Genomic DNA, 72,089 nt, shown 5'->3' with positions numbered 1-72,089 from the left:
TATCAATGTGTAATTGATAGACTCTAAATCATATGTAAGTTGAATGGGTTTTGAAGTATTTGAAAATTCAATGGAAAAGGCTTTTAGGACTTAGCCTTCTATCCTTGAATTTTCATTTGAAATTCTAGATTTGAACAGGGTTTTAGGTTTCAAAGTTTAAGTTTGAATTATCTTAATTATTTATAATTAATTGAATGATTACTAATGATTGGATAGATCCTAAATTAGGTTTGATACTGATTTGAAGGCTGGATCAAGGCTTAAACTGGAGCCTGGGTTTTAAGCTGGATTGGGTTAAAGTTTGACTGGGTTTGAAACTTGAATTGATTTGAATTGATATGATCTAGGAGGAACTTAGGGTCTAAGAAATCTTTGGGTCTAGAGTCCATAAAGGGGTTAAAGTGACCTTGAACAAAAATGAGGTCAACATGAGCATCTATTGATTGTGGATATCAGTGTATTTTATATATTAGATTTTGAACTACCTAAGTATATGTTTTCCTTAGTTGCTACAGGTATATGTTGACATATATTTGGATAGAGGGGTGCTCTCAAATTTTTTTCAAATGTTATAGGTTTATGGCAGCTAACAAGCGGTTTAGTCGCCAAAAACTTTGATATTGGACTTGTTAAAAAACCATTTATTATTTTATTCATCGCTGGTAATAACTGGCGGTTATCTGGTAGTTTGACCACCGAAAACACCGACAGTTAACCTACGATATTTGCATCGAAATATTCCAGTAGTTTACCTACGGTTTTGACAATAGTAATTTCTAGCTGTTATAGTCACCAAAAAAATTTATCGCTAAAAATATAACGTTGGTTTTGATTTCCTACACAGTTTATTCTAGCATTCTTCAAATTATTGGAAATTTGCTGGGAGTTTTTATAACCGCTAGAAAATTAATGGATTCCGTCGAAAATTGTCGCCTGTAATGGACGATTTTCATGTAGTTCCTCTCTATGGGTATTTTGATATGGCCTACCTTGTCATGGATTATACTTATCCTCTAAGTTTTTAATACCATTTAAATATTAGTGTAAGAAAATATAATTCATTATTTAACCATTTATTCACTAAAGAGTTAAATTAAAATTATTATTGGTAAAAATTTTAATAATTTTATTTAAAACTTAATTGAAATATTAAAAATATTTTAGACGATTAACTAATATCTTATCAAAGATTAAATGATATGACAGAAATTGTTTTTGGCATCCTAAGGTTTGGATAATTAAGATTGTACTTTTTAGTTCATGATTATGAGATGTAATGATGCATTATAATACTAATTGAATATGCAAAATGATAAATAATTTTTTATATATGCTAAATGTTATGTTCAATAACACAATTAAATGCATAAAATGTTGCATAACACCAATCATGCTAAACAAAAAATTATTTATGTATTATTTATTGATGTTCCTATGTACTTTTATTTTATTTATGTAGCTTTTAAATAGCAAAAACATGTTTTCTTGTGAGATAAAATCTTGGAGATCAAGATATCTTCGTGTGCATAAGTGAGCCTAACCGGAGTTCCCCAAACAACTTTATTTGTATATAAATTAAAGATTTGAGTTGTATTAAGTAGAGTGTAGTTATATGCCTTGGTGTGTATCAACTTTTAGAGGTGTATTACAAAAACCTAATATAGCTAACTTTTTTTTATATACTTATAGTTCATTGATATTTATTTCATTTTAATCAATTTTATTTACACTTGATACATCACTAGAAAATCCATCAAAATCAAACACATCAAAATATAGTTAAAATTTTCATGACAGTATTTAAGAGTCCAAATATTACTACCCGACTCAACACCACCTGTATATTTTGATGGGTTATATTAGGTCAAATGTGTGAAAGAGGAGTCGCTTAGGATCTAATTGGAAATAATTTCTTTTCATATTCAATTTTAACGATAAAGCCACTAAATCATCAACATATAGAAATAAAATAGAAACATCATTCAATACATAAACATATTCACATCTCATATCTATTCATATCAAAATGTTTTATACAATAACCATGATTTTCATCTCATCCAATGCACATATCCCATAATTATAAAATAGTGTAACTATAACATCATGAACAAAATATCTCTAACTCACTATATTTGTGTCTTCTCTTTTCTTAAAACATGTAAACACATAGAATGAGCGGACATCTTAATAGGTTACATAGAACCTATAATTGTATTCAATATAAGGAAGTAGAATAATATGCATGCCATCATTAATTGAATCATGAAAGTCAATCATGTGCTGAATCAATGTTTCTCTATGCTACCCTTATACATGTATCATATGTTGTGCAGTCACAATGAAGATCATTACATTAGGATTATATGTACATATGTCATATATAATGTTATAATGATTAAGACTATCATATTAAAGTAATACTTTGTTTAGGGCATGATATTATATCTATATTATTTTATTGGATCTTAGCATGTATAATAATTTGTATCAAATAGTAACATATCCTCACATTCTTGTATTACATCAATATATTATTGATAATAGTGCATGATCTCATGTGTCATATTAAGAAATCATGCATATATAATATGAGGTCAGATCATGCACTATGAATGATCATCATGAATGTCAATATAATTACATCATATGTCATAACATTCAACCAATGTTATCATGAATACTAATATGTTAGCACATATATCAAATGTATTCATCATGCATGTTAATATATCATCACATATATCATATGTGCATAAATATCATACATCATAAGTGAGATGTTGTGAAGCATCATCATATTCATATGCATCAATACTATGCATCATATCATATCAAGAGTATCATCATATATGCAGATATTATGTATTATATAAAATTATAATGTGTAGAATAATAATATACATGCTAGAGCTATTAAAATGATAATATATCATCATATGGTATATTCTTATTTATCATCATTGTAATGCCCAAGAATCTAATTTAGAATAATTCTATTTTTTTAAAACTATATAACAACTACAGCTATCTAATTTCTTTTATAAATCTAAATATCAACGAAAGCAACTACTGGTCAAAACACCAATATTCACAGCTATATTCATTTCTCAAAAATTATATACACTACTCAGGATCTACACAATTATATCATAACTAATTTGTCCTTAGTACAAAAGAATAACTAAAATAGAAAAAAAAAAAAGAACATAACATAAGAATCTTAACCAGCTTCAAACTATTGATCCTCTACCCTAATCTGAAATTATTTAACAACATATATGAGTTTAAAAGACAAGCATAAAATAAAATTCTATAACTTAACTCAAAGCATAAGGAGCAATATGTATGTCAGTAATCAAATCATAGCAGTTGTATTATATAATCATTGAATCAATATAAATATAGTAAAATTATGCTATATGGAAGACAATAAATCAGTATAAGTGTCAAATCACTAAAGCAATCATAATATCAATACTATAATTAGTAGATAAATGATATAAAACGATAAAATTAAATCATGTATAAAGACAATCAAAATTAAATAAATGTAATAAAATTATATAAGAGTGTACACATGCTATCTAGTTATTCTATATTAGTATTAAATCAATATATTAATCATATGCTACTCATCGGCTCAACATCTTGTATATGTCAATCAACCTCCAACCAACAAGTCAATTAGTTTTTACTTATCTTTTACATATATATTAGTATCGTAGTAGTATAACAATAATCCCAATCATATATCTGCATTCTTTTTCAATGCATTACAACAAATACATTATAATTGAGCTTAATTCAGAAAATATGAAAGTGTCATGCGATAGGTAACAAAAAATCCTACTGAGTAAAAATTCATATTTTTTTAGAATTTAACCAAATTAGAAGCTTCTGGATGCGAAGATGAGGGCCTCCATCGACCAACCGCTATTGCACAATTATCATCATTCGATCATCATATAAGTATTGTCATCATTCCTCTACTGCATCTCCAACATTCTCCACTGCATCTACATCCACATCCACATCCATAGAAAGTCAAACTTGCATTATATGTGTCACGACCCAACCCGATCGGAACTAATTCCATTGTGTTGAGTCCCGACGGATGAATCCAGGATCTAGCTTTGAAATTTATTTTCAGAGTTTTCTTCCAATACACAGACATACAGAAAATACAGAGCTACTATAAACATCCAAATATACAGAAAAACTGATCCATGATTTTCTTTCTTCTCATTCTTCAAAATAATCAAACATTATAGTACATGACTTCAGACAAAAAGATACATAACATAAAGTAAACCAGCCATGAATGTACAAAAATCAAAAGTATAAAAATACCTATGACTTTATATCAGATCCTGAACGTTTAATCCAAATTTTCTTCTCTTTTCCAGAACCTAAAAACCATGAAGATAACTACAGTGAGCTAACAGCTCAGCAAGACTATACTAGCCGATCTAAATTCCCAAATACTCTCACATCAAAATACTCACAAAAAGCTTTAAAAATAGTTTATTCAAATAGCCGTACAGAATTCAGCACTCGTACAAAAATTAGAATATCAAACAGAGTTCAGAGATTCATACATAATAGAAATTAAACAAAATATAGATATTCGTACATAATAGATAAGATAATAGAGACAGAAGAGCTGAATCAAATTCATGTCACGGAATTATTCAAATCAAAGTTTAGAATAGATTTCAGAAAATATTCAAATCACATTTCAAAACAGATTTCCCTGACCCAAATAGAATCTCAAAGGATTCTGGCCCCTTTTGCCTTCCTTCCCTATCACAGACAGAATCTCAAAGGATTCTGGCCCCTTATGCCTCCCTTTGTGCTTACAACCCCAGAACATATCAGATATATAGAATTATCAGATCATAATTTATTTTCATATTCCCATACACAGATAAAATCTCAAAGGATTTTGTTCCCTTATGCCTCTCTTCCTTGACACAGACAGACTCTCAAAGGATTTCGGCCCCTTATAACTCTCTTCTGAGATCATTCAAATCACATCAAACATCAAATCATATCAAATTCAAAGAAATCAGATTCGTATCAGAATATCGTCAAAGAGTATAATGGCAGACAACAGAAATTCAACGGATAAAAAATTCACAGTTTCAGAAATTTACCAAATTACCAGAGATCGTGTAAAACATCATTTCAAAACTTTAATTGTACTGAAGGAATATTTTTCAACATCCCGATAATTTTCTATTCAATAAAAACCCATAGATTTTAAAATATCTGATGAAAATTTTCCATAAAATACTCAAAACGTGCAAAATCAAAATTTCTACAACATACCAAAAGTTACGCTGTAAAAGTTTTATCGTTGCAAAGTTATACTCATTTTTCACTAACGGAAACAATATTTTAATAAGAAAATTTGTCAAAAATCACATTTCTGAAAATTGAGAAAGGCATAATGTGCCTTACCTCGAGTCGATCAACTTTCCCAACTATGGCGACGGACGAAAACAAACCGAAGATGCCCAAAATGCGAATTTCTTCCTCTTTTCTTCATTTTCTCTCTCCTCTTTCTTTCTCTTCAAAATGAAATAAATCGTGCTTAAAAAGATATTTACAATCGTCCAGACGAACTTACGGTTCGTACATATGAACCTACACTTTACTCAGTTCGTACATACTAACCATACAAATTTTCAAAACTTTCTTCAGCTCGTACAAACGATTCGTACATACTAACTGCACACAATTTTTTTTTCTTTTTCTTTCAAAAATAATTTGAAAGTTTAAGGGTTTCACAATCTAATCACCTTAAGAAAAATTTCGTCCTCGACATTCCCAAAGCAAAACTGAGTCAGAAAAGACTTGGATATAACTGTCTCATGTCAGATTCTTTCACCCAAGTATCCTCTCTGGTTGTTCTGAACTTCCACTGAACCTTAACCATAGGAATCTGTTTACTTCTTAGCTTTCTTACATCAAATGCCAAAATCTTTTCAGGCTCTTTTCTGTATAGTAGTTTCGCCTGAACCTCCACATCTTCAGCAGAAAGTTTCTTTCCAGAATCGGATATCCATTTTCTTAAAGATGACACGTGAAACACGTTGTGTATATCAGACATCTGATCAAGCAATAACAATCTGTAAGCAGAATTACCAACCCTTTCAATGATCTCAAAAGGTCTGACATATCTCGGACTGAGCTTGCTTACTCTTCCAAATCTGCTAACACCTTTCATAGGACTAACTTTGACATACATAAAGTCACCAACCTAAAATTCAACCAATATATGCTTCTGATTGTAATACTTCTGTTGTCTATCTTGTGCAGATTTTAACCTTTCTTTAATCAAATTAATCTTCATCATAGTAACATCCACAAAAGTTGAACCCATCACTTGTCTATCTCCCACTTCAGTCAAAGTCAAAGGAGTTCTACACTTTCTGTCATACAGAGTTTCGTAAGGTGCCATGCCAATACTTGACTGATAATTATTATTTTAAGTAAATTCTATCAATGGGATATGATCTTCCCAACTGCCTCCAAAATCCATAATACATAATCTTAGAAGATCTTATAGTACCTGAATAGTATAGCCTGAATAATGAGCTTCATGTAGAATCACTTTTCTCATATCTCTAGACATAGAAACCCACAGCCTATTCCTACATAAAATAATATCGAAATCAGAAATTCGTAGTTTAGATTTCTTACCAGACTTGATCTGATCAATCAACTTCAAATATCCTGCATCTAACTTTTGAGCCTCATGAATCTTTTCCTCCAAAGAGTGCTGAATACTCATCTAAGTCACTATACCGAAGCTCCAATCAGAAAAAGAAATAACCTCTAGTCGTAATCTTTCCATATCTCGTATCAAATACTCATTAGAAGTGAGTTATATACATGACAATCTAGAAGACTTCCTACTCAGAGCATCTGCTACCATATTAGCCTTACCAGGCTGATACTGAATAATCAAATCATAGTCCTTGATCAACTCAAGCCATCTTCTTTGTCTCAAATTCAGATCCTTCTGAGTGAATATATATTTCAAATGTTGAGGATCTGTAAAAATCTCACACCTGACGCTTTACATGTAATGACGCCAAATCTTCAAGGCAAATACAACAACGGTTAATTCCAAATCATGAGTCGGATAATTCTTTTCATATGATTTCAACTATCTTGAAGTATAGGCTATTACCCGACCATGCTGCATCAAAACACATCCCAAACCTTTCAGTGAAGCATCACTGAATACTTGAAATCCTTTCATACCAGATGGAAGTGCTAAAATTGGAGCATAAGTCAAATAATCTTTCAATCTCTAAAAACTAACTTCACACTCCGGTGTCCAAACAAAAGCTACTAACTTCTGGGTCCGTCTCATCAAAGGTGCAGAAATCTAAGAAAATTCCTTCACAAATTTTCTATAATATACAGCCATGCTCAAGAAACTACGTATTTCAAACACCGTAGTAGACCTTAGCCAATTAGCAACTGCTTGAATTTTCTGGGGATCAACGGAAATACCTTCACCGCTCACTACGTGTCCTAGAAAAGAAATGCTCTTCAGCCAAAATTCACACTTGGAGAATTTTGCATACAACTGATGCTGCCTCAAGGTCTCCAATACACTTCTCAAATGTCTGGCATGATCTTCCTCAGAAGTAGAATATACTAAAATATCATATATATAAATAACCATAAACTGATCCAGATAATCTTTTAATACTCTGTTCATCAGGTCCATAAAAATAGCTGGTGCATTGGTCACCCCAAATGACATAACCAAAAACTTGTAGTGTCTGTACTGAGTACTGAAAGCTATTTTTATCACATCAGTCTCTCTCACCTTCACCTGATAGTAGCCAGATCTCAAGTCAATCTTTGAGAATATAGAAGTTCCAGCCAGCTGATCAAACAGGTCATCAATCCACGGTAATGGATATTTATTCTTGATTGTAACTTTATTCAAATATCTGTAGTCCACCAATTCCTGGAGCTGAACTTTCAACTCCGCAAGTTCCTTGGGTGCCATTCTATATGGAGCCTTAGATATCGGGGTCGTACCCAAAAATATATCAATATAAAACTCAACATCTTTGTCCGAAGGTAAACCAACCAACTCCTCGGGAAATACATCTAAAAAATCTCGTACTACCGGGATATCAAAAATATAATCCATATCTATATTCATATCCCGTACTGAAGTCAAAAATACAATACAACCCTTCTTCCACAATCTTCTCACTTCCAACACAAAAATTAGGTTGGATAAAACACCTCTTAATTCTTGAAATACACAACTTTCACTGTCCATAAATAAAGTAACTTGCTTCTTCAAATAGTCAATTTGAGCCACATATAAACTCAGCCAATTTATATCCAAAATAACATCATACGAAAACATTGGCAACAAAATCAAATAAGACTTCCACTTCTTTTTAGAAATTTTAATCTCACATAAACAAAACTTTCTAGCTATCAAATTATCTCCTACCGGTAAAATAACATAAAGTGAAACATGTAACGTAACTAAAGCCAATTGCAACACATCAAAATAATGCTAAAAAATAAACGAATGACTAGCTCCATAATCAAACAAAATATAACAGGGATGCTCAGAAATATAAACTGTACCTGTCACCACATCCGGAGCATCTCGAGCATCTTGTTGATTCAAATTGTACACACGTGGCTGAACTGGAGCTGGAGCTACAGAACTTTTAAGCTCCCTTTGATTACCACCAGGTGGTCTCCTTGCCATTGAACCCGAACCACCAGTTCTACCAAAGGATCCTTCAAAAACAGTACGGGGAGGAACTGTCATCGGCCTTCATGTTGGCCTGATAATGCTCTCTGATCTAAACTCAAATCGTCAGTCAAATATGACTTGCCGACATTCTACTATCTGATGTCTTGGCTGACCACATCTGAAACACTGACCAGTCATCCTGTAACACTGGCCAAAATATCGTCGTCCACAATTATGTCACACATGTGCCCCACTAACTGAACCAGACCTGGCTACACTGCCACTACCAGAGACTGTAGTAGTTATTTACTTTCCACTTCGCTTGGAATCTCCAGATAAAAATCTATTCTTCTTTTCAGAAAAACCACTACCAGAAGTATCACCACTGAACCTTTTTCTACTAGCAGTCCACATCTACTGAGTAGCCATCAGATCATTCGCTATCAGCCGAGCTCTTTCCATAAGCTCAGAGAAATCAGAAATATGAAATAGTATCAGGGGTTGCCTTAAACTATCTTGAAGTCCCCTCAGAAATCTACAACACTTCTCCGCAAGTGTACTAATCAACTGAGGAGCATATCTTGCTAAAGCAGTAAACTCTGCCTCGTACTGCATAACTATTTTACTCCCCTGAACCAACCTCAGAAAAGTCTCCCGCATTTGTTGCCTTACAGAAGGGGGTACAAACCATACTCTAAAGATTTCAGAAAACTCTTCCCAAGAAATCAAAGAGTTTAACTTACCCTGAAATTTCTCCTCCTATTAGCCCATCCACTAACGCTCTGCTTCCCCATCCAATAGAAAGATTGCTATTGGTACCTTTCTATTATAAGGATATTGCATATTTTTTCCAATCTTCTCAATCAATCCTCAGCTGCTCAGGGCTCAATAGTGCCCTCAAATCTCGGAGGCTTCAATCTCAAAAACATTTATAGATGTCTATCTACCTCTTCAGATCTAACAGTAGAAACTCTATTCTGCGTCTCGCTCATCATATGAGCTATCAATGTAGCGAACTAAGAAACTGTATCTGAGCCAACTACCAGAGCAGAACTATTCACAAGAAGCTGCCTGACTAGCACTCTGCCCATCAATCATATCCGGATCTGGCGGATCTATAATCACACATAAAGCAACTATGCACATAAAACAAAAATAATAAAAACCCAGACAGATTGTAACTACCCACCATACTTACAGATTAATTCATATAGCTCTGTCTTACGATCCAAATTCCAAAACTATTACTCTGATACCACTCGAATTATCACAACCCAACCTAATCGAAACGAATCCCATCGCGTTGAGTCGCAACGGATGAATTTAGGATCTAGCTTTAGAATTTATTTTTGGAGTTTTCTTCAAATACACAGACATACAAAAAACACAGATCTACTATAAACATTCAAATATACAAAAAAACTCATCCATGAATTTCTTTCTTCTCATTCTTCAAAATAAGCATATACATTATAGTACATTACTTCAGACAAAAGATACAGAACATAAAGTAAACCAACCATGAGTGTACAAAAATAAAAAGTATAAAAATACCTATGACTTCAGATTAGATCCTGAACGGTTAATCCAAAACTTCCTTCTCTTTCTCAGAACCTGAAAACCATGAAGATAACCACAGTGAGCTAACAGCTCAGCAAAACTACACTAGCCGATCTAAATTTCCAAATACTCTCATATCAAAATACTCACAAAAAGCTTTAAAAATAGTTTATTCAAGTAGCCGTACAAAAAAAAAAGTAGCCGTACAAAACTCAAATACTTGACAGAAATCAGAATATCAGACAAAGATCAAAGATTCATACAGAACAGAAATAAAATAAAATACAAATATTCGTACAGAACAGATAAGATAATATAGACAGAAGAGCTGAATCAAATTCATGTCACAAAATTATTCAAATCAAAATTCAAATCAAAGTTTAGAATAGATTTTAGAAAATATTCAAATTACATTTCAAAATAGATTTTCCTGACCCAGATAGATTCTCAAAGGATTCTGGCCCCTTATGCCCACCTTCCCTGACATAGACAGAATCTCAAAGGATTCTTGCCCCTTATGCCTCCCTTTGTGCTTACAGCACCATAACATATCAAATATACATAATTATCAAATCAAAATTTATTTTCATATTCCCAGACACAGATAGAATCTCAAAGGATTCTGACCCCTTAAGTCTCCCTTCTCTGATATAGACAGAATCTCAAACAATTCCGACCTCTTATAACTCCCTTCTAAGATTATTCAAATCACATCAAACATCAAATCATATCATATTCAGAGAAATCAGATTCGTATCAAAATATCGTTAGAGAGTATAACGACAGACAACAGAAATTCAACGGATCAAAAATTCATAATTTCAGAAATTTACCAAATTACTAGAGATCGTGTTAAACATCATTTCAAAACTTTAATTGTACTGAAGCAATATTTTTCAACATCCTGATAATTTTTTATTCAATAAAAACCCTGCATATTTCAAAATATTAGGTGAAACTTTTCTAGAAAATACTCAAAACGTGCAAAATCATAATTTCTACGCCATACCAAAAGTTACGTTATAAAAGTTTTATCGGTGCAAAGTTATACCCATTTTATGCTAACCGAAATAATATTTTAATCAGAAAATTCGTCAAAAATCATATTTCTGAAAATTGAGAAAGGCATAATGTGCCTTACCTCGAGTCGATCAACTTTCCCAACTATGGCGACGGACGAAAACGGACCAAAGATGCCCAAAATGCGAATTTCTTCCTCTCTCCTCTTTCTCTCTCTTCAAAACAAAATAAATCATGCTTAAAAAGATATTTACGATCGTCCAGACGATGCTTCTCGTTCTTCCCGGGACGTCTCCTCTGTATAATAATCGTACGAACGAAAATGGATTTTCGTCCCTAGACGTTGGGCTCTGTCAAAAAAATTTTGTTCTGTTCGTCCAGACGTACTTACGGTTCATACAGACGAATATGCACTTTACTCCGTTCGTACAGACAGTTTGTACGTACTAACCAAACAGATTTTCAAAACTTTATTCAGTTCCTACAGACGGCTCGTACATACTAATTGCACAAAAAAAAAATTTCTTTTTCTTTCAAAAATAATTTGAAAGTTTAAGGGTTTCACAATATGTACCTTATAATTCTGTCTTCACCAGTAGAGGAGAAAGTGAACTGCAACCTAGTTGGCATGGTGGAACATTACAATTATGCAGTTGAGCCATACCTTGTAATATTTGTTTCTTTTACAAAAATTTCACATAAAATTTAGTATCTCGTGCGTTCTTATTATGCAAGATCTTTCTGCAAAGCTAAAATAAAAAACTCTCACTTATAACCATAATTTTTTCAACATGTAATAATACTAATGATGAAGATAATGATAAGTAATCATTAAAAATCCAATCAAATTCCAACAATGCTATTATTACTTTAAGTAAAACATTTAATAAAAATGATTTCAAAACCCATACTATGAAATCACTTTCAACTTTAAGGAGATAAGTTTCATAAATATGAACTCATATTAATTTAATTTTAATATATGACTATTATCATATTTAATCTAATATATTAATTTCATAAGCTTCGAAAAATTCTCATAAATATTAAAATTAATTTTTCAATAAATTTTAAATATTAATTTCAAAAAAAGAAAATCATATTGGGGCCCACACATGTGCTTGTGGAATGCCAACACCTGTCAGAAGCTCTTCAACGTAAAGCCATGACCGTGCTACCCGCTCGCTTCACCAATCCTCTGCATTAGGAACCTATGCACCCACTTCCGCACCCGTCACATTTTCCCTACTCTGTGGTCCAAAAGGCACGGTGCAAATTTTAAGTGCTTAATCTGCGTCATTAATTTTCTTTACTGGACTTTGTGGTTACGATTATTGAACAGTGAGTGGCACACATGTGAACCGGCCTGGCAAAAAAAGTTAAGGGTTATATCTATAATTAAAATATTGTACTGGGCTGAAGCGCAAATATGAGTGCTTTTGTTCGGTAGTTGATGGAACTGTTCTATCTTCCAGCATTTTTTATGACTCCAAATAAATACTTAAATAAAACTATTAATTATTTTAATTTAAATTTAATTTATGATTTTATATTTTATTATTATTTAAATATCCAATTTATGGTTCTTAAATAATAAAGCCAAAGTGTGGGATGAACAAAAATAACAATTTATGTTTTTTTTTTTTAAATTGCATTTATAACATTTATATCTAATTTTCTTATATTTTAACAAATATATGCAATCACATTCTTTCAAATGGCTTGTTGTGTTCTAAGAATATAGAATAATTTAGTTAAAAATTTTAGCTCATTTAAAAAATAAAAGATGTTGACTTTTTTAGACATTTGATTTTATTAGCTTTTTATTTGAAACCATTTTCTTACTATTTTTAAAAATAATTTTTTAACACAATTTTTTTGAACTAAAAATTTTATACAAGAAAACTATTTTAAAACAATAAAAAAATTATCGCAAATAAAAATTAAATCAAATTCAACTAATAAATGTTTATCACACCTACCCTTTAAGGATGATTGATCCAATTTGATTTAAGAATGCATAAAAATTTTGTAATCTCATACTTGCTTCACATTTAATTTCCTTATAAATATATTAGAACCATATTTCCTTCATATTTACTAATGATGGTATGCATTTTGTCAAAATAATATTTGTAGTATGTGCTCTTATTTTAATTAACATTTAATTGAATTATATGTATATATAAACATATCTAAGAAATTACAAGATAATGAAGAAAATCATTCAATTGAGACGAGTATAGATTAGCACATAATTAAGTAGAAATCAAAACTATTCAATTGCTATTTTATAAACTAAAAAAAGATGAAAACATATTCCTGAAAAAAAAAAATCTAAAATAAAGGAAAAAGATGAACCTAATATTACATCACTGATATATGTATACATATAAACAATAATCCTACAGGAAAACAAAATATGTACAAAGCCACATACTTTCCAACGCTAGAACTAAAACAGGGCTGCACTTTTAAGCTAAACAAATCAACCTAATCAAATTTAAGGAACCAAAAACCCTATAAGGATTTCAGTTCAGGAACAAACTAGTTTAATGAACAGAATCATATTATTTAAACAGCTAAAAACCAATAGGATTTACCTTATTGCGTTCTGATAATCAGTTGCTTTTCTTGCGTTTTACTCTGTTATTCTTAGGCAGGGTCTTCTCTCTGCAGCTGGAACAGAACCAGTCATCCTCTGGAACTTTCACAAGAGGAGGATCACAGCAGTCTATGTGAGTTCCAACCCCACAGCCGCGGCCGCCGGCCTCGTCGCCGCAGATTAGCATCACTTCTCCCCTATCTGGAGACCCACAAACCACACATTTAGTATCACCCAAGCCTTCATCACTGGACATTTCATCAGAAACAATCTCTTCTGAGCGGCTTAGCAAATTTGCAAAAGATTTCTCTGCCCATTTATGGGTTTTGTAAAGAACGTGCTTCTCAAGAGAATAACCGGGCTTGCATACATATTCTACCAGGTAATCGGATAAGATACAAGGGATCTCATGGCTCAAGAACTCCTGAACCCATTTGTCAGCTATTGGCATACTTGCATTCACAATGGCAAAATCAACGCTGGATTTGAGGAATTTGGTGTAAGGAGGGGAGGTGGCTAGGATGGTTCCGTCTCCAGCTTTCACCGCTCGTTTCAGGGTGTCCTGAAATTTAACGTAGGGGCATTTCCAGCTGAAAATCTCATTTTTCATTCCAAAATGAAGTGTAACAAAAAAATGACGTGATTCTTCTCCAATCGAACTCCATTTTGCGCCCAGATAACCGTCTTTCTCCTTCGCGTGTTTCTTCGGCAAAATCCGATAGAGACAAAAATAACGAAGGTGAACAGTGAAACGTCAATATTGATGTCCCACTGTTCACCGGCAACCAAATACCGGAAGTTTTGCCGTTTGGCTGGATCTCGCGAGCGATGCCATTCATGCGTTTGGAGTTCGGTTGGAGAAGTTCTAACTAAACATTAGGAAACGGGCCATTGAAGAATGAAGAGAATCAAAAGAATGATAATATTAATACCAGCGGGGGAGCAATGCATTCTCCGTATATGATAATGCGCATGCCATGGAAAGCACCATGGCCAGTCCTTTCTCTCAACGTGCGCCACTTTCGTGGAGCTTCTAAGCTGATTGCGCCATCTTCAGTAAGGCCTTTTTTGTGCCATTCAAAAGGTTCTTCGTTTAGAAATGCGCCAGCTTCGCCACAAGCAGTCAAGTAATCCGACTTGAGAATCCATCTGTAAAGAGCTCAAAATATTAGAATTTTAAATTGAATGGCAAGCATATGACAGCATTTTTTATGTCGTAGCAAATAAATAAGTGGTAGGACAAAATTACAAAAAAAAAAAAACAATCTATATACATTACAGGTGTGAAATTACCTGCCCAAAAAACAATCTATTTCAATGAATGAATACCAATCAATAAATGAAAGATTTGATTCGCATCTCCTGGTTATCATCCGAGAAGCCTAAAGGAAATAGGGAGTGAATTCATGCAGCGACTAGTAATCACCTGTTACCTAGTAAAAATTTCGATGATTTGCATGTCAGGTATAATAGATATTCTCAAGCGAGAATCAATGATCTTTTTCTTCTCAAGCCTCACGCTGTGCGCACAACTATTGTGACAGAGCCGCAACTAGGGGACACAACAGCCAAATTGCAAGCACAAGAAATGTGCCACGGGCATACAAATAAAAATTCAGATTTAAGTTTAACCTACAAATAAAATATTAAACTTTGTATGTAGATGAAAATTTTAACAAAAAAATTAGAGAAAAAAATATAGGATCATGAGAATGAGAAAAGAATTTTATTTATTTTTTGAAAATACAATTTTAATAATCAATTTATCTACTTAAACAAATATTTCTTAATGATATCACTTGATAACTATTTCGTATAATTATTTATAAATATAGTTAAAATTAATTTTTGACACTTTATTTAAGCTTTGTTTATTTATTTTATTCAATCTATGAATTATTTCCAGTGCAATTAGTGAATGTTGAAATCATCTATTTTGGGTATGGCCAAATGTTGTGCTGATGAAGAAAGCAGGTTGTATGCGGATACTCACAATCCAAAGAAGCTTAATTGCTTTGCTTCCTAATCTAATTCCTTTTCAAGATGAATTCAAATCGAATAAGTTTAAGGTTTCAATGGATCTTTTTCAAAGTGAATGGAGCTAAAAATGCATGATGGTATAACTAAGATATTGACTGGAGTTAACTTTGGTTTCAGGAAAATATGAAGTCAAACTAGCATTAATTGGCATTAGTGATCTTCCTTCCCATGTTGTCTTCTTTTCTTTGACTACACTCAACTTGACCAACTTGACTCAACGGTTAGAGTTGGAAATGCGGATAGATCTTGTTCACTCATGAGTTGACAAGCTTTTCGGAAAGCCCCAATTTAATATAATTTTGGAATAATTTTGTATAATCGAGCGACTAAATTGGAACAACATTATATTATGAGACTAAAATGATTATATATAAATAATTGGGACACTATTTTGAAATTTAACCGAATAGAAAAATAAAGGATCTGTTTGTGCGCTTTATGATGCTCCACAGCATGCACAATGATCTTATATGGAAATTTAAGAACTATATACCACCACACATAAAATGTAAAACTGATTGAGAAGTAGTTTCAAGAACACCTCAAGTAATAGTTTGCTAACACTAACACTAAAATTTGAGAAATAAAATACTTTCAATGCACTGGATAGTAAAACGTTTTAAGATGATGGCAGCCATAATTAATGATCTAAGAGCTGCAGTAATTTCTCTTTACAGACGAGCAGCAGGTACTTGTAGTTATTGGATACCTGCTTAAGTACTGGAATCATTTTAAGATTATATTGATACACAATGACAACATAAAGAACTTCAGTGTCATTTCACATCATTTGAATTTTGAACCTTGTTGCGGGCTAGAATATACGCGACAGTAGAGTCAGAATTTTACATCTCAATGTTGTACAAATATCCAACACACAAACAGAGAACACAAGATTTTTTATGTGGAAAACCCGGGGAAAAATCACGCCCAGTTGAAACGATTCCATTAGTGTTTGGGTAGAATACAGTTGAACCAGCTGAACTCCGGAGTTGGGCGCTGGTCCAGCAGAACTCCAACGTCAGGCGGTGGTCCGGTGGAACTCCGGCGTCGAGCAGTGGTCCGGCAGAACTCCAGCATCAGGTGGTGGTCTGGCAGAACTCCGATGGCAGGTGGTGGTCCGGCAAAAATCAAACGAACAGGGCCGAGACCACGGCAGACCGCACACATGCGCGGAGACTTCGTCTGGGTTTGATTCGCGGTTTGGAGCGAAGCATCACATATGGGGGAGAAATATAGCAACTCCTCGTGCGTCATATCTTCATTTTACTCCTTTTTTGCTGGAAGCAAATCGAAAGAAGAGTATAGAGAGGAAGAAATAGGAAGGTATAATCATCAAAAAAATTTTATTTCTGTGCAAATCATCATATGATTTCAAATCTAAGCAAGGATGAATGTTCAGTTAAAGATAAGAGAAGAAAATCTGGAAAAAGGGGGAGAAGAATTTCGGATATGGAATCCCTTATGAAAAAGTGATTTAGTTGATGTTGTATATCTTCACCTATCGTTTCTCAAATTGAAAAAATGATAAGAAATACATTTTGATTGTTATGTTGGAAGAATTCAAGTGATATAAAATTTGGTTCGACGATGGAAGGAGGTAACGTTTTGTTGAGGTAATTAGTTTGATTTAATAGGAATTTTGGAATGAATTAGAGCCATTTAATGCTATGATAAATGATATATTTGAAATTGTTCTTAAATATGTTAGTCAAATCAATTTAATTATTTGTTTTGGATTTATTGTGGAATTATAAAGTGTAAAGTGCTAAATGATAAAATTAAATATTAATGTCAACAGTGGAAGATTTCATAATTGGAAGAGAATACTGGAAGTCTTTTATAGGTGTTAATCTTTTGATCTCGAAGTACGGAGTAAAAGTGAGCGCATTTCTTAAGTTCAAGGTGAGTATTCATGTCTTTTAATTACAGTAATATTTTTGTTTCTTTCTTAAATTAAATGCATTGAAAGATATTGATATTTGTTTATTGCTTATTAAGTATTTATTGGGAATCAAATTAAGATCTCTTTTTCCTACTCAATGATTAATCATTTTGAACAACAACAACATCAAGCCTTTATCCTACTACGTGGGGTCGGCTACATGAATCCTTTTTCTCCATTGTGTCCTATTAAAAGTCAAATTCTCGTTTAAATCTAATAAGGAAAGGTCATTCCTAATATTTTCTAACCAAGTCTTTTTAGGTCTACCCCTACCTTTCTTAACATAAGTCAAATCTAATACCTCTATTCTCCTAACCGGGTCATCGAAAGGCCGTCGTTTTATGTGACCAAACCATCTAAGGCGACTCTCTCTAATTTTATCTTCTACTGGAGCTACTCCAACCTTTTCACGTATATGCTCATTTCGTATCCTATCTCTAAGGGTAAAGCCACTCATCCACCTGAGCATCCTCATCTCTGCCACACTTAACTTAGTATTATGCTTCTCTTTTAATGGCCAACATTCGACACCATAAAGCATTGCAGGCCTCACTATCATCTTATAGAATTTTCCCTTAAGTTTGAGGGGTACATTTCTATCACATAACAAGCCCGATGCATTCCTCCACTTCAACCATCCAACTTGAATTCTGTTGATAATATCCCCATCTATTTCACCATCACTCTGAACAATAGATTCAAGATATCTAAAACGTGTACTCTTATTAATGACTTGATCGCCCAAAGTCACAATCCCTTCACTAGGTCTATTACTACTAAAATTACACTCCATATATTCTGTTTTAGATCTACTCAAGCGAAAACCTTTAGACTCTAAGGTTGACCTCCATAATTCAAGTTTACCTTCAACTCCCTCTCTAGTCTTATCAACAAGAAGAATATCATCAGCAAAAAGCATACACCAAGGTACATCCTCTTGCAAATGTCTAGTGAGAACATCCATGACTAAAGCAAAAAGATATGGGCTTAAGGCTGATCCTTGATGTAACCCAACCGAAATAGGGAAATACTTGGTCAATCCACCTTGTGTTTGAACACAAGTAATAGCTCCTGCATACATATCTTTAATGATTTGAATATAAGCATTATTGACTCCTTTCTTTTCAAGAACTCTCCATAGCACTTCTCTTGGAACTTTATCATATGCTTTTTTCTAAATCAATAAATATCATATGTAGATCCTCCTTATTTTCTCTATATTTCTCCATCAAACCTCTTAATAAATGTATGGCTTCCATAGTCGACCTACCCGGCATGAATCCAAATTGATTTTGAGAAACATTAGTATCACGCCGCAACCTATGCTCCATAACTCGCTCCCATAGTTTTAAAGTATGACACATTAACTTAATACCTCTATAATTCGCACAATCTTGTGCATCACCTTTATTCTTAAAAATAGGAATTAACACACTCATTCTCCACTTATCTGGCATCTTCTTAGTCTTCAAAATAGTATTAAAAAGTTTAGTAAGCCATGAAATTCCTTCATCTCCTAAGCATTTCCACACCTCTATTGGGATATCATCAGGTCCAACAGCTTTTCCACCCTTCATTTTCTTTAAAGTCTCTCTAACTTCAGTTTTACTAATACGCCGATAAAAACAGAAATCTTTTTTTTTCATTTAGGGTGCTAAGGTCACTATAGTCAATCTTATTTTCACAATCTTCATTAAAAAGTTTAGCAAAATATCTCATTCATCTTTGTTGAATATCATCTTCTAAGAAAAGTATTTTTTGATCTTCATCTTTAATACATTTCACTTGAACTAAATCCTTACTACTTTTATCTCTTTGTTTGGCTAACTTATACATATATCTTTCTCCTGCTTTAGTATCTAATCTATTATATAAATCACTAAAAGCTAATGCCTTTGCATCGCATATTGCTTTCTTAGCATCCTTACGAGCCACTTTATATATTTTAAAATTTCATTTTGAATCAAATAAAAATTAATATGTCATAATTTAAACTTTCATAGAAAGTAAATGAATGATATGATATAATATGCTTGCACGTGTATGCTAACTGATGGAGCACACCTCTTATGGTACTGACTGGGGACACAATGTACCCGTGCACGTTAAAAAAAAAAGGTTATGAAAAAGGAACAAGGAAATGGAAAAAAGTACCTTTCATTGGAACTAAATTAGACAATGACTCATGTAATAGTTGTATTATTTATAAAAAATTAGAAAGATATGAATACATATATGATATGTATAAAATATATGATCTATTGTTAACACTGAAAATTATGCAATGAAAGTCTTAAAAGGAAATAATATAATTAAATGTCATTATTTTATGAAATAAAATAAAAAAGGGATTATGCATATTGTTCCAATTGTCTTGAGTTATTGTAGCTTAGAAGCATGTTTTACTCAATAAATTATGGCTTACTGTTGGTTGCTCTAACATTATTTTCAAGTGTGAGTAATATAATTAAAATGAATATAAGAGATGGAAACGTGTATCGCAGACTTGACGCATCGAATGAAAGATACTTAAATGTTTTTGCATCAGTTTATTTTTTAAAATTTTAGTGGATCTTTATAATTTATTGAGATAATTTAAAAGAAATTGAAAATTTGATCTATCGTCTGATCATTTGTTCCTGTCTCGTTAATTAATTTGAGCCCCCGGGCCGAGACGTGACATTAAGTGATATTTAAAATTATCCACCTCAACAAACTAGTGCGGAAGGTAGATGAACTTTGCTTTAAGTGTTTGATAGTTAAGTTTCGATTCTAAATATTTTAAATTTTGGAATTTTGAACTTTCATGAGTATTTGGGTGGTATTTTAAATATTTGGAATTAACCCCTCTGGTTGTGATTTTCTATCAACATGACAATCATCGGGGTATTCATGAAGAATTTCACTTATGGATTGAATCTTATCGATTATTTCTACTTTTAGGTTTGTCGTTGGTTTTATGCCTTTGTTGGTATGTGCGGCTCTAAATCAACTAGTTTACATCAAGATTTGGTGTAAGCTTAAGAATAGGTTGGATTGATTAAGAGAAGAAAAAATTGATTAAAGCCCAATTTAGGGGTGTAAACGAGTCGAGCTGAGCTTGAGTCACCCCCGAATTAAGCTTGAGCTTAATTAATTAATCGAGCTCGAGCTCAAGTTTTATTTTACGAGTTTGAACCGGCTCGTTTATTTTGAAAGAGAAAAATGATTATGATACAAACAATTATTATAATAAATAATAAAAATGAAAATTTTAAATAAAATTATAAATAATTAATTAGTATAAAATAAGATATAATTTTAAGTTTTTTAAACAATTTTTCACTAAAAATCATAAAAGCTAATATATTTTAGGTGCATTTTATATTAATATTTTTTAAATGAGCTTGTTGAGAGCTAACGAGCCTTACAAAAGCTGGTTTGTTAGCACATCGAGCTCGGCTCATGAGCCATTTATCAAGTTTAGCTCAGAGTCGGCTCACAAATTGGCTTGACTCACACCCCTAGCCCAATCAATCCATCACTTCAACCAATACATGCATACATAATAATTAATTGATGGTGGAAGAAAATCTATGGGATAGTTGGGTCAATTTGGGTGTACTTGGGCTTCAATTCAACTAAAATGATTTAAATAAGCCCAAGCAATCCCCTGAAATTGTGTCAAAATCCAAAAATGATGACGTTGATTAAAAAAAGAACTTTGACGAAACCAACAAACTGACAAAACTATTAAGATAAGATAATTAAAAAAATATCAAGTTTGTTGATTAAATCATACCTTCCTGCTGCGGCAGCGGCAAAGAATTTTTGAGTTCTCCGAACATAATCTGGTACAATAAAATGTGTAGCTTCATATGCCCAACTATGAGAATCCTTGCATATCCTTCCTCTGAGGCGATTTATTATTTTTTTGAACTCTTTTCTCTGAGTCTGATGGCCACTTAATATAAACCACATAGTCTTAGCAATCACTGCATTCAAACAGCTTGGTTTTGGCAATGAACTATCTCCACTTGAACGTTTAGCACTAAGGTTTGATTTGAATTTTTTTTTCGGCTTTCGATCATAATCATCATCTTCTTTGACAAAAAAATTACAACGATCCTTCAACTCGTTCTCCTTTCCTGGATCAAGGTGATTTGTATCCAGTGTAATAACATTAGATTTGCTTCCAGGTGGAGAACTTTGCTCCAATTTTCCCTTCTCCTTCATAGGCAAACCTTCCTTCTCAACCTTTTCATTAAGATCGTCTGCATCTCCCAATTCCAAAATGCCATTTCCTGATTTAATGAGCGTCTTGTTTGATTTAATGCCACTGAGTGAATCACTAGAACTTTTTGTTTTACAATTTTCTCTGCTTGGCTTAGGCTTGCAGCCCATATTGCGACTAACAAGCACCTTGCCATTTTTGCGAGATCCAGTAATCTCAGTTCTGACAGAATCTTTTACCTTTGCATCCTTCAATTGAGAAGGAAAAGCCTCTTGGTACTCACCTGGTCTTTCATGTTGTTCTGGTACTTTATTGTGAATATCAGTCTCGCCTTTCATTGAAACACCGCCAAGATTTGGAGATTTAACATCTGCTTCAGATTTTCTCATGTTTTTCAATGGTGCTTCAAGCACTCTCAGGCTAATAGGAACTTCATTTGCATTTCCAGTATCACCAGTCAATGGTGACCTGAGGAAACTGGGATCTTTTTCCATGCTTCTATCCTTAGCCTGCCCAGTCTTATTATTTAGCGAACAATCTGAAAGAATCGTAGCTTTAGGAGAAGTAATGCCATAGATAGTTCCAACCCCAGATAGAGGTTCATCTGTTGTACATACTGTCCCATCCAATGCTGGCTTAGAGGGAACACTCAAGAGTTTATCCTTCTTATCCGATATTGAACTGGAATTACTGGATGTATTAGCTACCGAAGCTGACTGCCAATGTTTAAGAAACTTCCTCTTGCATGTTATGGAACTGGATTTTGACAATGAAACATGCTGATATTCCCCGGGTTGCAAAAACAATGTGCCTTCAAAACCATCTGTATGAGTAAGACCATGATCAATTTCATGGTGCGGTACATTCATCGATTCAATTTGTCTAGGCCTCATACGTGTCGAAGGACTCCGTATGATACAAGTACCTGAATCGTGCTGTGCCAACTCTGGAGACTTAAGGCAGGAACTTGAAACAGAGATCCTGTCCGATTGATGAAATGCATCATTGTCTTCTACATTGTGGCATCTGCTTGTACTTGTTTCATTATGGGCAAGTGTATTTTCTAGTTCTCGTTGATGAGGCTTTAGGAAATCAAGTTCTGCAGGATTAATACTTTTTGGTGCATCCAGTAAGTCAGAGGTTCTTGAATCCTCATCTGACATTGTTGATTTTGAGCTTGTCTTTGAAACCAAAAGTTTGCGTTTCTTGGGCAAGCCATTTGTTTGACCTTCCACATGTGACTTATTTAAACCAGCCATCGAACTATAAAAATTATCATATGTGCACTTCTTGGCAGCCTCTTCCTTCGATTCTGCAGAACTAATGTTAGCATCTTCTTTATTTCCTTCTTTGGGTTTTCCTTTATACGGAGTGGGCATGTTATTAAACTGTTCATTTGGTAAAACAACTTTATCAGCGTTTTTTCTAGAGTGGTATGGAGAGCCCAATTTCAAGTCCTCTTCACAGGAAGTCATGCCCACCAGACCGTTCCTTACATTGGAGTTTAAACCATTCCACTTCATGCTTACAAGATCTGGCGTATTTGGTTGTTTGCTATTGATGATACCCATAACATGATTACCTGGAAGTTGTTCAGCAAAGCTAGGATTTACTTCAAGTACATTGCTCTTGACATCACAAATATCAGCAGCTTTTCCAGAACAGTTCTCTTTGTGTAGCGCAGAAATCAACTGATTATTAACAGAAAAATCAGATGACTTTGCATTTGAAATATTTTTCTTCGGAACATGGTTTCTAGCGTCCACCAAAGAACCAGAGCTGACCGTAACTGGCATTTCACCTAGTACACTATGAGATTCTGCAATACTTCTCTGCTCAGCACCCTTTCTGCCGGCATCCTCAGCTTCTTCTTCAGAATCCATAGCCTCAGCCTCAAGCATCTCTAACTCCCAGCCACTGTTGTGAAACAATTAAAACGGGATCAGAATTATATCATGGAAAATGAGAGGAACGTTGAAATTGCTAAAAAAGGTGTAGCTTTATAATTAATGCAGGTAGTCGTTTGATAAACAATGCAGAAACATCAACAGGACAAGGCAAGAAAAAAAAAATTCAAAGAAAGAAAACAAAAAGCCTTTTTCATCTAAAGAATGCATACTCTACATCGTAAATATAATCTTAACTTCCACAAAAGCAGAATAGTACACTACTAGATGATGGACGATGATGAAGGCATGTTCTATAGCCTTTTCTAATTAGAAAAACTGATTAATGCAGTGAAAGAGCGTGAGACCATAACTTACCGCTGGCTAGGAAGGAAGACTTAAGTATTCAATGGGAAAATGGAGTCTGATCAATGAAAGTCTATGAATTACTTAATCAGAAATATGGACTATAGGATGATTAGAACATCCAAAGGTTTTTGCTCAAGAAAAATGGCTCGTAGGCATGAATCCCACTTTACAAACTTAGGATTCAATTCTCCTTAAAGCAGATTATTGTTAACCAGGCTTCTCCTGAGGGTAATATCAAGGATTAGTTAGATATAGGTCCTTCCTATAAGCGCAATCCCTCATAGTTAAGTACCTCTTACTACATAAGATAGAACTCTCGATTAAAGATAAACAATTTTAGGTATTTTATTCTCGGTTGTGGGGGATAAAGGTAAGTGTGATGCTTCATAATCTAATTTGAAGGAGTTATTATTTTATGTTTTAATTTATACAACCATAGCTATAAATTTTTTTTAATATCAATAGCAGCATAAATAAAACTATCAATCAAAACATCAATATATATATCTGTATTCAAATCCCAAAAATAATATACACTATTTAAAATCTATACAATCATGTCATAACTACTCTGTCCTTAATACAAAATAATAATTAAAAAATATATAACCTGAAAAATCCTGACCAGCCTAACACTCCTAATCCTCTGCCCTAACCTGAAAATATTTAACCACATATAATGAGTTTAAAAAGTTCAGCAGTCATCAAAACCTGCAACTGAACTCAAAACAAGACAAATGAGCAATATGCATGTCAACAATCAAATCATAATAGTTTCATTCATATTATCATTGACTCGGTGCAAAAATAGTAAAATTATAAGGTATGAAATATAGTAAATCAATACGAGTGTCAAATCACTAAAGCAATCATCATATCAATATATAATTAATAGAGAAATCATATAAAGCAAAAAAAATCAAATCATCAATAAAGACTGTCGAAATTGATTCAACGTAGTAAAATCATATATGAGTGCGCACATGTTATCCAATTATTCTATATCAGTATTAAATTAATATCTTAAACACATGCTCAGTATATCATGTATATCACGAGCTCAATGAATATATCAAGTTTTTTGTATCAATAAATCAATAACAATGTTAATAATAAATCCGTACAATAATATGAACAATGTCTCAATAAAATAATTTAAAAAAACCTCAATAACATGCATTTCAGTAGCCACACTAAACAAGTAAGAAATCATGGATATCACAGTATTTTTCAATATCGTATTAGTATCATTAAATTGTTGGATAAGTAAATAGAGTCATCACTCTTTGCCCGTCAGCATAATAATCATCTCCTTAACTCCCAATCAGTGTATCATGTGAATCAGTTGAAAATAACACCAAACCACAATATTTAAAGGAAAGCTTGTCGGCCCACTATTTTGTACAGGTCAATCAATCTTCAACTAATATGTCAACCAGTCTCTACTTGTCTTTTACATAAACATTATTATCACAGTCCTATAACAATAATAACAACCAACTAGTACTCAATAACATATACACATTCATTTTCAATGCATTGCAGTAAATAAAACATAATTGAGCTTAATTCAAAAAATATCAAAATGTCCTAATAGTAGACAACAAAAATTATACTGAACAAAAACTCAAATTTTTTGAATTTAACCAAATTACCAAATATTGTATAAAATAAAATTCTAAAACTTTAGTTGAACTAAATCATTATTTTTAGACGTCAAAATAAATTTCTAAGTGGACAAAAAATGCTGTATTTTTCAAATCACCCGGTAAAAAATTTTAAATAAATACTCAAAATATTCATAATCTCAATCTCTATAGCATATAAAAAGTTATACAATGAAAATTTACCAAAACAAAATGAAATACTAATACAAAATCTTTGAAATTAGAAATTGGGTAATAATTCTTTATAACGAGACGACCAAATCTCCCAATAAGATCGACGAACAAAAATCACTCCACGACCTCCAAATCTGAGTTTCTCATTTATCTCCCCTCTTTTTCTCACATTTTTCTCAAACCATTCTCTATTAGTCGAATGCTTAAGAAGAATAAATGGCTTTTAATGGAATATATTAGTGCTTTAAGATATTTTCATATAATATAATATAGTTATTTAATATACTATTTAATTTAATCAATTTTTCAATATAAAATTCATATAAATCATTTTGGGCTTTAAAATTTATAAAAAATATCTATAAAATAAATCATTTTATTTAGAAAATATTTTTATGAAATCAGTTTACAAAATTGACACCTAACGGTCCCAAAATCTCCACTTGTACCGACAGACACAAATTTCTTAAGAATTTTCACCATTGCCCAAAAATTATAAAAAAATCGTTTAATTAAAATACTACAATATCAATGCTAAGGCTAAGACGAGTTTATGATTTGGACTTATATTGACTCCAAAAATTTGACAAAGTCAACATATAGGCTATATTACAATCTATCCACCTTACGAAAATGTTGTCCCTGACATTTTCCTTAAGAATTCGGGCGCAAAATCAATATAAACAAAATTTGTACGATTAAATCGCAAAACAAAACTCATCAAGAAATCATACAGTCATGCAATTCATTATATCACATGTCATTCAATTATGTATGATATGCTATGTCATACAATCATTCAAATAAATTTTTACCAGTAGATCTTCCTAGTTGTTGTTGATCTTCTGATACTATAATTTGTACACACATGGCATAATTGGAGTAGGTGCAGTTGGTCGTGGTGCAACAGTCTCCCTCTGTCATTCATCCTGTTGGTTGATCTTTCACTATACACTCTTGACCTTACAGCCTCTGTCATATAGTATGTCTGAACTATCCTGCACCAGAATCAGTTCTTCCTTCAAATCCCCTTTGAGGACAGTCTACTACCTTATGTCCCTACTGTCCACAGTGAAAACGTCGCCCCGTCAACAAGTAACACTAACCTGTATGTTGTAAATCGCAATAAATGCACTCGTTATAGCTGCCAGAAGATGTTCTGATGTAGATCCCCTCGAATCACTATACCTGTTTTTCTTGTCATTATCTCTCTCTACTTAGTTAATCTCTACTCTTATTGACATCATATCTGGAGTCCATCTCATATCTAAATGTTGGTGTTGTCAAATCAATCTCTATCAATCTAGCCCACTCCAACTCAGAAAACTCTTGAATTCGTAGAGGTACTAGTGGATGTCTAAACTCCTTATTCAACCCTTGCAAAAACTTATAATACTTTTCCTCAACAGTAGGGATCAAGTGAGAAGCATACCTAGCAAGGGCAGTAAACTCGACCTCATACTGCATCATTGTCTTGTGTCCTTATTCCAACTTAATGAAAGCTTCCTACATCTATCGTCAGGTTGATGGAGGTACAAACCACATCCTGAATACTATAGTGAACTCGTCCCAAGTGATCTCAGTATTTATTTTCCCTTGAAATTTCTCTCCTACTGCCCAACCCACATCTCTCAACCTCTCCTTCAAATAGGAACACAACCAATGGTACCTTCCGTCTCTCCAAACATTACATGCTATTAAAGATCTTTTCTATGCTCAGTAACCAATCTTCTGTGGCCTGAGGTCCTCAACTCCTTTAAGCAATGGAGGCTTCAGCTTATGAAATGCTACAAATGCTTATCTCCATATTTTTCTTTGTCTACGGACACTGCATGCTGAGTTCAATATCAGGGCTCTGCCAACCCCAGCGCCGCAGCGCTTGCAAACAAAATTTGAAACATAAGAATTTGAGCAATTACAGTTGCCCTCCTAAACAAATTTATGAATCCAAATGTTCAAGGTAAGAATGGAGCGCATCAATAATCTGACAATATGAAATTCTTCATTTGAATCATCATTATGATGAATTGCTCTCTCCCCTTCCTCCTCTCCTATAGAGTCTAATATCTCCCAATCAAAGCAAACACTCATGAAAAAAACTTATACAAAGCATGCACTCATGAAAAAGCAGACTAACACTAACAACTATTACTAAAGATGATGAATACAACAATATGCCAGGTAGCCAGGTGTCCAAGGGGGTGCTACCCCCGACGGGGTTCGACCAAGCATGTACCTAGCGGTACCGAGACATTTTTTTTTTAATTTTAAGAGGCGGACGCCTCTAAAACATGAGGCGAGCGTGCCTCAGTGAACTTGAGGCGTACGCCTCAATGCCTGCTCTCATTGTGTAGCTGTTGAGGCTTAAAAGTTTAAAATTACGCTGAGGCGCGCCTCTTATTGCGCAATTTTAAAACATACTCTACGCAAGAAAAATAAAAAAAATTTGCCACGCACAAGATGATGAAGTGAAATCCATTCCAATTATATGAATCTTCCTCCATTCTAATAAATCTTTATACGAGATGTTAACTTTATCTCCCTTTTTTTTTCCTATACTCTAACATTATTTCTACCTACATATTTTGTACATCTTCTAGATTTCATTATACATGCTCAAATCACTAAAAACGAATTTTCCATAATCATATCACAACATGGATGATAAATACACGCAGCCAAAGCCTATAAATTCTATGGTTTCAATGAGTAGCACAAACGTGTTCGGCTTCGTTTTATAGAGGCGAAGATGGAGCACGGTCGAGGCGAGATCGCTGGTTTTGAGCAGGATTTGCGCCGGGTTTGCAGGGAAGTGATGCGAACGGCGCCGAATCGACGCGATCTCGGCATGATTCGAGGATCCAGCGGTTTCACAAGTATTTTAATTTGATTTTTTTTGCTGGGTTAATGCGTAGAGGTTAACAGAAAGCAACAGTAACCAACATTAGAGAAATGTTGAGAAAATATCAAAGTGCAAACCATTTCTGTTAAACAAAGCAAAGACAATAGAAAGACATCAATTATAAAATTATACATAATCAACTTCGAGTAATTTCAAAATTTATTGTGTTCACTAACCTTTTGTTATAGCTATCAACTGGCAGGATCTCCCAAGCATTCAGGCTGTAATGAAAGAATCAATGAGAAAATTATGCAAATGTTTTCAGGCAACTTAGAAAATGCACTTAAAACTGACAATCATAAGTATATTCAAAAGATGGACCTAACTTAGTAGACATACCAATCCTCCAGCCAAAGATGATTGACAAGCTTTATATTAACTTTTCTGGCAAGTTCATATTTTTCACCTGCAAAAGTCATGCCATCTACTAATAAGCTCGGAGTAAAAAAAAAAAAATCAAACCCGTATAAGTTTAATGATAATGAACAATACAACCAGAAAAGTAAGAAAAACATCCATCATTGAGATAGCTTCAGAAAAAGTAGTTCATAAAAATTGCACGGCTTCCATCAAATGGCCCTTGTCTAATTCAAATGAGCTGTCAACGTGGAACTTTGTGGCACATCAAACGGACAATGGTTTGAGCTTTGCAAGTTTACTTTTTTGAACAGCACATTCTAGTGCCACTCAATATACGTGGGATGTGTTATATCCCTTAATAATGTTTTCCAAAATGGAAGGAAAAGAGGTCACCCAATGGTATAGGATTAGTAATTGAGCAAAACAATTATGTAAAATAGAATCAGCACTTCATAGAACCCGACAAAACCGAATGATGTCCATAAAACTAACACATATAGTTGGAGAAAAGCTAACAATAATGATCATAATTTTGATTAAATTGTCCATTTTACTAAAATGACTGCAACAAAAATCAGAACTTGTTACGTGAATATTTAAAATTAAAAAAACTTCTGAAAAAAGGCTATATGTAGCTAAGCGGACTTTAATTTTAAGGCAATTGCATGTGATCGATAAAAGCTTCATAAATTCTAACAGTTAAAAAATCTACCCCACCAAGAACTCGGAATTAAGCTAACTTAATACTATGTCCACCGCTACTAATATAGCAATCATTACTTTTACTACGTTTACATTGAAATACAAGACTTGCCATATTTCCTATCCATCTGCTTGGAACGTTCAAATTTGGTAAACTACCAACTGATTCTGTTAGTACTGGCATTGAAAATGATAAAATTGATGTCAAATTAATTGAACTGGATTAATTATGTATTAACTAAGTAATTAGAAGGATGATTATGCAAATTAAGTACCTAATTACGCAAAAATAGATTACCTAATTAACCAAATCCCCTCTTTATAATGTTTTATATGAAAAGTTTGGGAAGACAACAATTAAGAACTCCATACCTGAGCATCTTAGAAGGCCAGAACCAACCCTTATTCGTGTTGAGCTCCTTCCTCAACAGGAAGAAATCAGAGGCAACACAATTCAAGGTGCTACCTTGCCTACAAAAAGCTCGTCATTGCCAGCTTGACCAGCATCCAACTCTTCATCACTAACTTTTTTTTTCTTAAACTTCATCACTAACTATTCCAATATGCTACATCATCCCAAGGATTGCATCCGTACTCTTATGAAGTCCGTTCATAGAAAATCCATGAGTCATGCAACTGAAACTAAGGACCCACCAGGAACTAGCTACATGGAGCCTATATCCAGTCCATGCGCTGTAGCACTTTAGTAAACCAAGACCTATAAGTGCTACATGCGACATCCATATATGCAAAATGTGGACTATACATTTTTGAGTGTCACCACAATAACCCAGATAACAATGTTAGATCTAAGGTGTGCCATGTGAACAAAGAATAAGAAAGTGCTAAGCATTGCCTTTTGAAGCAAGCCATGTCACCTAGACGAAACAAATTCAAAATTGCAAATATAACTTTGGGACTTCTTAAAACTACAAAGAGAAAAGGATCAAAATGGTCTCTTTAACTCTTTCGGAGGGACCAAAATGATCCCCAACTATTTTAAGTGATCAATTTGATCTTTTAACTCTTTAAAATGAGACAATTTTGGTCCTAACATCCAAACTAATAGATGTTGGACTTAATGATGTTAAAAAAAGAGTATTTTAATTATTTTTTAATTAAACTATTTATTAGATATAATTTTCCAGTAATTAATAATATCTTAGTGATATTAACTAACTTAATTATCTAAATACTACTATAAATATTAATAACTTAAATAATTACATAACTACTATTATTATTTTGAATAATTATCTAACTATTATTTAGAATATTAAGTATCATATTAATTATTTAATTATTGTTTACAATTATTAATTATCTAATTAATTTTTTTAATTTATATCAATTAAATTACATAAATTAATTCCTAATTAATTACAGACAACTAGCCCCTCTTTCTTCTCTTCCGCATTCTTCATTGTTGTTGAACTTTGCATGCTTCGCACGAGGTAGGGTTTTGAATAAGTCGCTAAAGCCTTCTCCGCCTCCTTCGACGATGATCCTTCCTGTCGAATTGGAAGTCACGAAAGTTAGTCGTTCTTCCTATTGGATCGGACATAGCGATAGGAACTCGCTCGCAGTGAAGGTAATTATCATTCTCTTGTTCGAAGAAGGGTTTTGGTTGCTAGCATTTGATGCTCTCCTGTTGGAGGTTCGAAGAATGAATGAATTGTTATTTCAACACCATATTATTGTTTTTTTAATTCCGCCTCGCGGCATTCTTCTGTCATTCAAATTTTTCGTAATTTTTTAACGACAGGATCAAAATGGTCCCACTTTAAAGAGTTGAGGGAGACCAAATTGGTCCCTCAAAATAGTTGGGGACCATTTTGGTCATTTTCTCAAGCTAAAAATATACCTAATGACTTCTCAATTTTTTTATATGGGCTCATTTTTTGCATACCTTGAATTGATCAACAAAAACATTAAATTGAGTAATAAGTCCTAATAGGTTGACTAAATTTATAATATCACTAAGAGATTCATGATGGCATCTCGAGAGTAAATATGGGTTGAAAAGTCCCACTTTAAATGAAAATTCCCACCCTATAAATCGAGAGAAATATTGGACTCCTCATAATTTAAAAGAGAAGTTTAAGCACATAAATACATGAGTTGGATACATGGTTACATCTCATAGATATACATTGGAGTCATGCATGCCATAACTCAAATAGATTCTGTCGGGATTTATGCCACAACCATTTAATAAATGGATTTGCTTCATAGTTCCAACTTCAAATGGCACCCCAACTACACTTCTAGTAGAGTACTATAATCCCACATAGCCTAAAATGCTGACAAAGCCCCCCTCTTCCTTGAATAACAACAAGGATCAATAGAGAAGAGTGGTGACATATGATGCACTGACACTTCTCCTCAAAAAGACATTTAGTGTTATACACGTATCCGACACGACACGAGCCCAAAAAACATCCGATTTTTTAAAAATTAAATGCAAATTAGGTGTCTTAAATTAGCTAATGTCTTTGCATCGCATATTATTTTCTTAGCATCCTTATGAGCCACTTTATATATTTTCCAATTATCAGAATTTTTAAAATTAAACAAATTTGTATAACAAAACTTCTTATTTTTAATCTTTTCTTGCACATTTGGATTCCACCACCAACTATGTTTACTATTAGGAGTTTTTCCCTTTGATACTCCAAGGACATCTTTTGCAATATTCTTAATATCACTAGCCACTTTTTCCCATATAACATTAGCATCCTCATGCACAGACAAAATCTTAAGATCTAAAATCTTATTCTCAAAAATATTTTTGTTAATATTCTTTAAATGCCCCCATCTAATCCTAGAAAATCGTTTTACTTTATTTTTTTTATTTTATGTCCCTTTATCTTAAAGTCCAAAACTAATAATCGATGTTAGGTACATAAATTTTCACTCGGAATAACTTTACAATCTTTGCAATATGAACGATTTAATTTTCTAATAAAAAATAGTCAATCTGGGTTGTACTATATCCATTTTTATAAGTGATGAGATGATCATTCCTTTTCTTAAATAAGGTATTAGCAATTGAAAAATCATAAGCTAAACAAAAATTCAATATGGTCTTGCCACCTTCATTCGTCGTTCCAAATCAATGGCCACCATGAATGCTTTTAAAATCATCTACCTCTCTACCAACATGTCCATTTAAATCTCCTCCAATAAAAACTCTTTCTTCAAGAGGTATCTTTTGTATTAATTCTTCTAAGTCATTCCAAAAATTTAATTTAAAACTCATATCCAAACCTACATGAGGAGCATAAGCACTTATAATATTAACAATCATATCATCAACAACAAGCTTTAAAACTATAATTCTATCTCCAATCCTATTAATTTTTATAACATTATCCATTAAACTCTTATCTATAATAACATCTATATCATTTCTAGTATGACTCATACCCGAATACCAAAGTTTAAATCATAAACTATCAATTTCCTTAGCCTTCTCTCCAACCCATTTAGTTTCTTGAATGCACAAAATATTTAACTTCCTATGAATCATAATATTCATTAATTCCATTAATTTTCCTGTAAGGGAACCTATATTCCAAGTTTCTATCCTAGTTAGCGAGTAGAGAATGATGATATAAATATTTAACAAGAATAACAATAAGAATAAAAAAGATAACTAACCAATTCCACCAAAATTGGTCATGATAGGCCACCAAGCACTAATAAAAAGAGAATAATTTTTTTCAATTTTTTCCCCATTCAAAAGCTAAAATTTTTTATTACATACCAACACTATTTATAGAGTTACAATGACAACCATAATTCAAAAATAAGAAAGAAATTTTGAAAGGAAAAAGGAATAGGTGGTCATTAATTGAGGAAGATGACAAATCCTTTCATTAATTCATCTGGTCTCCATTAAATAGTTAACCCGTACATGTTTCCCAAGAAAAGTCAAACCTTCTAAATGCTAATTTTGAAATTTAAATATTAAAATTATAATCTTATTCTTTCTTTATGAGTAGGCTCTTATAATGGGTCTTAATTGGGCTCTTTCTTTAACAACTTACTGGGCTCTTGTAATTGGCCCCTTCATATGTTTGATGTAATTGCTGTGCTACATCACCTACCTGCTAGTACAACCAACCAATGGGGTCTCCATTTTAAGGTTTGTACCCAAATACCAAATCACCAAAGGTTGACATCCCTTAAATGTCAGCAATGCCTATAACACACAAGCCCTTATTAGAGTTAAAAAATAATACTGAAGCATTAAGGTCCTTTTATGATTTTTATTTATCTTGAGAAGGTAAATTTTTCGTGAATGTGTACCAAAAATATGTTAATTCTATTGAAGATATGTATGATAGAGCATGACTAGAATTAAAAATAGTTGTAAACTGACCTAAGAGTTCGCAATTATCACAGTTTTACATCAAGGATCAATACTGAGTCCATGCTTTTCATATTGGTTATGAAAATACAAACAATTTATATTCAAAATATTTATATTTAAAATAGGGTAAATTAGTGAATGTCTTTTTTTAGATGATATAGCTCTTCATGAGACATCTGTTAAAATCATTGAAAATAAAAAACAATAGGGAAAATGTTCAAAAAATAAACACCTTCAAATTAATAGAACAAAAATTGAATAAATGATATATAATTTTAGTAGTATGATACTAATAATTATTATTAAAATATTATTAAAAGATAAGGTAAGAAGTAATAGGTTCAAGTGTATTGAATATATTATACAAAAGAATGAAGATGTAACTGAGGATATAAATTCAAGAGCTAAAACTTGAAACTTAAAATAAGAAAGCATCTTAGGAGTTTAGGTAATAAGATCAAAATTAAGTTGACATAATTATTTGTATTTGAATGTTAGGCTATCAAAAAGCAAGTGTTATATAAGTTGAGCGTGAAAAATGAAAATGTTAAGAAGGATGTATGATCAAACATAAAGGATAAAAATGATTATAATAGAGGAAATGTTTCAATAACATATTAAAGACAAGGTGATGACTAAAAATAGACTTAGGTTATTTAAACATATACATCAATTGGATCTTAGACAAATATTGTCACAAAATTCAAGTAAAAACCTTTAACATCTATATTAATGCAATTGAATTACAAGCAGCCGAATGTTAACACAACATCTCAACTCAAAAAGCATGCAAATGAACACATAACCCTTATATGCACCAAAAAACATTTTAATGCATTAAATAAACACAAAAGGTGATTAGAGTGAACCAAGTAATATTTTCAAACTATGCAATAATAAATGAGCCTGTGTAAATTAATTATGCTATTGTACCAAAAAAGCAAGTTAGCGCATTGAAAAGCATGTTGATGTTGTGATGACCTCTAAATGCACTGATAGTCCTACCAAGGCACACCTACAAGCAGCTAAGAGGCCTAAAAATGATGAAAATTCCTTTAATAGCATAAATCACAAAATATCCCCCTTAGGGATTAAATTTCTTTAACACTCTCCAAGTCCTAGTTTCCAAACCCATGTAAGACCTCCATGGAACAAGTTTTAAAATATGTAAATGCACCTTTTAGAGACTCAAAGTAACATGAAAAATGCCTTCAAATAATCTTTCCGATTTCCCTTACTGAATAAATGATGAAAATAACATACAAAGGCCAACCAGGCATAATAGTCAAAGGATCAAGTTCAATTCCCTAAACCATACTTGAAAAAAAAAAAGATATTGATTAAGCCAATCCATTAAGCATATTTCCAAGTCACCACTTAACCTTAAATCACATTGATAAGCATGTAAAGGCATTGATGTGCCCCACGAGGTAGAAATCTCTAACACAATAAATGACATCACACTCAAAGTACAATGACAAGTGACAACCAAGGCTTATAGGCTTCGTGCTACCACAAAACATAAAACCAAATAAAAATCAAAGCAAACATGCCCCAAGGCATCATCTTCTCAACATAAACCATATTTCACTCTTTATAACAGTGAATCAAACATTAAATACATCTAAATTCTCCTCAACATGCCAAGCACCTCAGAGCTACAATTAGTCATCATTTGCACCTCTCACCTAGTCTAATTGTAACAAAAAGATCTCTACAAGTAAAGCAAACCACAATTTGATCACAAACAATCGTGTCCTTGATATACTTTCGCACATAGTCCTTAGAGTTTAACTTCTGCATTTGCATTCATCTAAACCCCATTACAAAACCAATCAAAACAAAGACCCCACATCCGGGGCAAAAATACAACTATCATCCTCAAGGATACGCAAAAAGTCCTGAGGAATACATATATTGTTCCTATCACCAACATCCCAAACAAAACTATCTTCTATTGCTCTTTGAGCACAAAATGAGCAGCTCTATTATGCTCCCTATAAGTATGAACAAAAAACAGCTTTTGGAAAGATTTCACCCAGTTTAGTTTGTGCCCATCATCCGGTCGGAGCCTCCACAACTCTTCTTGCTTGCAGCGGTGCATAAACTCCATCACACTCGCATTGTCCCCCTCCACAATGACCCCCTCGACCTCAAACATCCAATCAAGGAGTTTATCTATGTAATGCACAGCCATAATCTCCACTTGGGTGCTGTCCCAATGTGTAATACTCCATCCCGCCGCCGTTATCAGCTTGCACGAGCTGTCCCGGATGACAATGCCCACACCACCTATAATCTCTTAACAATATGTCCAGCAATCATAGCTAAGGCTTAAGGAATGCTGGCCAAAGTACAAAGATTATTGATTCAACCAAAACTATCATAACAAGCTCCTCGGCCAATGTATACAACTGCATCATACAACTCTTAAATTAAATATTTGGCTCGAGGATCTCTAATATTTTTAATTGGACCAAATAGGTAAAACTACATATGATGGAGCCATGAGATATAAATGAAGTTTAATTCCATCCCTACAATAATTTGCCCAAAAAATAAAGAAATGCAATTGTGGGCTCCGAAAATTCGGCCCCGGCCTCCCCGCCGCGCGATTTCTTTTTATTCGGCGAGGGAGTTTTAACTGAACTAAGTTCCGAGGTAAATTTTGGAAGGCAGATGGGTTTGTAGATAAGACACTACCCAGAGATTTCGCCCTCATTTTGCGAGGACTTTATGATCTGAGTTCTGGTTTCCTATAGGCGCAAGCCCCTATAGTTAATTATCCCTCCCGATCACAAGAGAGAACTTTCGATTAAGGCTAGTCGTCAATTAGATACGTAATAAATACGTGTTATCTGGCATATAGTAGCAGCAATGATTGGATTTGGAAATTTTGGAAAATTTGACGGATTTGGATGTTCGAGAATGATTGAAAATTTGGGAATTTGGAGATTTTGATATTCAAAATAGAAATTGCACCATCTTGTACTTAAAGTGGATGGTGGGGGAATGGATGATGGACCCGATCAAGATCCCATGGTTCCGTCATCCCGGGCCATCGTGGTCCCTGGTCTAATTAGTCAGAGGAGGTAGTCGACCCAACCTGACAGAAGGATCCTTGTCGGCAGCCATGGGTTGCTTCGTCCAAGGGGACCTTATAGACCGGGGTTGAATGTCTGTCTAAGGGGACAAATTTGAATCCACCTTAGCTAACAGAGGGCTTTGTGCCCTATCGATCATATTCCTATAATGATTCAATATCTCAAGGTTTGATGCCAATAAAGGAGTGTACGGTCTGGCCAAAACCGGTATTTCCGTGGTGCCATTTGCGGCAAATGAACCACTCGGTTCAGAGGGCCCCGGGTCATAGGACTGTTTATCCTTGCGGTGCCATTTGGCGGCAGACCGCCGGTTAGAGGACACGTACCACGTCCTACAGCAAAGAGACTGTTTGAGAATGGATCCTAGTGATATTTTTGACTAGCATTTCGCTCTTGTGAGCTGAAGTTATATTTAATTGTCCACTCTGCGACAAATTGTTGCGGAATGTGTGGGGAGTGGATTTGCTTTAAGATTGTTGACTGGTGTATTATGCAATTTGTAAAATATTTTTTTTAATTTTGGTTTTTTGTGGAGTTTTGGATTTTGGATGGAGGCTTGGAAGAGCATTTGGATATTTGGTGTTTAGTCATTGAAATTTTGTGAACACCCCGATTGAAGAAATACATCAATCCATGGCGCATACATCGGGGTGTTTGGGGTCATTTCTCTTTTAATGGATGAACCATTGTCAACTGAACTGTCGGGTCTGTGCGACAGCAGGGATCGGGTTTGTTAGGCTTTGAGCCTTTATTAGTGAATTCGTATTTGCTATAACTGTTTTGGTTTGGGTGTGACATAAAGCCTAATATGAATTATATTGAACAAAATATTTCTGTGCTCACACGCGCCACATAATTTGTTTGATGTGTGTCGAACCCGTCGCTTCTATCTGAACTCGTATGAGAAGGCTTGTTTTGGGTGTTGACAGGTTGCGATACCTGGAATTCACTTATTTTGACTAGCCCGCATCAATCCCTAGAACTCGTGTGTAGCCCATAACACGCTCGTGCGGTGCCGGCCATGTTGCGCGTTTGGGAATATATTTCCGCCCTTAGTGTACCTATGGTATACATTTAGTACAGTGGCACGTGCAGGGGATCTTGGAATCAGACTCCTTCTGTCTGCTTGTATCGAAGATGTGCAGATGCCGGTGGCGTGGGCGTAGCAGCTTCTGAATGGAGTGTCGCGTTGCTTTTGTCAGTAAGTGCTTTCGTGCAATCTATTTGTTTGATTACTGCAGTGGATCGTGAGTGCAGCTAACTAATCTCCTACCAGGTTGAGGTCGTAGGAGATTACAGATTGTCGTATTGCTCATGGCATTTTTGTACGTGGTATTTGTGTCTCAATGTAGTATAATTTGTTTCGCCATTGTTTATTATGTGTATGATTCAGGTGGTATATTACCTTCACTGGACAGAAATGTGAACTTTCAGGATTACTGCATTTTACTGAAGTCTTTCTGTATGCTACCGCATATAGATGGCATGTTTTATCATATCATCTTTTTGTAGATAGATTGCGTAGATAGTATGTCATTAACTTTTGTTCAGATCATTACATTTGCTGAACGGTTGAATGTATTAATAGCCTCCTTTAATTGCTGTACGGGTTTGGTAATTTATTCGTAGCAACTTTTATATTTTGCTTGTGTAATTACCATCTTGACGTTTGGCAGACAATGAGTTGCTTCTATCGGATTGAGCTTGTAAGGAGCCTACATCCATTGCTATCTTCAATCTTTGCTTCACGTCGGTGTCCAAGTCTGTGGTTAAGTTTAAACCATGTGATGTGTTTTATGTGACGTGCAAATGTGTTGGTATATTGCATTTGTTATTCGTTATTGATCTAACATCGTTGCATACGTGTACTTTTGTTGTAAATTGGTGTAATTTGCTTGGAGGACATCTTCTCAATGCTTCTAGCAATTTGTTGCTTTGTATATCCTCAAGACATTCTCAAATTTCTGTCAAGTTCATTATTGTTGATTTGAGAAGATTTTACACACACTTTGTTGGATGCAGCTTCATGGGTCGGCAGACTATCAATCCATTGAAGTTGTTGATTACAATTAATCATGGCGCAATTGACGATGGGATCGTGTTCACGTGGGTGGGTGTGCAATTTGCTCCATTATATACCCAATACCTAATATTTAAAGCTCTCCTCGGTTTGCAAATTCGGTTTGTGTGACCAACCAAGTGGGTTGAAGGTATGGTATCACTTTTTATATTAATATGGGTGTATTGATTTGTGTCTGTTATTCTGCCACTTATCTTGATGGTTGATGTTGTTTCTTGATTGTGTTGGATCTTTCTCATCGATGCTTTTAGTAATGACCTTGTTTATGAATACGTCTCCATTGCAGTGAGAAAGTCAGTTCAATATAGATTTGATTGAATTAGATAATTTTCTTTTCAACTATTCTGTTGGTTCGTGTGTGTTCGTGTCAGTCTGTTTGCTGCTTCATCAAGATATTTATTGCTCATAACCCGAGATCAATTCTCTCATGATTGAGAGCTTTGGCTTTTAAAATGAATCTATTCAATTCTAACCAACCTCACAAAAGAACTCCTTCAGGCGGATCAGAGTTCTTCACATTTCATATTTAGGCTATTTAAGTCCACTTTGGTCCTAGCTTCAGGGTAATTCTTTAGAGCTCATGCTCATTTGTTAAAGTTTGAGCTTAATGCTTGCAGATTCAATGTCATATGAGTCCCAAGATCAGACTCCATCCCAATATGGGTTCAAAGCTCATGTAATGTTCAAATCAAATTTGAATGATCAATTAGCAAGCTTAAGTCCTGCTCAAATTATTCAAATAAGATCCTTTGTAGTCTTTTGAGTTCAAGAACATATTTTGAATACATGCCCTTAATTAGTGTCTAAAATTAATCTCAAGTAAGCTTCAAATCCATAGTCCATATGATTCAAATTTTGTATTGTTCGATGTAAAAACTTGAATATTGCAAGTCATTGTCATCTAAGTTGTTTGAATTTTTGTTCGATTTACCATTCACTTAGATTCAAAATTAAGATCATTTTTAAGTTCCTTTTTATAGTTCCTTATACCTTGCTGCAAATCGTTCTGTCCAAGTTTCAAGAAAAGTCCTTGTGCCAAGTTCAAAGTGTCCTTGTAGTTGTTTTCCAAACTACAATCTTTTAAGTACAAAATTCTTTTTGCATATTGTTTTCTTTTTGATTTCAATCAAATTCTCTTTTATTTTTTTCAAATTCATTTGAATTAAAGCTCATTTTGTTCAAATAAGTCCACAAGTCCAAGCTCTTTTTTTTGTTCAAGTCCTCCCAGTCTTTTCAAATGAAATTTCGGCAGCCATCCGCGTCTCCCCGCGTTGGAAGAGAAAACCAAGAGGCAACTTCCCCTCGGACGCTAGCGTGAGCTGCTTCAGGTAGGTGTCAGAATGCACAGCCGCGGTCGCATATGAAAATTTTTTTATCCCCGCCTGCTACGTGAGCATTTAAGGGTTTTTATGTTGTTTATTATAAGAAGAAAACAGGATAGAAATAAGCAAGATTCCCCCTCTGCACCCGTGGCGTTCGGGGGTACTTATATAAAAATAAGAAAAATAAAATAAGACACATTTTTTATCCCTTCGCCGCAAGCGTCGCACACCGGTTTCCCACCTCTAAACGCTACTTGAGCGCCTCGGGGGTTTGCCCGGCTCGTTGCAAGCTTTGAAGAGGGATCCTTAAATCGTCGCGAGCATCGCACCGGTTTCCCCAACACCTAACGACATGTAAGCGCCTCGGGGGGTTTGCCGGCCGTTGCAAAGCATCGATAAAAGAACCATTTTTTATTATAATATAAAATTATTAATTATTATTAATAGATAATTAATTATCATTAAGTATAATTAATAAAGATTAATTATAATTAAAGCTAATATATAATTATAATTAATTTATAACTAATAATTATAATTATAATTATACTTAATAATATTTACAAATTTAATTAATGATAAAATAATTATTAATTAATAATATAACCAATTATAAAAATTATATTAATTTATAACTAATTATAAATTATTTTTACAAATAATTAATTACATAAAAAAAACATTATTTGTTGTTTATTATTGTAAATATGATTCTAACCGGATACACTATTATTATTATATATCGCATTAGTAAATAATTTAATATAAAATATAACATAAGTAACTGTTATTATTGTAGTTATACTTAACAATAAACTTAAGTATCAATTATAAAAATAACAATAATACAATAGTAATTAATAATAAAACATAATTAATTACATTTATACCTAATAACCTAAAGAAATTGAGCAGGAGTTGGCTGGGGGCTCGGGAAGGAGATGGATCGGGCAAGAGGAAGGCTTCGGGTAGAGCAGGGAGGTGGAGATCGGCTCTACAGGTAAGGGTTATGCTTCCTCTCTCTCCTTCTCTCTCTCTCTCTCTCTCTCTCTCGGATTGAAGAAGAAAGGGGCAGAGGCTACGGGAGGTGTTCGGATGGGTTTGCGTGAGAGCTGGAGTCGGGCAGAGGTAGGAGGAGGCGTCGGCTACGGGAAACAGAGGAAGAGGTTCGGTCGGCTAAGCAGAGAGGAGAAGTATCGTGGGAGAGGGAGGAGATCGCGTCGTGTGTGGAGCGAAGTCGGGTTTGCTGTGTGGAGCCGGACAGAGGAGAGGTATCGAGAGTGAAAGAGTGGAGGTGCTGCGATCGAGTGGGGAAGTAGGAGTGCGAATGGGAGAAGAGCCGAGAGCAGCGAATAAGGGGGCTTTGGGTCGGTATTTAACGAAGTCTGGCGTCGTTCGATCGAGGCGTGAGCTACAGGATATCCGGGAAATGATCGTGAAGCGGCGAGATATCCGGGATCTTGGCAGAGCTGGCAGCGATACGAGGTTTCCAGGATTTCTTGCGGGATTCGCGGGATGAGCGGCCAGCATCGTATAACAGGTACATGAAAATTTTGTTTGTCTTTTGGATAATGCATAGAGGTCAACAGCAATGCAATGGGGAGACAACAGAAACACTACCTACAAAGCAAATATTCTTAAAAGAATAAAGCCAAGCAAGGACCTTAATTTACAGGACTTTCGAATAAGAGATCTAATTAATGATAACAGACAATAGTGAAGCAATACTGAATAAGAAAATTGGCCTGCATTAAAAGAGTTTTACCAACATCACTAAAACTAAAATATTTTGATAAGCTTAACTACACTATCCCAAAATTGGCACATCTCAAGTTGCTTTGTAACAGTATGTGAATTTATGTAATCATACCAATACTAAATAAGCATATTTCCAAGGGCAAAACAATTACTTAGATACATCAAAAAGATAAATATAAATAAATAAAGAAGCATGCAGCCTGACGATAAAAATTGATGTTTTCTTACAATGCTGCACTTACAGATTGAGTAGCTGCAAGCAAAATTAGAAAAATATAAATAAAATACAATGGCAACCTACCAATAACTAAAGCTTGAACATGAACAAGTATTTAAAAATGTTTCAGGAAGTATCCCCGAGCTTTTTGTAGAACACAACTTAATATATCGCATTAAACTTGAATAAAACTCCAATACCTTCAAACTTATAGCAAATGAGATGAGTAACTTGGTTTGCTATCAAAGGCTTTGAGAAACGTCCTCCCATCAAAGAAACCATTCTCTACGAATCAAATGTGTAAAATAGAGGAACAGTCAGTTTAAGGGTAGAACAATAAGCAGTAAAAAGAAGAAAATCAAGGAAACTTTTAACAATAAAATACATATAAGATAATTATAACCAAGAAGAATAAATAAAATTGCTTCATGCTTATAATTTTTTAAGATCACTTTCCAAGATAATATAAATGGCTTAAGCACTAATTTTTCTAACAGGATATTTGTAGTTCACGAGACAATTCGTACAAGTCCCTTTTAAGAATGCAAGTGAGGGAGTTTAGAGTCAACTTAAAATACTTTGTTAATCGCTACGGTCGTAAAGAGTATGAAGAAAAAACTGGAAAATCATGATAGACAAAACTTTAAATGGTGAGTACTTTTCCTTCCAAGTATAACTAAGAACCGGTTCAACCTGTTCAATTGAACCAGCTCTAATATATACAACAGCGGGAGCGAGTAGAGTCAAGCGGACAAAGCAGCCTGACCGAACGCAGGCGCGGGCATGGCTGGCGGGTTTGGTTTGCGTATTTGAGTAAGGAATCGCATGCGGGAATCAAAAGTTGCAACTCCTCAGGAGAGAAATGTCCATTTCACACGTTCTAGTGGAATCAAACAAACGTGTTAGCAGTATCCATGAGAAAAAGCTGACTGGGAGGAAGAAGAATGAGAAGAAAGGTAAGTTTGTGCATTTTCCACATTTTGTTGAAAATTCTTTTGTAATTTCAAACTAAGAAAGGGGGTTTATGTTTAAATTGAGCGCAAAGGAAGAATTTTGGGAGAGAAAGAGGAAGATTTTGTGTTGAAAATTTCTTCTTTGTAAGTAATTTTGATTTCCTATTTTTTTTTCAGTTCAAATTTGGGGACTAAAATATATAAAATTTTATTCCTTGGTAGAAAGCAATAATATATGATTTTCAAAAGTAAAAAAATTTCAGACAAAGGAATCTAGTGGATGAAAGTTTCATTTCACCAAGGAAGAATGAAAGATTTGATTTATTGAGGTAATTAAATTTAATTTATAATACATACTTCGCTATTACATTAGATTATAAATAAATATTGTAATCATAATTATGATCTGACAAATAAGAAGTATTTCATGCTTGATAATTATATAGATGATTATCGACACCTTCGAAAGACGCCAAATAATTTAATGTTATTGTGATAATATTTATTTTATAAAACTAGCTAGCAATCATTAATGCAATTTAAAATTATTTGGAACAATGGAGGATTGGATTAACCTAGTGCATGAAGGTGAAGTGTTGAAGCTAATAAGGGATCTTCTAAAGGATTTGAGGTAAGATTACATTTAAGAAACATTTATGTGAACTTAATGAAAGTTAGATAATAATAGTTTATGTAAATACTTGCATCACTTTAGGTTGCATTAAAGAAGACCATCTCAAGGATCAACTATTTGAAAGTAATTGAAGCACAAGTATAATTAAAGTGGTAATTACAAATGTTTCTGGCAATTACATTTTTTTTATTTTCATTTCAATTCTAAATGTAATACCTTATATATTTGGTTATTTATTTATCTTTGACTGCTATTACGTGCAAGATGATGTCAATTCAAAATGTATATGTGATGACGAAAAGTAGAAATTAAAATTATTATGTAATATGAATGTTTATGTATATGTGAACGGTGCATATATCAATTTAAAAAACATGCAAGAAAAAAAAAAGTTAATTTAAAAGTGTACATATTATTTAAATATAAGTAAAGATATATGTAAAGAACAATGAAATGAATGAATTAATTTATAATAAGTAAAAGAAAGATAAATAAAAAGAGAAAAAGTGCATGCATGCAAATACAGCAGTTCACCCCTTATGGTACTAACCGGGGAAGCAATGTAGTAGTGCACGTCAAATAGAAATGAAAATGGTTTTACCTTCACTGACACAAATTCTAAATAGTGCTCATGTATTAGATGAAAGGGAAAAGGAATAAATTAATAAATGAGATAGGAAAATAAATTTATTATTTGGAAAGGCAAATTATAAGAATTTATAGCATATAAGATGTTGTGTATATATTAAATGTAAAGTGATGAAAATGAACATGCATATTTTATTTTATATGCTTCACTGTCAAATTTTTTGTTGTGATTATCCACTGGATTTATCAAGTAAACTCAAGCTGTTAAACTAAATTTTTAGATAAAACTTATGATAAGTAGAAATGATTGAAAGAGATGAATATGTCTACTGAAGAAGGCGATCGAATGAAAACAGGTAAAAAATTTTTAATTGTATGATTTAGGTATATGCTTAATATGATATTTCTTTAGTGACACTTCAGTTTTGTGGGATGTTAGTTTTATTCTCTATATGTAATTGAACAAACATATTAACCGTTCGATCATTTGTTCTAGTCTCGTTAATTCGAGTCTCTGAGCTGGGTCGTGACAATAATCAACTGCAAATTCAACATACTTCTATTTTTTTATAAGACATAACTCTATCCCCTTGTCAATTGCGTCACAATTAAAAACTAAAAACAAATATGACCAAACAAGTAGTTTCACCCAAAAAAAAGTGATGATCACCTGCTACCCCAGCTTGCTCACCCAACTTCAGTATGCTCATTCAAGCAGAGAATGGTGGTCCTAAATGTAATAGCACTTAGCTCTCACTGATTTCAATACACTAAATGCATCTTGTTTGGCTCAAGCAAAAAGCGTTCAAAGTAAGTATGGGCTCCAAAAATTTGAGCTTTTGGGCCCCAACCTTTCCGCGTATATTTAAAGAGAGTTTTAATGGATAAATGTTCCGGGGGAAATTTTTGGAGGGCATATTAGATAGAGATAAAACACTGCCCAAAGATTTGCCCTTGTAACAAGGACTTTAAGATTTAAGTTCTAGTTTCCTATAGGCTCAAGCCCCTATAGTTAATTATCTCTCCTGATAGCACTTTCAATTAAGGCTAGTTCTTAGATATATACTTAATATCTAGCATATAGTAGCAATATATTTAAATGTTAAATTTAATATTTAAAGTTAGAAATTCACCATCTTACACTTAAAGCATATGATGGGGGCAACGATGATAAACATAATCAAGATCTCATGATTTCCTCATCCCGGATCATCATAGTCCCTAGTTTACTTAGAGGAGGTAGTCAAACCAACCTGACCGAATGATCCATGACGGCAACCATGGGTTGATTTGTACAAGGATACCTTGTAGACTTGAGATGAATGTTTGTCTAAGAGATGAATTTAAGTCAATCTTAGCTAAAAGAGAGTTTTGTGCTCTATCGTTCATTACTTAATAGTACTTAGCCATTGGGAAATATACAGGTTTTTAACCATGACAGTAAGAAAATAGAGTCGTTCAACCAAGCCACTAAGTCAAATTGCCGCAATCATAATCGTTTACCATGCAAAGTTGTTTTGGCCAAACCATGGGTTATTTGTTGAGCCGTCTGGCCAAACTATTGATTAGAGGATAATTCATAACAGTTTACCGCGTAGAGTTGTATGGCCAAAATACCAGTTCTGTGGAGCTATCTGCCAAGCCACCAATAAGAGGATACATGCTACGTCCTGCTAGCAGGATATTATTTTAAAATGAATCTTAGTGATATTCTCAATTTGAACATTTGCTCTTTATGAGATAGAGTTATCCTTGAGTTCATCACCCTCATCAAACAGTTGCAAAGGACAGATGAGTTTTGCTTTAAGTTGTTAGATAATTAAATTTTACTTTTAAAAATTAAAATTTCAATAGATACAAAATTTAGAATTTTAATAGATTTTTAAAATTATCCCCTCCAGTTGAGATTAACTTTTAACATGGTCATCATCAGGTGATGTTAAAGTCATTTGAAAATATATTTATTTCATTAGTGTTTAAAGGTATTTCGAAGATAGAGTAATCTCCAGTTGAAATTAGCATTTAACACGACCATTATCCTGCTTCTCATTTCACTCATATATGAAAAGAACCTAGTAGAAACCAACAAAATTGGGATAACACACTAAATCTATTTCAATGCTTTCCAAATTCTCCAAATTCACTGGAGAGCATAAGTACAAAATAAGTTGGTAAAATGAAAAAGGTTATTTGAAAGCTTCTCTTTAAATTCAAAAACAAAAGAAGCAGACATGTAGATTATGTTTAAAGCAACACCCAATATACTCCAACCTACCTAAACATCAAATAAGACTCATGCTAAAAAATTGACCACACCCAACCAACAAGAGGAGAAAACAACAAAAAAGAAGAGCGGAAACAATATTTAATGCACCTGAAATAGAGTCCAACAAGAATTCACAGTATGATTACATCATCCATTTTCACTTGTTTAAACATAAGAACCTACGAAGGATCTATCCCCAGAATCATCAAGGAACATGTGTTTAAGTGATTCAACCACATCTAAGACGCAAACATGCAAACACTAAGACATAAAATAGACATGCATACCAAAACAGGCTTTACTGACCAACATGCAAACAAGAAAACTCAATCCCTTTTTCCTTTGCAGGGCAGTGACAAGCCTCTCAAATACATAAGCCACAATCTTAACAGCTTTGAGTTGCTGAAACTATCTAACATAATAGTTTACTTCTGAAAATTTTCCTAAATTGGGCCAAATAAATTGGAAAAGACACAACTTCATCAACCCAAAACCAAATCCATTAGGCAAATCCATCCCTGATGCAGGCAAACTAGATTAGAAAGAACCAAGATAGGAGAACACCAGGACTAATAGAACACGACTCAATTCAACGCTTAGAATACCAACATCCAAACAAACTTCAAAAAACAAACGAAACAAAATTAAAAATAAAAATCACTACCCTTAGAACAACCGGCAAGCGGTTTCCTCACATGCAACGAAAATTAGGCAATATAAAATAAGTGCTTAAGGGCTTGTAAACCAAGAGTCCACCACAGCTACAAGGTCCAACGTCCACCAAAACTACTCTGGCAAATGCTACCAAATCAGCCAACAAACTCCTCCAATAGCTCAAGAAAAAAGATACAAGTGGAGTGGAACTTGCGGAGAGAAGAAAGAGGTTAGAAGCCCAAGACGAAATAGTGAGGAAGAGAGAAATGGAACAAACTCTCAAGCTTTTCCAAAGAGAAGAGAAACCCTCAAGTTTTTTAAGAGACTTTGCTAAAATATTCAACAACCTTTTTGCTTCAAAACACCTCTAATTTATAATTGAAAAGGGGGAATGAACCTAATTATTCTCCAATTTACGAGCTTAAAAGGCACTCTATTAAACATTAATGGGCTGATTTTAGTACAGGTCATGGCAGCTCACTAAAAATACAAGGCAAATAATTTTCTTGAGAAGAAAGATACAGATGGGGTGGTCACCTGTGGAGAGAAGAAAGAAGTAAGAAGCCAAGACGAAGTTGAAGAGAGGACAAGCTCGTAAGCTTTCCCAAGAAGAAGAGAGAAGAAGTGGAACAAGCTCTCAAGCTTTTTCAAGAAAAACCCTCAGGTTTTCATCTCCAAAAATCAGCACATAACTCTTTTTTATTTACAAAAACATATTATATATAGGAGAAAAGGGACAGCCAAACAGCCCAAAATACCATCAATTTAACCAATCAAAATAGGGGATATAGAAGGTCAAAAGGCCGTTAGGAACAGCAGCTAAATGGGCCACAAAGAGGGACCATAACATGCAGCTAAAAGGGGGAGCGGAACAGGCAAACCAGTGGAAAGGAACGGGCAATTCATGGAACCGAAACAGCAGCCAAAGGGAACCGGAACAGTAGCCAAAGGGGGAGGAATCAAACACGGGAAGGGGGAGCCGGGGAGGAAACCGAAGGGCCAAGGGAAGGGGAAAAGAAAGCCATAGAAATGGGAGCCAAGTAGGAAACCAAAAGGCCATTAGAGAGGGGGGAATGAACCTAATTAACCTCTAATTTATGAGCTTAAAAGGCACTCTACTAGACATTAATGAGATGATTTTAGTAGAAGTTATGGCAGCTCACTAAAAATACAAGGCAAATAATTTTCTTAAGAAGAAAGATACCGATGGGGTGGTCACTTGCGGAGAGAAGAAAGAGGTAAGAAGCCAAGACGAAGTTGAAGAGAGGACAAGCTAGCAAGCTTTCCCAAGAAGAAGAGAGAAGAAGTGGAACAAGCTCTCAAGCTTTTCCAAAACCCTCAGGTTTTCATCTTCAAAAATCAGCATATAACTCTTTTTTTATTCACAAAAACAACTCATATATATAGGAGAAAAGGGAAAGCCAAACAGTCCAAAATACCATCAATTTAACCAATCAAAATAGGAGATATAGAAGGCCAAAAGGCTGCTATGAACAGCAGCTAAATGGGCCACAAAGAAGGACCGGAATAGGCAGCTAAAAGGGGGAGCAGAAAAGGCAAACCAGAGGAAAGGAACGGGCAATTCATGGAACCAGAACAGCAGACAAAGGGAAACGGAACAGTATCCAAAGGGGGAGGAATCAGCCACGGGGAGGGGGAGCCAGGGAGGAAACCGAAGGGCCAAGGGAAGGGGAAAAGAAAGCCATAGAAATGGGACAAGTAGGAAACCAAAAGGCCATTAGAAAGGGGGGAATGAACCTAATTAATCTCTAATTTATGAGCTTAAAAGGCACTCTACTAGACATTAATGAGATGATTTTAGTAGACGTCATGGCAGCTCACTAAAAATACAAGGCAAATAATCCCCCCCTGCTTATATCAATCCCAAACTAAGTTGACCTTAAGTATAATTAACCTATCTTAACCTAAATTGAACCAATCCCTAGCTTGATTGATTCAACCCTAGGTCAAATGAAACACAAACAAAGGCCAAGAATAAAATCGCAAATCAAGGTGATGCATCAATATTGGTGTTATCCATCATGCACAACTCACAAGCAAGCCCATAGATGACCCCTAATCTCTATAAAATCACTGGAGAATAATTAAGAAACTTAATTTAAGATATCTTGATGGGTAAGCTAGCCATACTAATAAAGGAAGTGAAGATTTTCAAAATTTGTTTAATTTTATAACCACTCTACCTTCCATATTGACTTGGATAAATTTTTATATTTTGAAATCCTTAAATTTTATAATATTTTTCTTAATTTATTTCCCTTTATATTAAGACAAGTCATCAAACCATATATTTATAGTATTTTATTAGCTTCGAAGGCATTTCCAAACTTATTTAGGCATGAAAAAGACCAATAATTGAACCATGTTTCTTACTTATAAAATTAATATATAAAATTACTTATTACTAGTGCAAATTTTGTGTCAAGGCTTATCACGACCCAACCCGGTAAACTCGCATAGGCGAGGAGAGAATGGAGGTCAGACAGGAGAAATTAAAAACCTTCACAGTTCAATATACAAAACATCACCAAACATAAAGAAAGAGCCACTATAAATTCCAAGTAAAATTTTTCTTTCTTTCTATTCATCATTCAACATATCAACATAGCAATTTAAACATAAAGGTTCCAAAACATAAAACATATCCAAAAATATTTCCTTACAATTCATCTTGAATCCTTCTAACCCAAAATATCAAAAACCAAAAAAAAAGAACCTGTCGCCCATCGTTTCCCTACGACAGTACGTATAAGGTGATCTATCTGACATTATCTTTTATCGTGTTCTCCTAAAAAGTGTCTCATAAGTAGGATGAGACACAATTCAGTAGATAAAATAACATTCAATTAAATTTAGAGATAATGAAAGAACTACAATATGCTTCTACTTCTCAATAAATGAACATTCAACATGTCATAACATATTATCTAAAGTGAACATGCCCCTAAATCAACCTTTAAGTTCTCTTTCTTTGCATAAACTTGTAATTATTTCTCCTTAAGCATCTATGCCTCATTAAATGCCTCACATGCATATAACATAAAAATATAATATCATATTAACATAATATTTATCACACATCTTGGAAGTATCATTTGTATTGATCAGAAACACATTTAATTGACCACCTTTACCATTTAGTTCTAATGAACCACTTTACCATTTGGCTCAAAAGAGCCCATTTATCATAAGCTCAAAAGAACTCCTTTACCATTGATACTTCCGCATCAAATATGCACATGCGAATATTATTTATTTATTCATAAAAAAGGCTTATGCATATCATTCATGTGTATGTTCTCATATGGAATTACATGTTTGCTGCTTACATGAGAAAAGAGATATGCTCAAGGGTATGTTGCATATCAGAGAAGACATATGTAATACTTGTAAAGAAAGAAATATGAGCTTTACCATTTGATTCTAACAATGCATAAGAACTTTGCTTTTATATCATGTGATCATGAGCTTATATATAAAAACATGCTGGTCATAAATGACATTATAAATAGCATAAAGAGAAATATCATTTCTACATATTTGCATTTAAAGAACTTTCTAAATTTAAAAGAATTTCATTTTACCTACCCCACCATGTTGTGATTCGTCAAATGTCCTTACGAACCTTTCCCTTTACGCGATCAATATCTACAAGAAATAAACATAAAGTGTAAACATTATTCCTTCTCTTTTAAACTTCTAAAAACCCTAATCTATGAACAAGGAACTCATCCATTCACCTTGCTTAAACTTTCTAATTAACCTTTTTTCCCATTCATGATAAATTCTATTTTTATTTCCTCTAAATTGAGACTTAATCATAAATCTAGCTTTTTGGAAACCTCCTTCAACTCCTTTGCTTACCACATGCATAAAAACCCTCTCTTACACTTAAACATAACTCAACATACAATAAATTTTTGGATTTACCTAATTTAAAATTTAGAAATATAGCATTTTTTGCTAAAGCTCTAATCTTTGCTTTTAAACCTTCCTAAGTTCATTAGGAACCAATACACTTAAAAGGTTTTTCATGATTTTGGAAAATCCTAAATCTTGGAGCATGAAAATTTCTTCTTAAAAAAAAAAAACACCTCCATTAGTTTCCCAACATCCCAAAACACCTTTAAGAAAAACCTTCCCTTTTAAAGTCTAGAAGTTTTAGCAACAAATCTATCCAAACCCCAAATATCCTTTCCCTCCAACCCACATAACCATTACCACCCCCAAAGTAATCCCAATCAAGTTTTTATCTTCAGTATCAAGATCCTATAGACCTTATATAAGGTTAATTGCCCAACCCCACCTCAATTATGTCACTTGGCAATTATGTCACTTGGCGTCTAACTGATAATAGACCAAACCCAATCAATTGAATTTAGGACCAATTAGCACAATTCAAAGCTCAATTTCTCTTACAAGTCAAATTAAATCAAATTGTCAACTCGCAATCAAACAAATTTCAAAACCATTAACCAAGTCATGAGCCTAATTCAACACAACTTGAGTCTAATCCCACAACTGAGGCAAACTTATAACCCAAATCAACCTAACCACCCAACTAAATATTTTTCAAAGCCTAAGCTAAATCGATTTGATAATTAAGTTGGCCTAGTTGGGTAATTGAGTGGAAATTAGCTCAACATAACACATAAGTAGGTAAATTCGCTCAAATTGATCCAATTGAATTATTTAGACTAGGATGGTTCAACATATTCAACCCACCTCAGACTCTAACCAAATCTAATTGAGCATCAAATCTTCCAATTTAGAACCAAAGGTAGGGATTCAATCCCAACTGAGTGTTTGTCACTATCCACTCTATTGTCCACACACTTTGGTAAACCTAACCACACCTGAATGGCGCAGATTTGGATATCTACACATGCAAGCATAACAAGATCCTTTAACATGCCATCTTCCTCCTTCAGCAAACTCCATAACAAAAGGATCACCTAAGCCGTCATTATCGCCAATGAAAAACATACATCTATTATGTGGTATGCCCAAAATGGGCAACTCTCCTCTCATAGCTAGAAGGTTTTCGTCAAACAAATTCAATCAAAGATCATGTCCGACCATGATTACTGAACTTCATTGCTCCAAAATGACCACAAAGGTTGCAGCCAGTCAGCCACCACTCTCGCATCCCCATAAATGCAAGCATTTGCAACCTCCCCAACACAACAGTACCACCAAGTTATTTCAAAAAATCCTTAAAATATATTACAATAAAGCTCTCTCTTTTATTGATGGTAATGCCGCTTACAACCTTCATTGTTGTGGGCCTTTCCCTTCGAGTCTTTAATGCCACACATGACCTTTGTAGTTATGATCCTTACCCATAAAACACGATGATGTCATCCATGGCCTTCATTGTTATGGTTCTATTGTAGGCGTATTGCTAAAAAAAGACAAAAGAAGGAAGCTCATGGGTTAAAGAAGAAACTAAATATCCAAATGATAGTACAAAAAAAACAAATCCTCAAACACCATCGTTCTACTGCCAAAACTTGAACTTCGAGACATCCCTCAGTAATGACCACCACTACATGCCCTTGCCACCAACCACACTTACATTCAAGGCTAGAAATCTTCCAAGGCCTCTATGTAATGCAGCCAAAGCTGCATGAACGTCGTTTAAAAAGGGTGCATTATATATGGGAGCACAAACAAGAAACTGGGCCACCACTGCTCACTAATACCATGAAATAACTCCTTACAATAGCACAAACTCATGGGATACCCAAATTGAAATAAGCTAATTTCCAGGTAAACATAAAATTAAAAGAAAATGAACCAAGAGACATATCTTAAACGCCTCAACATCATCCATCATCATAGCCTCCAGCAAGACCTTCAGTATTCAATGATGCTCCTAAGGCCAACAAACTCGTCAAAATAGATGATTTAATGGATTTTTTGAAGAGGAAGGCAAACACAGTTTTGCAAAATCCTCACCATCTTATTTATTTTTCTTCATCCTAACCCTTAAATGGGAAAAGATAAGTACAATCCTTGTAATTCGTCACGTGATCAACAACCAGGATCCAATCTCATCATAATGATCGCCCCTGAGATCTTCTAATTAATCTCATTCCTTAAATAATTCAATGATCGATATCAGCTAATGTCACAAGCAACCTTTGCCAATACAACAGTTAAATTAAAACAAAAAAGTAATAATTTTTAGGCGAATCCCTGAGTGTCGCCTAGCAATAAGACCCCAATAATTAACCTTAGGACACGATTTCTAATCATTATTGCCTTAATCTGAGTCATGTTTTACCGGCCCCAAATGCGTGGGGTTTTGCCACATGTATCAATTGTTAAATTCAAACAAAAAAACTAATATAAAAATAAAAATAATAACATTACACACAAATGAATTCATAAAAAATAGAAAAAATAAAATTATGACTCCAATGAAAACTTGGTTAAGAAAGGTAGAGATAGATCTAAAAAGACTTGGTTAGAAATTATTATAAATGACCTTTCTTTACTAGATTTAAATGAGATTAACTCTTAACAAAACACAATGGAGGACAAGGATTCATGTAGCCGACCCAATATAGTGGGATAAAGGCTTGATGTTGTTGTTGTTGTGATGAGAACGATACTTTTTCAAATTCATGAAGTTTTAAATCAAAACCAATTTTATTTAAATTTAGGAAATAATAATTAAAAAAAGAACAAAAAGAATTTGAATAAGTTATAAGGGTTTCCCAAGGCCTTTAGAAATTATAATTAACCAAAGGGCAGCCCCAGATTACACAAACAGTATTTTAACACCCTTCTAATTATATAAATTGACAAATTGCCCTCATCATTAAGAACATTTAAAAAAATAATGGGAGATCAAAATTCTTAGTCATCTTTGCGTGTTAAGACAACAATGTCTTACCCAAGCTATAAATACCATCAATTAAATTACTCGAGCATGCATCAAACCACTAGGCCCGCTAAATAAGTCAAGGATTTCCCCAAGTATAAGCCCCAACAATTTAATCAATAAAGCTAGCATTGCGCCAATAAGCTCACTCAACTGTCTTCCACAAGAAAACAAGTCTCATCAATTAAATCAATCAAAACAACATAAAGCCACTAAGTATGCTAAATTCATGAGGCCATCCCCCAAGATACAAGCATCGACCTATGTTGCACCGATACGGATACGGCGACACGAATACGACATGATATGGATACGGGACATGTCAATTCTTAAAAATATAAGATACGGGTATGGCGCTGACACGGCATTATAGTTTATAAATCATACATAAACATTAAGAAAGCAATCAAAGCATAATATTTGAAATTACAAAAAAAATGACAACAACATCATTTGTAGCCTTGTAGTTTATCATATCAAAATATAAGTATTAAATGTCTAGTACAACAACAAAAGCATAAACATAAATTGTCTAGCACATGAAGTTTCACTATTCAATAGAAGGAATGATATGATTAGCTTCTTCAGTGGTTTGTTTTTGAACTCCTATATCATCTTCAAAAATATCATAGCTTCTAATTTTGGCTCATCAAGTGAAAGATTAGTAAATTCTAATATTCCCATATCATCAAGAGACTCAAATCCATCTCGGAAATGAGAAAACCTTGCTCACAGCCGCAGAAGTAAATACAATGCATCTTTTTTTCGGATTTCTTTTTATTTTTCAACGGACACGTGTATCGGATACGCGTGTCCTTTTGAAATTAAATAGTATTTTAATTGGATACGGCTTTGGCATATCTGATATGTATCGGTGGCGTATCGGAGGTGTATCCGTGTATCAGATACAACACGCCTTCACAAATAGGAGTATCGGTGCAACATAGGCATCGACAATTACATCAATCGAATCACAACAACGCCATTAAGCAATAAACTAATTGTGGCTTCTTCCAAGCTACGTGTTATATCAATTAAATCAATCGGGTCAACACTAAGCCATTAGGCCCAACAATTCAAAAAACTGACCCTTCATTAATTTGTACAACACATAACCACAACAAACTCTAAACTTAAATGGTAAACTCCATTAGCAATAAGCCCCTACTAATAAAAAAGAGCATTTACATGAATGTAAGACTTGTTATATTCAAATCAACCCACGTTAGAAAAAAAAATTCACTGGGCCAGTTATATCAATTAAGCTAGTGAAGAAATACCAAGCGTATAATTCAATCAAAATGTGATGATGTCAATTCATCAACTCAAAATTAATTAGCTTGAACAGGCCTTAAAATTTTCCAAGTTAAACCAATCAACCGCAATTCCAGGCGTCTTTAAAAGTGAACTTCGATCCAAAAAATCAAGCTGAAATGTACATTTGAAAAATCTTTTTAACAATTTTATTTTACAAACCATTTTTTAACTCAAGTTTCATTCAACTTTCATGTTGATTTTCAGAAATCTTTACAGTGAGGAGATTTTCACAACAGATCTTCTAGAGTATGATAATTATAAGAAAATTGTTGCATGCCCTTGTTAGAAGGGAAAAAAAAGACTATAATTCTCACAGCAGCTTTCAAAAACTCTATTTTTCTCATAATTGTTTCATAACTTATTTTGCAAACAACTGCAGCAATTCCAAATGGAACCTAACTTAACCAGATCCAAGACAAAACATGTATACAATAATTAGTTCACAATCTTAGTTATAATAGCCGCAAAATAATTGATCGATTCTCAAGAAAAATTGATCTAGCTTAATGTTTGAGATAAGGATATAACACGGATGTGCCCTAAGCATAAAGTCCCTTAATCTATTCGGGATACCTAAGATGAAAAAATATATGATTATTAATCAGGCTCCATCATGGACAAGGCATAAAACCCTCTAACTTATGGTAAACTGTGCCCACAAGGTAAACCAGACAACATAATCATAGATACTAATCAATTCAACCACTAATCACCCACACAATACTCAATTCAACGTGACTTCAAACAAATTAAATTCTAAAGATCAAGCAATATCATTAATCGAGAACCATCTCTATATGTGGAAACATATGAATTAACAATGAGGAATTGCGCCTATAAAATATCTCAATCATCCAGATCTAAATAACTTTAGAAATGGGTTAAGGGAGCCTCTAGAGCTTTCAAAACCCAAAACCAAGGCACTCATATGATAACATTTCTAACCAACTAATTTGACTGCACATTGATAAGTTATAATTTCCAAAAAGACATGTTTGGTTTAGTAAGCTCCTGCAATTCAATCACTTAATAGTGGTAACTTGTTGTTTGTGAACTAGAAGTAGATTAAAGAAACAAAACAGCCTCTCATGAAGAAGAAATAGGGTGAACTCACGTTATGCACGTTAAGTAATGGTTTCAATGTGAATGTCAGGGAAAGCAATAATGGAGAACACAACATCATGGAAATATTTTTAAAGAAAATCTTCAAAATAAGCAAGCAATCAAATAAGAAATCAGCATATACCCCCAATTCCCGTAGTCTTAATACAATGAAAAGGCTGCAGACAGATTAAGCTGTCAATGCAATGCTTGCACTCACACAAGAAGCATAGCTTATCAAATAATTGTAAATTCTCGTAAGGAGACCAGATAATCATGGCACACTGAGCCAAATCAATGTAAAAGATATCCTGCTTACCATGATATCATCACGCTCTTGTCTCTGATATCCTGTCAAACAAATGTGCAATGACTCGCTGCCAGGAATCCCATTCAAATCTCTAACAGGCCTATACAAAACCTGTATAATACAAAAGGGAAATGCAAGATACATAAGGGTAATTTGAAATAAAAAAAATGCAGCAACAGAAACAAATTACAAGAAAGAAAAAAACAACAGGACCTTTGTGGAATCTGCAAGCATCCCAAATCCCAAACTGTCATCAATCCACAATTCTGTAACCAGTATTTTTCCATCGTTCCTTGCTGCTACACAAATGGGCTCATCCTACATTAAAAATGGATACAACCATAAAGCTTAAAACATGAATTATCAACGATCATGAAATCAGCCTGAAAAAGATAGTACGGAAAACAGAAGAAATTAACTTGAAAAATTGCTACTTACAAAAACACGGCCAGATACAACCACATGGGTGCAACTGGAATCATAAGAGCCAACATCAACTCCACCTCGATCCACAAGCTCAGACCGGTACTGAAATGGTTTAATATTAGCCAAAATCACCAAACTAGCTCAATTTCTACAGCTTATTTTAATAGCTCCATGGATGGAGAACAGTTTTAGATAGATTTTATAGTAATGCTTGATTGAATCACAAGCATGCAAGCAGAAAACCAATTTAAAAAATTCTTCTGTTGACTATGATAAACATTACCATTATCCAAAATAAAAATAAGCTTTTTCTCCCTGATACTAGTTGCCTTGCATGCCAGTTGCTCCTACGGCTAAGTCATCCGACCAAATCCACCGCCAACCCATTCATTTATAAGGTGGATCTTTCCTCTCCATCATCATATAAATATCAAAGAGACAAACTAAACCAGGAACATGACAATAAACTAATCTATTTATAGCATGTTTTTAACCAAAAATGATTATGAAACATTTGCATGTTGAAGCATACTATGTCCTAAACAAAATTTTGTACTTAAGGAGACAGGCCCAATATTCATAAGCATCACTACTGATGAAACTAAACATACTGCTCCCCCTAACATTCTAGTAGTCTAGTATTCCTGTTTTAAATATTCAGAAACCAACCGACAAGCACAGCCTGACTACAACAACAACAATAACAAATCTTTATCCCACTATGTAACAGCCTGATTACAAAATAAAAATCCCTGTCAGGGACCTCATTAGTCACTGTTTAATATATTTTCAAATAAAAATCAGTTTAATAGACTACTCCCCAATTGGACTATGACCATATAAAATTCAAGACCAAACAATATACATGACAAGAGTAGGAGATAGGGAAAAGAGTGCCATGTATTTAACACAACTCCATTATCCTATGCAAAAATCAATAATTTAAATCTGATATCCGCTAAAATATTGAGTACAAGTCATCCAAAGCTATTAAGTCAATATATATATTCAACTCAAAGATCAGCCAAAGCCGTCATTGCTACTCGCCAAAATCTCCAAGCAAATTTGTTCATTTTACAAAGTTTCTGATGTGAAACTACTAGGAGTTACGTGCGAAATCAAAAGGAACAATCGATTAAAACTTAGCCAATTAAATATTATTACTAGCACATAAAAGAAGACTATGAATCTAAAGTAATCAACTTGCTTAGGCCAAAGACATGCAATTGAGATTAACCAAATAATTCAATCCAAGTTCAAGACAAAAGTAGATGTTGGGTACTCATAACATAACCCAACGCTTAACAACGAGGGATTCACCTTGATGACCTTCTCTCACAATTATTAGTAGGCTTTTAGCGGAGAATAGCGAGCCACGTGAAGAAAAATATTACCATGAAGGAGGCGACGCCAAGAACCTTCGTTGTTGGGAGGGAGGCCGAGGGGAGGAGACGTCGGATGGCCGATGATGATCCAACGACTTAGTGGATGGTGCTCTTCGATTGATAATACGAGTTGATATCGGATGCGGTCTATGTATCCTCCACGGTCTCATCGTGTCCAAGTTGTACGTCAAAGAACGGGGATGCGAGAATGTTCGTCCGTCCTTGTTCGTCGAAGATGAAACCGTGGTCGATCTCAGGATCGGCAATGCATTATTGACATGAGAAGGAGAGAGCACAAGGAGTAGACAAAGGAGAGCAATGTGTAGTGGAGAGGGGGTGGCGGCTTGAGTAAGAGGAAGAGGGGTGGGGTCGGCTAGAAGAGATGGGGAAGGTGGCTAGGGCTTGAAAGAGATTAGGTTAGGTTAGGGTGGTGGTGGGATTTAATCCAAATCTGAAATTAATTTCAGATTTTGATTAAATATGGAGGGAAACTAATTTGAATTTTGATTTCAAGTCAATTGCAATTAATGCCTTGAATGAGCATTAATGGAGATGAGCCCTGGTAGGGCCGGCGGCATGAAGAGAAAGGGAGGGATTATGAGAATTTAAATTATTTCCAAACAAGCTCGGGTAATTTGGGGGGAAAATAATGATTACTCCTCAAATTAAATTTCGTTGGATTTCGAATTTGAAAACTTTCCTTTTTTAGATTTTGCAAATAAGGAAAGTTTTTGAATTTCAAAACTCACTAATTCCTTCCTTTAATGCTAGATCTAAATTAAGGAGTCATTATGATGATTGAAATCATCATAACGGCTTGGATCATGAGGGTGGTCGGCGGCCAAAGGGAAGAGGAGATTTTGCCGTCGGGTTGAGGTGGGCCTTGATGGTGGTTGGACTTGAAGTGGGGAAGCTAGTGGATGAAACGGTGTGAGGGATTAAGCCACGGTTGGGGAGGGGCTTGGAAGGGGACAGTGGGTGGTGAGGGGAAGGAGGATGAGGGAAAAACAAAGATAGAAGAAGAAATTAACACGAGCCGTGGACTCTTCCAACAACTGGTGGGCCTTGCACTTGCTCACCTCGAGCTCTCTCTCCCTTCTCTCTAGCTCTCATGCAAGAAGAAGAAGAAACAAATCAAATTGTCATTAATCATTCATCAAAAAAATTACAACATATGAGACCACTCTATATAGGTCTCCACTCATGAAAAGAAAAGTACCAAACTGCCCTCTGGGCTACAATAACATGACAGCTCCCCAAAGGGGTAAAAATGGAAAACGAAAAATATTAAACAACATGAAAATTACTAAATTGCCCTCCGGGCAATAATAACATGACAACTCCCCAAAGGGGTAAAAAAGAAAAAATGATCAAACTAAACAGCATATCATGAAAGATGAGTCAAAAGTAGAGGCGCTGAATCGTGGCAGTAGATCTGCAATTCCTTCGTCGATAAACATGTCTGTAGTGTCTGTCGATGTCCTCATCATTCTCCCCAGGTGGGAGAAAACTCAACCCTGTCAAGTGAGTGTCTGTAGAGCTCTTGTACCACTCTAGGAGGTCAGGATCTAGACTCTGTAGCTCCTCTCTGTCAACCCACGTATCCTCTATCGCTGGGGTCCCTTTCCAATGAACTAAGTATCTTCGACGTCCACCTTCTTCTGTGGTAATGATCTCATCATCTAATATGTCTTCGATCCTCTCTGCATTGGGTAATTGAGGCAAATTGGGGAGTGGGGGTAGGCTTGGGATCTCACTAGGTGGGTTTGCACAAGGCTCATTTCCAAGTGGATTATTGGGGTTAAATATCGATCCCTCGAAGGTTACTAGATCTTCTATTTTAAACATGGGGTTAATGTTAAAACCTTGGGGAAGGTCCAGCACGTAAGCATTACTATTTATCTTTGAAATTATCTTGAACGGTCCGGCGCTTCTCGCATGCAACTTCTTTGCGGATCCTGGAGGAAAACACTCCGGATGGATTCGCACCATCATAAAGTCTCCAACTTCAAATTCTTTTGCTCTTCTTTTATAATCAGCAATATGCAAAGGTATAATAATGATTAGATGGAAAGTGAAAAATAAAAAATAAAACGAAAGACAAAAGTTATATATATATATGTATAAAAATAAAACATATGTAAATGTAACAAGAAAAATGTATTGAAAATTACAGGAGTTCACCCCCGTATGGTACTAGTTGGGGAAGCAATGTACCCGTGCACGTTAAAAAGGAAAAAGAAATGAAAATAAAAATAGTTGTACCTCAAGTGGAACATTTAGACGATGCTCCTAAATAAATGGAAATGGGGGAATGGATATACTAAGGAATTGAATGTCAAAACTATTAAAAGAAATGTTAAAATAGAAATGCATGGTTATAATTGAATACCAAGAAAAATGACTTGTGTGATTATAAGGTTTATAATGCATGAAAGATGTATGTGTATCGATTTGATATTAAGAGAGAAAGTTGTATGTAGAATATATATATATATATATATACACTATTTTATAATTATCAATGGTTACACACTGAATTTACTTTGTAAACTCATTACATTAAATAAATGTTTTCATGTATGATTCCAAAGTTTTATAAATGGCCGAAAGGGAAGAGTTCATTTATAGAAGACGGCGTGTAAATGCCAATAGGCAATTTATGATTTAATACAAATGTTAAGTATTTGAGAAAATTTGTTAGTGGCTCTTCAGTTGAATGGAGAAAATTTTATGTTGTATTGCTTATGAATTGAAATGATTTGATCCTACCGTCCGACTTTTAGTTTCTGCCTTGTTAAATCGAGCATCTGGGCCAAGTCATGACAAAGGTAATTGAAAGTACATGAAAGAAACTATTACACTAATGATTTGAAATTAGCAGTTGTGATTTTTGCACTCAAAATTTGGATGCATTATTGATATGAAGCCAGGTGCGAAATTTTCACAGATCATAAAAGCCTTTAATATATATTTTATCAAAAAGAGCTTAATCTAAAGCAGAGACGATGGTTGGCACTCATTAAAAGATAATGTCTTGGATATACAATATCAACTTGGGAAAGCAAATGTAGTTGCAGATGCATAAAGCAAAAAGAGTTTTTGACGTGCAAATTGATTGATTACTCAACATGAGAAAATAATTAGAGATATGAAAAGATTAAAAATTTCGACGATTAATCAAAAAGATACAAAAGTCATAATATTAAATCAACTAATGATTTAATCCACTTTGAAAGATATAATAAACAATTTATTGTGTCAAGATATAAATTCCAAGAAATCATAAAGAATGTGTAAATATGAGAGTTAAACAATTTTGTATTTGATGATGAAGATTATTAAAGTATAAAGGCAGAACCTGTATTCCAAATGTTGATAATTTGATAGAAGAAATATTATAGAAAGCTCACCAATTTAAATATAAAATTCATCTAGGTAGTACAAAAATGTATCAAGATTTGAGAACATTATTTTGATGACCATGATTAAAAAGGAGTGTTGCAAAATTTGTAGCAAAATAGATTCTCTGTCAGATGATTAAAGCAAAACATCAAAAGCCAGATGATCAACTGCAACCATTATTGATACATGAGTGGACATGGGACGAAATTGTAATGATTTTGTAATTGGATTATCTGTTAAGGCATAGTCGAGATGTTATATGAGTTATTATAAATATATTAACAAAATCTGCCCATTTTGAACTTAGGAGGATTTAATTAGATTATGTGTATAGGATTTTGGAGAAAATTGGAAAACTTATATACATTAATTGAATTTGCATACAAAACAATTTTCAATCCAGCATTGGAATGGCACCATACGAAGCACTTTATGGAAAGAATTGCATAACACCCTTGTGTTGGGAAAAAACATGTGAAAAAAAATAATAATTGGTACTAAACTGGTGGATGATGCTACTAGCAAAATCAGATTCATTAGAGATAGATTAAAGCCAGTACATGATAGGCAGAGAAAATATTATGATGCAAAACACAGGCTAGTTGAGTTTGAAGTTGGAGAATTTATTTTCATTAAAGTCAATCCAATGAAAGGCGTGCAGCGATTTGGAAAAATAAAAAAATTGAGTTGACGATTCATTGGTCCTTTTGAAATTATTGAGAGAATTGAAAAAATATGGCCTACAGATTGGATCTGTCAGTACATATGCAAGGGATACACAATGTGTTTAACATATCAGTACTTCGGAAGTATGAATTAGATGAGCCAAAGAGAATCCGATCAAAATCTATTGGCTTGCAGTCTGATTTGAAATATGTTGAAGAACTTGAAAGAATATTAGAATATGATGTGAAATAACTAAAGAATCAGAAAATACTATTTGTAAAGATTTTATTAAAACATGGAATATAAAGAGATACCACCTAGGAAAAAGAAGCAGAAATGAAAGTTCAATATCTCAATCTATTCAATTAAGGTATGTATAGTTATTCTTGATATTATATTTTGAAGACAAAATTTTTATAAGCAGAGGAGATTCTAAGAGCCAGTTTAAATAGATTGGTTCAATTGAATCAGCCAGCCCTAACCATTAAATTGCGCAAGCAGGGAACGAAACCGAACATAAGCGAACGCAAGCTGCAGACCAAGCGGCCCGCATGCGTACACGGAGGCTTCCAACGTGGTCGGTTCCCAGTTCTGAGTGAAGGAACGCGTATGGGAGTGAACAAGAACGACTCCACGTGAGTCATATCTTATGTTTTCTCACTCCTACTGGCTACAGGAGAAAATATCGTGAGTTCTATGTCGAAGGAAACCGACCGAGAGAAAAAGAAGACGAAGAAGAGGAAGATAAGTTCGTATATTTTTTGTGCTTTTGGAATAAATTATTCGTGATTTAAGTCTGAGAATAAAATCTATGGTTTAACTTAACACGGACGAAGAAAAATTGTGAGAGAAAGAAGAAAAAATTGTGTTGAACTTTTTCTTTGTAAGTGATTTCAAATTACTTATTTTTTTTATTCAAATTTGAAGAACAAAATATATAAAATTTAATCTATGATGGAAAGCAATAGTGTGTATTCTTTTCGATGGGACGGAAATTAAGTTGGTGAAAGTTGATTTCAGTAAAGAAGAACCAAAATTAAGGAATCTAAACATACGAAAGCAATTAAAGTGAGTAATTATTTTTGTTTACATTATTTTATTACTAGGTTTGAAAGTTATCATGTTTATAATGATGGAAGCTAGCATTAAAGATATAAATTAATATAAGCACATATATATATATATAATATATATGAATAATGCATATGTTTAAACTTTCATGAAACGAATAAGGAAATTATAACATACAAATAGGAAGCATAAAAGCAAAAGGAAAAGGAAAAAGTTGCATGCATGCAAATTATAGGAGTTCACCCCCTTATTTTACTGGTTGGAGACGCAACGTACACGTGCACGTTAAATTTTAAAGAGATTTGAAAGGGAAATGGTTGTGCCTACATTGTTACAAATTTTAGATGTTGCTCCTGTACTAAATGAAAGAGAAAAAAAGAATAAATGAGAAAATGAAAAATGTCTGAATGTTAAATTAAAAGAAAAATTAATACATTATTTGATAGATGTAAAATAAAATTCTATACTACATGAATTGATATATCTACAAATATAATAGGAAAGAATGATAAAATGAAATGATGCATTTTTTTAAATATATAATTATTATGTTACAATTGTGATTATCCACTAAGTTTATTTTGTAAACTCAACATGTTGAACTAAAATCTTTCAGGTAAGTCCTCAAAGCAGTAAAAAAGGCTGAAAGAGAGTAGTATGTCTACATAAAACGACGCTAAAATGAAAACAGGTAATATATAATTTATATGTAAGTATTAAGTTGTGAAAAATTATGATAACGGCTCTTCAATTTTATTTGGAATGCAGATGATAAACTATGTTGAAATTAAAAATAATGCTATAACCATCCAACCGTTCGTTCCCACCTCTTTAATTCAAGTATCCGAGTCGGGTCGTGACAGATCAGCATCCACAATAACACCAAAACCAATGACCACCATGATTGTCGCCCAAAGAGGTGTAAGCAAAAAGTGAGAATATTTTATAGGGAAAAAAAGGGATAGGTTCACCGTGTCAATATCTAATATTTAATCATTCATCTAAGAGCATTAATGTCACACTCTATTTTAACACTCCCCCTATAGTCAATCTAGAGTGTAACAGAGAAGGAGAATCTTGAGAGACATATCTCTTACTAACACCCATCTTGGCATACTTCTATTATAATCAAGTGAGTAGGAAATTGCCTATCCAATCTATCCCAACACAATAAACTTTTACATCTTAATTTGAATATATATTTCCTAACTGGAAGTATATGTAAAACACATCAAATAAAATACAAAACTTGCTAAACTTTCAATAATCAATAACATTATATACCCGAAAGTTTGTCTATACAACTTGTACTCTGACCTCTATATACAACTAAAGAATATGTACACAAAAAAGTGCAATCAACCTGCGCAGTGTCTCACTAGCTCCTTCCCCTTTCTTACAGTACAATCATTGCTAATGAGCTAGAGCTGAATGAAATATCTAAACATAGTGTAAGGAATATGAAGCATATTTACAATCAATTATAAACAAAAATGTGGATTTATATAATTAGCAAAAGTTGTACAAAATATCATTTTCAATTATGTTTATTGTTCAATACATTAAACAAATCATATAATAACTATAGGTTTTTGCACACTTACAACTCTCTAATTCAAAGTTGGATTCGCATTCCTAACTTTTAGAATTGAGAGCTGCTCTCTCATTCAATATTGGGTTTGAATTCCTGTGTAGAGTACCATCTATACAGCTTTCCCCATGACTTATCTCGTCAGGTTTTTCATCTTTACATGTGCAAATTTATTCCTCATAATTTTTTACATGTATTATTCAAATATAACCTTTTTGGTAACGTTGTGTCTCAACCCTAACTTATAAATAAAAGGTTTGAGGATGAACTTAACTCATTCAACCACTGACACTAGTCATATACTTACTGAAAAATTAGAGTTTCTCACTCTAAGTTTAATATCTCACTCATATTTGCTCATATTCTATCAATTCTTGTTAGCAAGATAATGCTATCACCTATGAATAATTTCAGATTCAACGTTTTTGATAAGCAAAATCAGCTCGATATTCTCCCCAGCAATACTAAAACATATGTAGACAATGAAACCTAAACCGAATATCCAAAACAATCACAATTGCCAAGCTAGCAACCAAAAAGATATATTATTAACCTTTCTCAATCCAATAATACAAAATCGAATGCGTAGAAAATACACAAGCAATACATAAACGCAACTAACATGATAATTAGCAATATCAACCATACAATTCACATATACACTAGATTAGGGCAGAATTTAGAAATCTAAATCATCTAGCTCACTTTGGATGAATGGATTAATTTTGGCCTTTTTTTCAAAATCACTCTGATTTTTAGGGGAAAAAAAAAGAAGCAACTCCGCCAAAGGAAACAGAATGATGGCTGTGATTCGCCAACTCTAACTCTAAATCCCAATACGGAAAAAATGAGTGGGCAGTAGGACGTGAGGCAGACCTGGCCCTCGGAAACGGAATCAAATCCGAAAAGAACGAAGCGGACGCCAGTAAAGATCTTCTTCGGGCTGCTCGACTTCCCAGCACTGCCTCGTTCTCGGAGCATTCTTATCCTACAATCCAAGCCCACGATGCAGGGAACAGGAGCAATACCTAGTTCGATGAATTAGTGGATAGCGACGTAATCCAAGAAGAGTAATGTGCTAACAAATTTCTCCTCTCTCTCTCTCTCTCTCACTCTCTCACTCTCTCGGCGATCACTAGGGTTTTAGTGCGTTCCGTGCAGAGGAAGAAGGCCAACAAAATGGAGGGAAATTTTTTACCAGCCCTTTATTTTTCGTAATTTGTGGGACAGATAAAATGATTTGATTTTAGTTTATGGCGGTCTTTCGCCTTTCGCACACGTGTCACTGCACCTCTAATATTTAAAAAAAACAATTTATTTACATCAGCATTTATAAGTGGGTGTAAAAGCCTCAAATAAACCCTTAATTTTTAGACAATTTCAATTCTTCAAATTTAATTCAATTATTTTGCTTTTAAAAAAAAAATTGAGAAGTTATTTTTTATAAATAATTTGTTTAAAATGTGGCAGTTAAGAAAAAAAAAATTTCTTTTGAAATATTATTATATTCAGAAAAGATTTTAAAAAATTTATATTTTACATAATAATTTTAGAATTATTTATATACACAGTTAGAGCCACTTGCAACAAATAGAGATTTTAGGGCCCGTCAGGTTGACTAGCGGTGGTGGTGGAGGTGGTCGACAATGGCGGGTGGCAGCGGTAGGCAGTCGGGGGTGGCAATGGCAACCAGTGGTGCACGGTAGGGGTGGCAACGGCAGACAGGGCAACAAATAGTGATAAGAGAGCTTGCTTATGATGAAAATAATTTTCGTTCAAAACTGAACGAGTTTACTTTACCTCTAAAAAGAGCTAAAACATTTCACACTGCATCCCTTTAATTTTACTCTGAATTCTTTTTTTTCGTGCAACAAAATACTAATATTTGCAAAAGTCATGTTACCATACTTCAACCCAAACAACCTCTTAGGCTTCGTTTGGGACGGCTTTTTTCCTGCTTCTTGAAGCAGACTTTTAGTATAAAAATTAAATTTTTTGTACTAAAAAGTTGCTTCAAGAAGCAGTGAAAAAACCGTCCCAAATGAAGCCTTAGTCTGCTCTCAAGTCTCAACTTAAAAATAAAAAATAAAAAATAAATAAATAAATAAAGCATGTCTAAATGTCTAATGACATAGACCGGTGAAAAGCAATAAAGTTATATAAAAGTTCAACAAAACAATTTGATTTTTTTAATGTTAAAAATAAGTTTAATTATAATCAGGAATATTAACATTTTTAATGTGAATTTATAGCAAGTTATTTGAGAGGAAAAAAACGTGAGATGCTACAAATTTAAAATCATATTTTATAATTATTGCGTGCTCGAAAATTCACTACAATAATGAGAGAAACTTTTGCGACTTGACTTTATATGAAAATCTAACACACATATAAAAAAAATTAAGAGTGTTGCGGGCTAGAATATATGCAGCTATAGAGTTGTAATTCTACGTCTTAGCATTGCACAAATATCTAGCTCACACATAGATAACACAAGATTTTTTACATGGAAAATCCTAGAAAGGGGAAAAACCATGGGGCCTAGCCCAGTTGAAAATATTTCACTAGAAATTGAGTTGAGTACAGTGGGCTAACTCGTCCCTGAGGGCAATCAGATTACAAATGTCAACCGTATGGTAGAAGTCTAGTGTTAAATCTGATGTCACTTGGAAGTTGGTGCGTCAGCTAATAGTCCGACAGTGACTTGGCAGAACTCTGGCGTCAGTTGATGATCTGGCGGAGTTTAGGGCCTCAAGTGGTGGTCTGGCAGAGTTCAGGGCCTTAAGTGGTGGTCCAATGAAGGTGAGGGCCTCAGGCGATGGTCCGTCCGGCGAGGGTGAGGGCCTCAAGTGGTGATCCAGCAAAGGTGAGAGCCTCAGGTGGTGGTCTGGCGAGAGTGAGGGCCTCAGGTGGTGGTCTGGCGAGGGTGAGGGCCTCAGGTGATGGTCCGACGAAGGTGAGGGTCTCAGGTGGTGGTCCGATGAAGCAACAATGTCAGATTGTGGCCCTGCGGAACTCAGGCGGTAGTCGAGGAGGAGCTTCTTCCTTCTCTTGCTTCTCTTTTCTACTTACTTGGGTCCCTTTTCAAGAGAAATGAGGGGTCTATTTATAGATTTATGGAGTGGCATGACCTGTAAATATGTGAGAGATCAAGGGTACATGGGGAGTGGTTGGATGGACGGTCGATGTCGAATCCCTTCATCATGGACCATTTGATGGACATTTGAATGTCTTAGTGATGTCGGAATTCAGTGATCTTAGGCTCATTGGATTTGTCTCGTTGAGACGCTCGATTCGACTAGAAGCACGTTATATTTGAAAATTGTTTGATAATCCAAATTGTGGTTTGAATCTTCCAATAGCGCTTCTAACCTTTGATTTGGACCTGCTTGGGCTCGGATTGGGTTGGACTTGATGTCGTTCGGTTCGTATTCTCGAGACGCTCAATTCAACTATAAGTTTGTCAAAATCAGAGTTCGGATGGTCCCAACTTAATTTCAGAAGTTTCCAACTTGATTTTGCATTGAGATTCATGCCGGATCACGATAATTTTTTGATGGCATATCAAAGAGAATGCATGAGAGACTAAAATATTTATTTTAAATTTTTGGAAAGAGAGGAAAACTCGTGATCTGGATCAGTTGAATTAATTCCACTATGAGAAAATTGATTACAAAAATTCGCCAATCCTCACATTGGATAAAGCAAGATGTCATGAGAAAGATTGCTGTTTTTTTTTACTGTTTTATTTTTCAGTTTGTAATCATAATTTTTGTTTAGTCACTATTTTTTCATTGCTTAAAAAATTGTACTAAAAAGTTGTTTTATGCAATATCTTTAAAAGTTATATTCTCGACAGCAACTTTACAATGTAGTAAAAACTCTGTCCCAAATGAAGGCTTCATTTTGACACCAAAAATTTGATAATATAGATAATTAAGTTATCAAATTTTAATAAGATAATCTTGCATCCATATTTTATATGACAATTTTGTCACTCTTATAGAGAATGACAAGTTTGCTTTCCTTCTAAGGGGCCCATAATAAATACCATCATAAATTTCTTAAAATGGTTGAGAAACAAACCTAACAATTGACTAGATAAATAGACATTTATCTATAATAAAGGACCATTAGTCTTATGAGTTGATGATTTTTCAATAATGCCATTAGCCATATTTATTTCATATAAAAGCTCAATCATCCCTATAAAAAAATGAAATTTTATTATCTTTAAAGGGGACCATAATAATTAAGGACATGATTTCAATATTACACATTTCACTTATTAAGATAACTTATATTTATTTGTAGAAACCGCTATTAATTAACGCATCAATGAGATAGTATGTTGTAACACCCAAGACCTAAAGGAGAAATTTGAATATACTTTTCCTATATGTTTATTAATTAACAATTGAATTTCTCATTTCATCGGAGTGAACTAATCATCCAAAATAATGTAAAGCATACATCCAAGAAGTATATATATAATATTCTTTCGAAAATACTTATATCACAATAGCTCATATTACAATAATTACAACCACATATTTAGGTGCAACTCTAAAGTACAAAAGATTTAAGTAGTACACTTCCAAACCTCCGTACCTTACAAAATCAGACACATGTAATAATCACTTATAACTCCCAATTACCACCTCCCACCTGCTTGAGTCATGTGCAGAACAGAGTTTATCTCAACCCAGAGTTATATCAGAGCTAGAGCAGAACAAAGTAATCAGTCAGAAAGAGATATTTGCAATGGGCTCAAGCAGAGAATTTCATAGTATACTTCTTATACACAACAAAGGTCTATAATGTCAAGAAATGCAAATAATGCAAATGCAATATATAATTGGCGAATCCACAACAAATGTCTTCTTATGAGTGAGCAAAATTCTCATTCACCTTAAGGAAGCAATAATCTTCAATATCGCCGGTAACAATGTATTAATTGATACAACTACATCAATTTTCCATAGCACTAGGATCCCATAATTAGGTGTGTATAATTTCGGGGTCATCAATTTGAATTTATGAAATTATTACGTGCAGTCACCGGACGCCGTTAAGAGGCCAATATCAAGACGCGACACATCACCAATTTACTGCATGATATTACTATATGCCGCTATGTATCAGATGATGTGGCACGTTCTAATTAACCTCCCGACAATCCGATGACCACACGTAATAATTTCACCATCAATTTCCCTCGCCGTATCTCTCTTCTCTGCTTACAAACAATTTTATGATTGATTGCAGCTAGTCAAATTCCATCCTTGTCGAGTCGAGTTGATGACGAAAAACATCATTTTTTAGGTTACTCTAACATCTATCAAATTTTGACTCATCACTAGCAGAAAGATTTCACCAAGAAAGACAATCATTTCCAAGTAATTCAACCTTAAAAATGCAAGGAAAACAAACTAGAAGAAGAAGAAGAGGAAGCAGCCAGTCACATATCAATCAATCCCAGTAGGACATATCAGCACGCACGTTTAATCCATGTAAAATGACTTTCCATTTGTATGATACCGACTTATGAATGCAGAGATAGGATTTAATTTATTATAATTTTTTTTTATTTTGTTGGCTGTAATTATTTATTTACACAAATTTCCAAGATTCTACAAATCTCTTAATATTGTAATGAATTTATTTGGATACAAAATATGAGTATAAATTATTGTTTATTTATTTTTTTTAGACAAAAAATTTGTTTGGGATATCTGCAACATTTTTA

The 72,089-nt window shown here is 34.0% G+C and overlaps 1 protein-coding gene and 1 long non-coding RNA gene across 2 annotated transcripts; one reads left to right on the top strand and one right to left on the bottom strand.

Annotated features, from left to right (window-relative positions):
* Positions 1 to 13,671: 13,671 nt before the first annotated feature.
* LOC110113309 (BRCT domain-containing protein At4g02110) lies at positions 13,672 to 67,529 on the bottom strand. The gene is made up of 10 exons (XM_020845834.2): positions 67,217 to 67,529; positions 58,235 to 58,324; positions 58,010 to 58,114; positions 57,806 to 57,907; positions 43,261 to 43,345; positions 29,479 to 29,545; positions 29,316 to 29,360; positions 21,710 to 24,058; positions 14,876 to 15,092; positions 13,672 to 14,505 (listed from the first exon to the last, which is right to left on the bottom strand). The coding sequence occupies exons 1-10, from the start codon at positions 67,319 to 67,321 to the stop codon at positions 13,960 to 13,962; spliced, it is 3,711 nt and encodes a 1,236-aa protein (XP_020701493.1). The 5' UTR covers positions 67,322 to 67,529; the 3' UTR covers positions 13,672 to 13,959.
* Positions 42,005 to 44,147, top strand: LOC114580544. The gene is made up of 2 exons (XR_003701991.1): positions 42,005 to 42,625; positions 43,771 to 44,147. It is a non-coding gene; the product is annotated as an uncharacterized LOC114580544 (long non-coding RNA).
* Positions 67,530 to 72,089: the final 4,560 nt, after the last annotated feature.

Source organism: Dendrobium catenatum, unplaced genomic scaffold (genome assembly GCF_001605985.2).
Source record: "Dendrobium catenatum unplaced genomic scaffold, ASM160598v2 fragScaff_scaffold_1086, whole genome shotgun sequence".
Classification (NCBI taxonomy): Eukaryota; Viridiplantae; Streptophyta; class Magnoliopsida; order Asparagales; family Orchidaceae; genus Dendrobium; species Dendrobium catenatum.
The sequence above is the reverse complement of the archived record's forward strand: the minus strand, read 5'-3'. Positions and strand labels throughout refer to the sequence as shown.

Coding starts and splice junctions, on each gene's coding strand:
- LOC110113309 (XM_020845834.2), bottom strand. CDS start 67,321: ATGCTCCGAGAACGAGGCAGTGCTGGGAAGTCGAGCAGCCCGAAGAAG. Junction 58,115..58,234: donor TTGTATCTGGCCGTGTTTTT/GTAAGTAGCAAT, acceptor TTTTTAATGTAG/GATGAGCCCATTTGTGTAGC. Junction 15,093..21,709: donor GCCGCTGCCGCAGCAGGAAG/GTATGATTTAAT, acceptor AGCTCTTTACAG/ATGGATTCTCAAGTCGGATT.